This window comes from Curcuma longa, chromosome 9 (genome assembly GCF_044706935.1).
Source record: "Curcuma longa cultivar G26 ecotype Majalengka, Jawa Barat chromosome 9, ITB_CL_G26_1.1, whole genome shotgun sequence".
In the NCBI taxonomy this organism is placed as follows: Eukaryota; Viridiplantae; Streptophyta; class Magnoliopsida; order Zingiberales; family Zingiberaceae; genus Curcuma; species Curcuma longa.
The window spans coordinates 4,211,477-4,267,820 of record NC_133869.1 but is presented as its reverse complement, the minus strand read 5'-3'; the positions used below and the strand labels follow the sequence as shown (position 1 = coordinate 4,267,820).

The window sequence follows — 56,344 nt, the reverse complement described above, 5'->3', positions numbered from 1 at the left end:
GACAGAACTGTAGCGTCCGTCAAGGCTCTGATAAGGGCGGGCGTTACACATAGAACATCCTGCTAACACCTCAACATAAGGTCAACCGAACCTTACTATTCAATCTAGCGAACTATGTTGGGTTGCAAGGGTGCAAACATAATCTCACATCTAAAACACATGAAAAAGATTATGGATTTAAAAGAGGATGTAAGATATCTCCATTGGAATGAGACCTTTTAGGGAGAGCCCAAAAACAAAGTCATGAGGGCTTAGGCCCAAAGAGGATAATATCATGCCATTGTGGAGATATTTTGATTCCATCGGTAATAACAAGTGGTATCAGAGCAAGGCCGCTTTTCATTGGACTAACCACCAGAAGAGCCATGATCCATATCTAACCATGTGAGTTGAACCTTAAACAAAGGAAGTGGGTGTTCCCGTGTCTGAATCAAGAAGACCAGACACCAGGCAGAAAATCATAGTTGCGGCTAGGTAAAAAGTCCTAGTAGGTCAGATGGACCGAGGGGCAGAAAGTCCTGGTGGGTCAAGAATTCAGACATCAAATGGAGGCTTTTTGTTTAAGGGAGGCCTGTGATCCTTTGTTTGAAGGGGGGATTGTTGGATTGTAAGGGTGCAAACATAGTCTCACATCTAAAACACATAGAAAAGATTATGGATTTAAAAGGATAGAAGATATCTCCATTAGAATGAGGTCTTTTGGGGAGAGCCCAAGAACAAAGTCATGAGGGCTTAGGCCCAAAATGCACAATATCATGTCATTGTGGAGATATTTTGATTTCATCGGTACTAACAAACTATTCAATCTACCAATCGACCCTCTCGATCTATCAAACCCTAAAAAATAAAGTTAGCATAGAATATGATAATTAAGCAAAATATAGTTAGAAAATCACTTAAATAGTTGATCTTAACTTTAGAATATGAGTGAAACCCTTAGTCAGATCGTTGTCTAAGGTTCTCCTCATAATGAGGACTCGTCCTTACGCATTCTTATTTTTAGAAGAACCTCTCGACTCCAAGAGCTTACCTTACTTATCACTTGTCAAACATCAGGTCCTCTAGACTTGTTTGGGTTTCCTTTACTCAACATTTGATCTCTTGACCCGCTAGAGCTTTCTTCTGACTAAATATTCAACATCAAGTCCTCCAGATTTGTTTGGACTTCCTTTACTCAACATTTGATCTCTTGACCCGCTAGAGCTTTCTTCTGACTCGATATTCAATCACTGACCCATCGAATCCATCTCACCAGATATCTAATCCCTTGATCCATCTGGACTTCTGTGCCTAGTGTCTTTAATCTAGTAAGACTTTCAATGTCTAGTATTCGGTCCACCTAACCTACTAGCTTTCACTTGCCTAGTATCCAGTCAACTTAACTTACTAGGGCTTTTATGGTAAGCTACCTGCACACTCAACTGTATCAACTCAGAAAATAGCTTAACTTTAAACTTTTATCAACATCAAAACTCAGGTTCGATTCTAATGTTCCTTGCACTAACAATGACAACCTAAAGTTTTGTAGACCTAAAGCATTCAAATAAGAGTTGTAAACTACAATGACCCATTCAAGGACTAAAGCATACAATTGCGAGTTTAAATCTTTGATTTGATGAAATGATCAAAATTTTGGCTTTCGACAAAACAAAGATGAACCTTGTATCTATAAGAATGTTACTAGGAGCACAATTTCCTTTCTAATATTGTATGTAGATGAAATTTTGCTTATTGGAAATGATATCTTGAAGTTGGAATTGTTAGTATATGACTCTTGATGAAGTTCTGTAGCAAGGATATGAGAGAACCAACCAATGTGCAAGGTATGTTGATTTATAAAGATAGATCCAAGAGCTTACTAGGACTCTCCCAATAGGGGGTGTAAACAAGCTGAGCTTGAGCTTAGTTGTATTTAAGTTTGTTTATTTACTTAATTCAAGCTTATTTATTAAAAATCTTATCAAGTTTGAGTTGAACTAGAGTTTTTTTATCAAGCTCAACTAATGATGTTGTTATCCTTGTAAATTAGGTTAAATATTTATCTAATATATGAAATTTATAATATTTTTATTTTTAACATATTATCAATAATTTAATATTATAATTATTATAAATTATTATATTTTTATATATTTGAATAAAAAATTAAGAAATAAATTCATAATTAAAATTTATATAATTAATAAATAAATTTATTCATAAATATTTTATAAATTTTATTCATGAACTAATAAATCAAGCTTACTAGTATTCAAGTTTGTTTATTATATATATTCTTTTATTATTGAACACCAAATTTATTCATAAATATCTTGTTCATTTATAGCCTTATCTCTCAGAGCTCTTGGATAGACAAGATACTAAAATAATTTAATAAGAAATAATCCAAAAGAGGATTGTTTCTTATGTTACATGATATTCCCTTTTTGAAGGCATGCATCCTAAGATCTTATATGCCATTATATGTACAACACTATATTTGAAGCTTGATCCTAATATGTTTTAACCATAGGCAGTCACTATTAATCTAACCTTAATTAGAGTCATTAGACTATAGTGAAAAATATCCTAAAGGACTTGAAAAGTGCGAAACAGAAAATTTACCCACTCTTCTCCCTTAAAAATAAAACAAAAAAAGATTGAGAACGTAAGAGAACTTTTTTCACAAATATCATCCCTATATAGATTTTATTTTAGTGTAAGAATGATACAAACTCTTTGTCTTTAGTTATATCTAAAAGATTATAGAATCATTTATTAAGGAATCAAATATAATGTAAAACTTTTTTAAGAGATAAAAATTTCATTTATGATGATTATTATATGTAAATAAAATATATCTTAAAATTTTATTTGTTGTCGAAGATGATAGATTTGTGTGAACATAGGTTGAAAGGCATGATAACAAATTTAATGTTTGAATGAGCATATAGGAGAGTTGAAAAAAAATTTTAGAAGCTCATGATTAGGATGAACATAGATAGCGGTCATCAAGACATATTTAGATGTTCAATATTTAGATGAGGACTAGTGAATCTTAAAGTACTATTCAAAAATAAATAGTCAAGACATATTAAGAGATTTGAGATGTGTATAACACTAAGAAAAGATATGGATCATCTTAGTAAACTTGAGATACGAGTGAAAGTAAATAAAGATCATAAAAATCTGTTTTGAGGTTTGAAATTTGAATGAACACTAGGGAAAGCCGACGAATCATCCTGTGAAGCCAAAATTTGAATGAAGATAAAGCTCAACAGACATGTTATGGGGGTTCAATATTTGATTAAGCACGATTAAGGCTGAATGATCACACTGCGTTCCCAAATTAATACAACAGCTAACCATATTCCAATAGTTTTTTTTTCTAATTTCTCGTATTTAGTGATTTTCTTGTGTTACAAACACACTCAAGATCACTGATTTTTGTTGAGTTTACTGCATTTTTTTCCCCAAAAGTTAATGTCTGTTCGTGCTTCATTCACTTCCAAATTACTGCTGCATCTCCAAATCACGCATCTTGTATCAACGATTCCCAAGTGCTAGCACAACTCGAGTGCATAAAATCCAAAAAAGTGCTTCGTCTTCAAAATCACGGTAGACAACTCACTGCATTCAATTCATTGGTGTTGCACTCAACTTGACCCCTTCCCAATCTGTGCTTTTCCTCTGCAATAATTTCCATTGCTTCATCAAGGAGATATCCAACACACGACCAGGACTCTTCAGCTACAATGCCGCAGAGTAAATACTTAGCATTACGATTCAGTCGCGACGATCGTTGGACTCCCTTATAAATAGTCATTTCAAACTTCTCGTGCGATGCAATAACAGAAGTCCATCACAAATATGAAATCCATCAATTCTCCCCACGACCACAGTTATTACGAATGAACATATTAATGAGCACATTTTTATTATACCACAATGCTTATTCTCTGCTATTGCCGAAGCTTAGGAACATTCACGAGTAAAACCCTTTTGTTAAGGCATATATAAGGACAGAAGTTTTCATGATAAATAAATTTCGAAAGGAGAAAATGTTAAGGCATTTCATTTTACTAAGTCCTTTTACTACCACAAACCATAAGAGAGCTTTTTTAATTCATATTCCACGGAACAAGTAGCAGAAGCTAAGAGACTTCAGGAACCAAAGCGGCTCTAAAGCTCTCCAACTAAAAATTACATATCAAGCATTCCATTTACTACCACAAACCAGAAGAGAGCTTTTTTATTCATATTACACGGAACAAGTAGCAGATCCTAAGACAGTTCAGGAAACAAAGCGGTTCTAAAGCTCTCCAACTAAAAATTACATATCAAGCATTCACTTTTGGTGCCCATCCAGCAATCACATGCTCCTTTGCAGGCTTGGTCTTGCAGAATGATTCCCGTTCAAAAATGTGCTGAAAAATGTTGAAGGTTTAGCAAGGTAGATGTCAAAGCATACTGTAGTTTCAAAAACATATTGTAGAAGCATAGTAAGCGACTCAAAAGCATTATAAATAACAAGTGTATTCTTATGCTACCAGGCAAGTTCTCTGTTGAGTACCAAGCTATTGTAAGCATTTGGGAGTAAGGCTATTCTAACCATTTGGACAGTAAGGCTATCATAACCATTTAGGCTGTTAATATAGATTTTCCACTTTCCAGGCCACCAGGAGAGTCTTCACCAATCGATCTCACATCCAAGTCTAGTATTCAACAATGTCAAGAATTAAATAAAAACTGGACAAAACTATACTAATTCAATCTGATTGACCTGGTCTCAGTTTCTTGATAGCAAAGGGGAAATTTTCATTTTTCTACCTAGATTACAATTTCTTTTTCAAAATCACCCAAATTCACTTTCATCAAAATACCCACTGACTTTCTAGAGTTATGTCATTGGCTCCATCGACAGAACTGAGACATGGTCGTCAAATGCTCTACATGTGAGTGTTCAGGTGCATTTTGACAATCCCATTGCCACTGTTGTCTCAGCGACCAAATGGACTGCAACAACAATGAAGATGACTATTACGACATCTTTTCTGTCACAGATCCCACAATTTGCACTCATTAACCATTGTCATGCTGTTTAGTTACCCACAACGTTGGCAAACAGATGAATTTTTTTGGAGCAAATCAGACAACATTGTTCAACAAATGGAGACACAAACCACAGTTTAGCCTGCTGGTTCACTCACAATCTTGAGTCACAGATAGTACAGGAACTCATCATAGCTTGGTGCAAAGTTTCATTAAGTTCAGGGATCCTAAATGCTTTCCAGCTTTATTTGGTTGCTGATCTTTTCAATAAAATTTTGTATTTGATCTTCTCTATTTGCTTGCTCTTATCAAAGTCCATTTCTTCTTTGTTTACCTCTCCACCTGTGTTGCCTATAGAACTCTTTGGCTACCCTCTCCAAACCTGTGTCAAGAACTGACACTTGATGCCAACATTCTGAATGGAGATTCTGTATTTCTATTGTTCATGTCTAAAAGTTTTAGAGATAGCTATATAATTGGATCGTCAATCATGTCAGATACCTAAATCCAAGTAACATAGTAGGCAGCCATCCATGTTTACAAGGCTCACAAGGTGCTCTCCTCCCACCTTTAGAATTTGAAATTGAAGAAAGCTTGGCACATTGGTATGTGCTGACCTGTGTTCTACATCAAGGACTTGGCTTTGACTGCAGAAGCAATTATGTTGGCACCAGCATCAATTCTCATCAATGTGAAGCAGTTGGTTGATATGGCACCCCAAACCCAATACATTTGCTTGATGTCAGTCATGCAGCACAAGTCAACATCACATGATTCTACCTCTATGGCTAGGCAATCATCACCACAACCAATATGTCAACCATCCTAGTTTTTTTTTTCTTTTTGCTACTGTGCACATGATAAAATAATCCAATTGGCTGATGAAGACAGGATGTGTTGATTAAGCTACACCAATGGGTGAAGCATTTGTGCAGCTGGGTGATGTAATAGATGAGGTGAGTGGATTGTCTTGCCCCTTCAACCCCACAGTGATTCTACTGCCATAAGTTAGTTATTTTAGTGGAATCAACAACTTGGTGCTTTTTTCTTTTCCTCTTTGTTTTGTGGTGGTGGTGGTTTGGTGGGTGGGGGGCTAAAATGAAAATATGACCTACTAAAAAGAGACAAAGTGACGAGATAAAGATCTTGTATTGAAATGCAAGAAAAAGAGTAACTCTAAACAGGAAAAATAAAAATTCCACAGACAGGAATCTAGAATCACACCTTCATGTAAGCATGAACATAGGAAAGATTCTCCGGGACCTTCCATCCTTTGAAATGATCAAGCACTACGACTAGATGGAACAACTTAGGTGCCAAGCTCAAGTCAACAGCAGAAATGTTGTCACCATTGACATATGGGCCCTACATAAAGTATAAAAACCAACAATTGAACCAGAGTAACAGGCCTATAGGCTTGAATTAGGTTTTCAATGAAGCATAACTCCAATTATTGGACACTCTTCAAACAATTGATAAAATAAGATATGTGGGAGTAAACCTAATTATTCACACTTAAAATACTCGCTAACTTTGGATGCTATCGTCACTCTTAGACTTACATGAGTTTTAAGATGTTCATCCAATGCCTGTAGCTCATCAATCAGAGCTTGTTCCGATCCATCATTGGCATCCTTGCTCTTCAAGAACTTTATGAAAGAAGAAAAAATTTTTGATCCCCTGACAAAGATGGTAAAAAAAATTCACTGCTATGATAGTTGAATGGCCTTTTATACAGCCACATTTAATATTATGAAATAACAAAATAATCAATAGTGAATTTGTTACTACAAATAAATGAAGAAAGATTGAAAAGAAATTTTAAGAACACTACATACATAGTAAATATTAAATCAATCAAATCAAAATACTGTACAAGTTTGTTCTTACAGGTAACATTCAAACAACAACAATAACCAAATCTTTATCCCATTAAATGGGGTCGGCTCTATGAATCCTCCTATGTCATTGGGCTGATTCATCCCCTACTATATCAAATCTTTTTTGATTTTTATCATCCTCTATTAATGTGTGTATTTATAGTCTCACATGATTTAATTGAGGCATTTATTGGACACTTATATCCATGTCATCTTAAATGCGTCTCTCAAAATTCTCCCTCGATAAGCACAACCATTTTCTCTCTAATATTCTCATTCCTTATGTTGTTCATTCTTGTATGCCCGCACAATCCATTTTAATATTTTCATCTCTATGAATCTCATCTATTGTTCGTGTGCTCACTTTATAGTCCAATATTCAACTTCATATAACATATAGACCAGTCATTCGTAAAAATTTCCTATAAGCTTTAGAGGTACTTTATGATCACAAAAAAAATTGACATCCTTCTCCATTTCAACTATCTTGCTTTAACTTATGTAAAATATCTTTGTTAATCCTTCCACCCTTTTGCAAAAAAGATCTAAACTCATCATCTCCTACCTTAATAATTATCTTGTTACATCTAATACTACTAAATTTAAATTTCATTACCCTATTAAGCCTAAAGTCTTTTTCTTTTAGTATTGTTGCCAAGATTTGAGTTTAGCATTTTCATTTTCACATGTCTCATCAATCAAAACAATGTCTTATGCACCATGATAACATTCAAACAAAGAGAAAATTATGACATTATGTATGAAATACTTCATCCTTTATACAAATGTGCAAATTAAAAGTAGTATAAGTTATACAAATATTGTTTACAGTGATATTATTTATGATATATGTTTTGCTGCTGTTGTTTGTTGTACAAGTTGTAATCTATCACCATGACTCATGTGGATACATAATGAAATAATCTAACAAAAGAAAGAGAGACATGGTAGAATGAGTATGAATCAACCAAATCAATCAATATAGATGAAAGGTACAACTGTTTATTCTCCAGGTATGTGGTTACTGGTATCTCTTTGGCCTTCCAAAACAATTCTTGAACACAATTTTGACTTTATAAAAAATTCACTTCAAATATGAATAATAATCAAGCTAAAAGTTTCAATTCCGGTTCTTCACATTAAAAAAGAGACAGAAATTTGAAAGCACGGAAGAAAAGTCAGAGAGAATATCCATCATACAAACTTTTCTGCCTTGCGGATAGAAGTCTGACACGTCCCCATGGCTACTGTAGACTATCAGTCAAATCAAACACAAACCAACTGTGTCTCGGACAAAACACAAATATGGACGTTCCAGGCCATCAACTAATCTAAACAGTACCTTTCCAGATTCGTTTACTAAAGGACGCATAACAGTTCAATAGTCTAATCTAAGTTACTGAGCAAGGCATTACAGAGCTCCAGAACAAAAATATTAATCACACGAACCTCACATTGTTTTCATCATATCAGAAGTTGTAAAATCCATTAGGACATGCATCAGGATATGAGCCTATAGCAGCCTATAACCAATTGCACCATGAACCAACAGAAACAAACAGAAAAACTAAACTGGAAAAAAAAATTAAAAAAAAAATCTGCTCCAATCTTACACTGACGAGTACTCCTGGGGAGCGACAAGCGAAGAGTTCGGATATTTCTCCTCCAAAATTTGGGTGATAACATCCGAATCGGGAACCCACTTGCCATCATCCGCCTTCAGCACCGGAACCTTACCTTCTGGGCTAATATCCAAGAACCTAATCCAACGACATTAACGACAAGAAACTTTCTCGTGGACACAAGCTAAAAAATAAAGCATCGTCATGAAAAATCACACTTAGATTACCAATCCGGCTTGTTGCTAACATCGATCAACTTCAGATCGTAGGGAATCTCCTTCTCTTCTAGCGTGAGAAGCACCCTCTGACAAAAAGGACCTGTTCAGTGCATGGACAAGAGATCAATGACTATAGAACCGGCACAAGGCGACGAAAGAGTATCGAGGTGGCTTTACAGTCGCCGAGGGTGTCCGGTGCTCCGACGGCAGCCTTCACGCACACCTCGACGGCTTTATCAGAGACGACGGCTGCCATTGTTGGCGGTGAAGAGGACACTGAGCTCCGGGCCGAGTGCACGCAGAGGATGTGAGGCAGCCACTCGGACGCGATGGTCTGGAGAATTCCAGTCGATGCGCTTTCAGGAGACCCTTTTCTGGTGTGCTGCTCCTGCGGAGTATGGTGCATAGCGGCTTAGGCGCACGTGTTTCACGTTGATTCGAGATTGGTCATTCATAAAAACGTTTAATAATTGTCAAACGGCCCAAGTTCGGCCTTTTGTTTTCTTTTTGAACAGAAAATGATAAAGTAATTAAATGTATGAATTCAATTATTGTGGTCCCAAATTTGACCTTTCTTACTTTTTGTTCCTGGGCCCAACTTTGAAGTTTTCTTTTTCGGCTTTTACAAAGGGAAAAAAAATGTACTCAAAATATGAAATAGCCACCGGATAGAAGAGTAACTTAAATATGGGGCAAAAGTAAATATTTTGCACATATTTTTTTAAAAAGTATCAAAGTGTTTTTTTTAATTGGCACTCTATTCAAATTATTTTTTAGAAATACTCTTAAATTAATTTTAAAATTTATCTAAAAAATTAAACAAGTCATTAAATTAGTATAAGTTTAAACAAGAAATTTAAATAATATTAAAAAAATAATATTTTTTTAAACTAAAGGAATGATATAAATTTTATTATAAAACATACTATATAGAATTCTCCTATGTTGTTTTTAATCTTTTATTATATCCTAATTTATATTTAAATAAATTTTATAATATTTTATTATTATTAATCAAGTCATTTTCCTCTCCTTTAATTAATATATATATTTAGAGAGGTAATCCTTGTGATAACAGATTTGACAAATCACCGTATAAAATAGGATTAAATCCAGATATTCACTACTAGTAGATTTAATCTTAACTTTAAAATCAAACGTAAGTATATTTGTATTTGTTGTGACAAGTAGCTTTATTTATATATTTATTATAATTTGACAATCGCCTATATGAGATATTTAACTAGTCACGTAAGTATATATTCATATTATTTTAATTGCATCTTTAAGTTTTTTAAATCTTAATTTTTTAATTTTAATTTTTTTTAATGTTCTCTTCGTCTCAGATCAGGGGATCTTTTCAATTGAAGGATCTCCATAAATAATACATATTCCGGTTGACTGAACCTAATTCTAATTACTTTGTTCAGAAGTAAAGATATCTACGGAAGTCGGTTCGTCCTATTCAGATATTTACAATCAAGAGGTACTGGATTCTCTTTCAGATAGGTCCTAAAAGGAGAAGGAAGGCTGAAATGCCAACAAACGTCCATCTATTCTCTAATTCACCTGCTCCAATTTGTTTTGGGAATATCCAGTGCCAAAGTCACTGAATGGGTAAGTTGTCAATCCCTAAAACGGACTAAGTAATGTACTTTATCTATTGGGTTATTATCCGTCATATGGTCTTAAATGATGTGTTCATACCACAAGTATATAGTGTCGTCAAGTAATACAAATATCATCCATTAAGATCATGTTGTTGAATACCAACATATTCGCAAAGGAGGTTATTTAAACAATCGAGAAAGGCAATATTATGGGAAAAGAAACAAGAGCGATCAAACAAAAATAGTGAAAAAACTAATTCGGAAGGTAATTCTAGGATGTTGATTTCACTATGATGATTGTCAATGAATGCATCTTTTTTATTTTAATATATGATTATGTTGAAGGGATTTATCCAAAGATAATCAAATGCAACTATGGGAAGAATAAAAGAAAGTATATCCCAATTGTAACTCATAAAGTGAATTAGGATAGACCTTTTAAGTTTGATGATAAATCATGAAAGACTCGAGAGACTTTAACTACTTTCATAACTATGCTAGGGAATGCTTTCTTAGAAAGGCTCTTGTCACGAAAGCCTCATGATTCCATAGACCGCTATTCTTACTTTGTGAGAGGAACTCTCAAGTCAGTTCTAGAGATTAAAAATTAGGGTTCACTATTAGGTCATTCCCTATTCTCTATGAATCCAATGTATGTTTATATGCAATGATTATATGTTAAGGTTTACCCCTTGGTCTAGCTCAAGGAGGTTACTATCCAACTTGAATCTAGCAATATAGATGAATGGAGAGAAAACAAACTAGCTAGAACTATTTAAGAATCGTATACATCATTAATAAAAAGAAAATCAATTATAGGTGTCAATTTTGGTGGGTCAGGTGGGTTCGAATCGGGTTGAAATAAAATATTATTAAAAAAATCTCAATCTGAACCCGACCCGAACCCAAACTTGAACCTGAATTCAACTTGAAATCTTAAACTTGAATCCATATAACTAGACCAACCCGAAAACCCTGAAAAATCAAGATTTTTTTACTAATTTTCTCGATAATGCTTTATTTTTATCTCAATATTTTATCATTGTTATACTAATATTACATAAAATATCTTAATTTTTAAAATAAAATTTGATTTAATCCCATAAAATTCCCATAAACCCTAAATCTGGGTCAACACGGGTCAACCTGAACTCGATCCGAATCTAACCTTAATTTAATCCAATCCAAAACCCTCGATCCGAACCTGAAAACCTTCAATTTCTAACTTGATTTTTGTTAGTTTGGGTCAAGTTGGGTTTATGGGTCGGATCCATTTTTGACACTCCTAGGATCAATGCATTATTTCATCAAACAAAATTCCAAGTTACTTCCTTAGGGAGATTATTCGATGGTGATGGAGTTATAAGCCAAAAACATGGAGAACATCATTTTACAATTAATAAGAATTAAGTTCAGAAGAAATTCCATTGTAGACGATATTGATGTCTTCAAAAGAATTCCATGTGTTCCTTGGTGGCGGAAAAATATCTACTCCTCGAAGATGGCTCTCTAAATGAGGGTTTTTTGTCATAAACCCCTAGATGTCCTTTAGCCAGTACCCCTTATCCCTTTTATAACTTTCGAAGGTTACTTGGTCTTTAACTGATTTCAATTAATTAGGGGGAAACAACCATATGTGCCACAATCGTGTTACAGAACACGACTAGGCCATGTGGCTCCCTAGCTGACAAGGTCCAATTCATAGTGCAGAATACGACCATGTCAAGTGATATGACTAGACCGTGTTCGATGATGTCCTTCATTGTTGCTCCGATGTGCACTTTGTCTCCAAGTATGATACATGGTTGTGGCAAGGGTTGTAAGGATTAACCTGATGTGGTGCGCATGTTTATACATTTCGCAAATGTGCACAGCGGAAGAAAAGACAATAATTATGACTAATTATTATCACATTTGCAACACACACATTCAGGATACAACATTTACAAGGCATAACTAAAAATTAAAATTTTATAAAATAACAATTTATTCTAGATATATATACCTAACGGATGCTGTGGAATGAGATTGACATTAATCGAGCAGCTCTATCAAAGTCCTATCTCTATCAGTGATCCACACAAAACACTTGTTTGGACGACTTCCCAAACCACGAGTCTCTCACCGTCTTCAGTACTAACCAATGATCGACAACAATCAATTCGAGAAAAAACCCTAATATCAAAAATACATAACAACACTTGTCGTGATAAGTTTTTCAGGACTTTCTAACTATCGCCGATAATCATATTCCCAGCGTATATTTCAGTGGTCAACCTTGACCGCCGAAATAGTGCAAATGGTTAGAAATCCTTATTTACAGCTACAGGCTGTTAATTACTCCAAGTGTTAGGATGTATACAAGAATCCTAGCTATCAATGTAAATAAAAATCTTATGATAGCTTGACTATATAAAAGGGGGTTTAGAGGAGGCGAAAGAGAACACAACATTAGTTTTCTTCCTCTCCTAGGGCCAGCGGCAAAGAGAGACTCCCTCTTCTTCTTTACCCACCGCCCACCTCCTCCCTTCTTCCTTTTAGGGCCGGCACAACCTAGGGATATCTTCTTCCCTAGAGTTGGTTCTCTACTTCTCCTCTTCTAGATCTTCTAGGGCCGGCTCCCTTGTATTTCTTTCCCTTTAGGGCCGGCGGCCAAAATCAAGAAGAAACAGAGAAGAAAAAGAAAAGGAAGGTTTGGGTGCTTATCTTCTTGCCATCGGAAGAGAAGAGTTTTGGTGGAGATATCTCGAAGGATCGTTGTCCACACAACGTTCGAGAAGAGGAGAGGACATACAGCAGAAGATCAAGGGGTCATCTACTACTTCAAGACATTCCGAAAGAAAATGTGCAAGTTTATTGTTTCCGCTCTAAATAAATTGTTGCCTTTATCTTGGATCCACAGTGCCTACAAAGCACGATCGTGTTTCATCACCTGTGGGGTCGTGCCTACAAGGCACAGCCGTGTCTCATCACCCGAGCCATACCAGCCAGCAGTCGTGCCCACCAGACACGACCGTGCTTCACTACAAATCATCAGTTGCTGTGGGTCATGCTTGGAAGGCACAGCCGTGCCCCGTACTAGAGCCAACCAAGTCTAGGGTCGTGTCCACCAAACACGCCCGTGCCCCAGTTTTCAACCTGATCCAGTTGAGGTCGTGCCTATAAAGCACGATCGTGCCTCACTTTTAGAGAAGACCTAGGTCAAGGTCGTGCCTACTAGGCACAGCCGTGCCTGTTTTCCTGAAGAAGGCCTGCACAAGGTCGTGCCTATAAGGCATGGCCGTGTGACGGAGAGGCAGGGGCGTGTCTCCTGGGTCGTGCCATGAGGCACGGTCGTGTGGCGTCAGGGGCATATAAATACTTCTCTTATTCAACCCAAAGAGGGGGGAGCCCTTAGAGGTGATTCAAGGCCACCGTAGTCACCTTCCGGAGAGAGATTCAACGATCCATCCATCCATTCAAGACTATTCCGTCGCTCTCATTCACCGTCGACGAGGAGATTACAACACAAGAAAGACTACACTGATGTTTAAGTTTTATTCCTTTTTCTCTTTCAGATTTAGGAGTAGAATGAACTACTTTACCTCATCTTTGTGTTGTATTTCCTCCGTCATGGAGTAGACCCTTTGATTCTAGGATGTAGGAGGAATCGGGATGTAAATGGATGGTTGTAATATGTGGATTTGTTATTTACGACGTTCAATGATTTGATTATACTTTTCTATGTGGATTTGTGCCTTACATCTATTTGATTATATGTTATGATGGCTTGATTTCATATGGATGAGGGTGAGTTATAGTCTAATGGAAATCTTAGGATCGTATGACCGGAGTGCCTTGTGATAGAAGGAGAGCTTTTAACTGGACTTTTCGAGGAGATTCTTAGACTATAATGAATTCTTATGAGAGATAGCTAAAGGTTATTAATTACTAGGAAGAAGTCCTTAATTGGGTACTCGGTGACAGAGGGTAGGACACTAGTAGTATTGCTGGAGTGCCTAGTGACAGCGGGAGAGCTATAACCAGGCTATCTAGGTGTCCTCTTGGACTAGTAATCGAAACATTAGAGGATTCATAATTTAATTCCGACGAAGCCTGACGAGGTCTAATTGGATATTTTGGTTAGAATCTCTGCAATTGTGTAATCATTGAGGAATGGTAAGGAATCCATGATCAATCAACCATAATCTCGAGGAATCCGAAGTCCTAGGATCGATTCCCTAATTCTATTATTAGTTGATTTTCTCTTGGATTGAGGTCTAGGTACTTGATTTCTCTCTCTCTTCCCCCATCACCAATCTTAAATACGTGATTTTTCAACTCTTTCTGTGATAGTTTAGTGATTGATTCCACGGTCCCTGTGGTTCGATATTTTTTTATTACTTGATGACAGTCGTATACTTGCGGACCTTATCATGTTGTTGTTAACAAGGAGTCCTAAGGAAATGTCAGATTTAGGGAGAGGTCCAAATCGAAAGAGCAAAACTATTTCAAAATTATTTTTTATATAAACCTTCAAAATTTATTTTTATAAATATATTTCAAAAATCTTTGACAACTATTTTAAAATCATACTTCAAAATTAACTTCAAATTATTCTTTTGATTTGGGTCAAACTCTAAGACACCTAGGGAGATTGCTTTGTAGTTAACAAAGAGCCCTAAGGATGTGTCAAGTAAAGGAGAGATTCTGATTTAAAAGAATAATAAATAATTTTTAAAGTTTATCTATTTTAAAATATGCTTTCAAAACTTATTTGAAAATTCTTTGAAAAATTGATTTAAAAATTCTTTACAAAATTATTTTGAAAAACTTTTCAAAACTTGTGTTGGAAAATTCTATTTAAAAACTATTATAAAATATTTTTAAAAAAGTCTTTCAAAACTTGGTTTGAAAATCTTTTAAAAAATTATATTAAAATTTTTTTTGGAAATCCCTTTTGAAAAATTATGTTAAAAATCACTTTTGACATCTACTATGGTCTTTCATGAACTGTTTAGACTAAAGTGTGACCATAGAAAAACTTTATTGTTGGTGCAAATTAATAATCTTTTTGATGTGTGAAAAGGGAAAGAAGGAACTTAAGTTAAAAATCTAGAATTCTCCCAGATTGTTAAACCCTTACCTGAATTAACTTAAGAAATTGTCAAACATCAAAAAGGGGGAGATTATTGGTGCAAGGAGCAATAGTCTGTCCCTAGAGTTTCGATATTTGACAATACACCTTGATCTGGTCTGTTTGACGAAGGGTTCATCCAAACATGATCTAATATTTGGATGTGAGTGAAGTATGTCAGGTTAAGGTTGACCAGAAGGCTAGCGAGAAGTCCTAGTCAGTTAGACCGGACAAGTTTAAAGTCCTAGTTGGAGGCTAGGTAGTAAAAGTCCTAGTTGGAGGCTAGATAGAGGAAGTCTTGATCTGGAAGATAGGACAAGGAAGTCCTAGTTAGAGGCTAAGCAGTCCTAGTTGGAGGCTAGGAGAAGTTCTGATCTGGATGATTAGGTAGAGAAAGTCTTAACTGAAGGTTAGACAAGGGAAAGTCCAAACTGGATGTTTGGCAGGTGAGAAGTCTACCTAGGGAAGTGACTAGTCCTAATTAGAAGTTAGGCAAGGGAAAGTCCAAACTGGATGTTTGGCAAGTGGGAAGTCTATCTATAGAAGTGACTAGTCCTAACGGAGATTTAGGCACGGGTAAGTTAGTAAGTTATTCCTACAGGATAAGGCTTAGGTAAGCCTAGTAGGTCAGACGAATTACAGGTAGGCTTAGGGTGCTTGCATGTTTGTATGCTTATCTTGCAGGAACCCGGAGCTGGAAGCAAGATGAAGAAAGCATAAGAGGAATACACAAAAGCAATCGAACCAAGCTCAGGGTCAACTCAGGTCAAACTCAAGTTGATTGGATCCGGGCGCCCGGATGTTATTCCAGGTGCTCGGATGGTCCAGGCGCCCCAGAAGGTTATGGCGCCAGGATTAAGAAAAATCAGCCCGGATAGAGTTCGAAGAGATCGGATCAGATCCTATCCAGGCACTCAGAAGACTCCATATAAGGAGGCTGAACATGCACCATAAAGAAATTATCTTTCTAGGCCATACTCTTCATGTTGCGGTGCTGCTAAACGTGAACGATATCCTACTCGTGCAATCGGGGAAGTTCCAGGAGAAGTGCGCTACGCTTAGGACTTCCAAATCGACCCGACGAGAGTTTATTTATTTTTAAGTCTTACTTTCTGTACTTTTATTTATATTATTTGGACTGTAAGATGAGTTTCTCCGCCTCCGAACAAACGTTCGAAAAAGAGACCATTAGTGGGTGGGCATCTTCCCGTGCATAGGCCTTAGATGTACTAACTCTGGGGGATTAAAAACTAAGTAAATCTGTGTGTCCTTGATTGTTTTACTAATTCCACTGTAAGTATTTTTGATAGAACAAACGAACAAAGAAAAATGAAGCACGCACTATTTACCTCCCTCTAGCATACCCATCGATCCTATATTTTCATGTAGCTCAAAGCTCACTTCATCAATACATATAATAAGATATATTCATATATAAATTATGCACATTTTTTTTTAACTTTGTACTAAATTTGAACTTAGTGAATATATCAAGATTTAACTTAAATTCAACGCAATTAAGTATTGTATCTTTTTTTCATATTATTCTTGATAAAATGATATTTCACTATTATGTAATTAGTTATAAAATGGAATATATAATATATTTTTTATCAATTTAATGATGTTAATGTTGTCTTACAAAACTCAAACATTTTTATAGTTTAGATCAAAATTTCTAAGTTTGTACCATCTATAATAGTTGTGTCACATACTCCCATAATCACAAAATAAGCCTCCAGAGAACTGTTAATTAACATTCTTTACTTGTTTTTTAAAATACAATTTGCAACTTGCATAGTTCGTTTTTATATAATGTGCAACTGGTGCAGTTAGAGTTGGATAATGAGCTAGCACTAGTCCTATAGAAAATAAGATACTAACAAGTAAATCATCAATCATTCCTATACAAAATTGCACCAAAAATTTATATAACTTTCATGACACGATTTATATTATTTTCTCTATGTTTTTTAAATATATTTTTAAAAAACTTTTAACTCACTAACTTAATATTTGTGTCATCTCCTTTTTATTTTTAAAAAATATTGTTAAAGATCTTTTAAAAAATTGCAATTCTTAGAATATTTGGATGCTATATGAATCTGTTTGGATTAGAGTCCCATGTCACAAGCTAAACCGACAGTGGAGTTGCTCTTTTTATATTATAAAATACTTGGATGAAATGATTTTTCCATAAATATTATTATCTAAAATTATGCCCCTAATTTGTTAGTAACACATAATTTTTTCCATCATTAATGATATGTTTATTCGGAGGCATGGAAATACTTGGATGAAATGATTTTTCCATAAATATTATTATCTAATAATTATGCCCCTAATTTTTTTGGTAACACATAATTTTTTCCATCATTAATGATATGTTTATTTGGAGGCGTGGATTAAGGAAGGAAAGAAATCACCGAAGTATAGAGGGGGAAGAGAAAAGAAAAAGAGGGAAAATGAAGGGAAAAGAATCTCTCAGAAGGAAAACAGAAATGAGAGGGAACGGAAGTGAAACAACATAAAGGAGGAAGATGAAGGAAAAAAATAGACGAAGTCGTCGGCGGCCATGCAGGGCCACTTGCTGCTAGCGACAGGCGCAAAGCGGCCTTGCACGGTCGCCCGCTTCTCTTGGTGAGGTGCTCCTGCACGGCAGCCCGCTGCTCGCGGCGAGCGCGAGGCTGCCCTGCACGGCAGCGGCAGGCGGCAAGCGGCAAGCGGCAAGCGGCAAGCGGCCGAGTGAGGTGGCTACGTGTGGCGGCACGAGGCTCGCAGCCATGTGGAGTTGGGTAGGGCAGGCGGCCGCTTACCCACACCAGGCCGCGTGAGGTCAATGTCTGCACAGTGCAGCCCATTCGCGTGGTTAAGAACAGAGATCTGACGAGAAAGGAAGGAAGAGACGTTCCGTCCAATTTTAGATGGATAAAATTTTGTTCGCAAATGGATGAGCGAATGGATTTACAAATTCATCCTCTTACATTACATAAAATAAATAGAGTTTTTCACGCTGTAAGCTTTCCTTAATTTTTTAATCCGTCCTACTTAGCATAAGTGTTGCAGTTTCAAATTTTCTTGCATTTTTTTATTTGCCCTATTTGACCATTTAACAATGCCCTTCACTTCATAATGTATATTCTCATATGCTCGGCAAAGAAGTCAGTCGAGATGGCTGAGCTGGTTGAATTGTGACTTCTCCTGCCTCTCTAGCCCTAAAGAAGCACTTCTGTTCCGTACCCAAAGCATCATCCGAGAATGAAGCAAAACCCTTGAGAATCTACCACGTCTCAAGAATACAAGGAAATTACAATAAGCAGCTATTTCATTTACTGAAGATGATTCTGAAGAAAATATTGTTGTCACCAAGAACAATTCACAAAGGCTATCGAATCTTACAAAGAAACACTCAGAACTGGTGTTTCTGATAAGGGAAGTCACAGGGGGATGGATACAAAAAGAAAAGAGCAGAGCAAACATGAAACTGCACAACTTTACTGATTCGCATATTTCTTTGAACAAAAAACAGAGGAGCTTAGCAAGAAGAGGTGGCGAGGCAGAAACAACTAGCTAAAGCTAAAACCCATTCTCCACCGGAAAAGACAGAGGAATAGTTGTTGGCCCACCGCCTACAATGTCCACCACCCCTCCAAACTCATTCTCCGCCCACCCCACTCTTCCGCCGCAAAACCCAACAGGATCGATGGCCGTCCCTATGAACGCCTCATGCGCATCGTCACCGCTTTCGATCCCAGCGCAAGTGCAAAACTGGTTCCGACCGCCAGTGAAGTCCCCTTCGTTGCCGCTACCAGAAGGAAGCCTGGCCCGTTTCGCTCCGCCATCGATGGCGTCCGCTGCAGTCCCACCGAAGTGGTCCAGAGACTTCGGGTCTCCGGCTACCTTGACCAGAAACGCCAGCATCTGCCTCGGCCGGCGCTCCGTCTCCTGCACCCTCCTCCACATCCCCTCTACCCTCTCCTCGATCCTTCTCTGTTCCAGCTTCAGTCTCACCACCTCCGCCGCCGCCAGCTTCTCCTCCTCCTCTTCCATCACCTCCACCTCAACCTCTTCCTCCCACCCTTCTTTCTTCTTCTTCCCGCTGCCGCCGCTACTCCTCCGAACAATAAACCTCAGCAGATGCGTCTGCCCCCGCAAGAACGACGCGTGCGCGAATTCCCACCGGTCGGGATCCACCTTCCGAAACCCCTGCACTTTATCCTTCAGACCAGATGCTCCAAAAAATTGTAAACTGCGAAATCTCTATCACTCACATAAGTATTGAGCTGGCGGACAAAGCTGGAGAAGTTATTGTGCTTGAAGTGGGAGGGGAGGAGCGTTTGCGAGAAGGCGAAAGGGTCGACGACGACGAAGCTGTTGTCATCACTGCCCCAACTGATGACGGCGTCTGTCGACGGGTCGTCCACCATCCGGTAAGTCTTCAGCACGAAGGGAGTCGCCACCGAGCCCCCGGCGCCGCTGCCTACACCGTGGCGGTGGTGATAGCGAGGGGTGTTACGGCCGCCGTAATCTTCCATAAGTTCAATCCAACAAAAATGGCCAAGGAAGGAAATGTATGGTGACCGCACGGATCAGGTATGGCTTTTCTAGCAGTCCCGTGGCGGGGAGACAAAAGGGCGAAGACGACGGTTACCGGTGCGTCACCGGACGCGTGTCCGTCTGTCGAGAATCTTCCACGATTTCCCATTCACCAAATATTATATTTAAATGGAACGAGACTAAACGCGACAGAAATTTTAGAAAAATTTTTATGGAACAAATAAAAAAAACAATGCCTTTTTTCTAAAATTGAAAATGTCTTCTCTTTTTGTTAAAATTAAAATACAAAATAATTATATAGAAATAGGATTTAATAATTTAAAATGCATTTATCTAGTCAGATTTAAATTTTTGTTTAAATAGCTTAGCTTAGCTTTAAATAGCTTAGCTTTTGAGACAAACTACTGGTGACGTTACAAGATTAAAAGGCTAAATTTTACCGATAAAAATTGGGTTAGATACAATTTATAATAAATCAAAATGAGGCTATTTTTTTTTCTATGCTTTCTTCATAAGACAGGCTAAATTATACACATCGACCTACCTAAATTTGAAACATTACCACTCACTTTTTTAATGCCTTTTTACTGTATATCCACAGATAATGCAGCAGGTGGTGAATTGCCATTGTTCCACGTAGTAGCCAGCGACAGAGTGATAATGCATCAGGAATGATTTCACATCCGGTGCTGGAAAGCTGGCTGCTATCCAGCCTGCAATGGCCTCCGTCCGTACGACAGGTGGAGTTCCATGGTTGTGGATGAGGCTTGAATTGAGAGGGATCTGCGTTTCATGTTCGTGTGGATTGTACAGAAGCTGCATGGGGTTGTCCAAATCTTTGGTCCAAATCTTTGGTAGATTTAGGCAACCGGCAGCAGTCCGTTCGGCGGTTGGAAGGCGACGCTCTGGCGCTCTGCTACGGTCGCCTTCACGGATTTTCTGATGGGAAATGCCTCCACGCGGTGCGACACCACCACGTGGAGTGCGTTGGAGCCATGCAATCTACGGCTTTGTATTATTTAAATCTAAATACATTTAAATTTATTTAAAATTATGAAAGTAGTGCCACTGAGGATGGTGCGGGTCCATGCCAGATTTCTAAAAGACATGATCGGACGACACGGTTAAGGAGTGCACGGCTCGATAGTATCCGCCTGAGACCATCTCCCATATTAAAATATTACAACTTAAAAAAAACCCTTTGTGAATATTTCCGAAACGATTTTACAATTTAGGAAGCATTACAATTTGAAAACATCTTTGAAATATTGCGGCTAAGGAATATCTTTTTATAATATTTTCAAAAAATTTTACAATTAAAAAGTATTACATCTTGAGAATATTTCTATTCTAGATAGATATTATAGACTTATCCGTGCGATCCATATCTAGACTTCTAGAAGACATGATCGAAAGATACGATTTGTGGAATGCATAACTCGAGAACATCCTTAGAAAGACTGATGTGTTGCGTCTTGAGAACATTTATAAAAAAATTTTATGGCTTGGGAAGTGTCGTAGCTTGGAAACATCCTAAAAAAGAGTTCAAGGTTTGGGAAGTTTTACGCCTTGAGAACATCTCCATAAAGACTCTATGGCTTGGGAAGTGTTGCAACTTATGAACATTTCCAGAAAGACTTTACAATTTGGGAAGTATTGCAGTTTGAAAGCATCCTTGGAAAAACTTCACAGCTTGGAAACATTCCCGAAAAGACTTCACGTCTTGGAAAGTTAATTCATAACTTAGGAGCATCACCTTTGAGAACATCCCCGAAAGACTTCACGGCTTGGGAAGTATTACATCTTGGAAACATCCCCGGAAAGATAGGGCGACTAACATGCTCACATGAAGAAGTCATAGTTTACATGCTAGGGTAATTTCCCACTCGGGCATATAACTGATTGACCAAGAGCATCTCCGTTTGAGTGTCCTCAACACAACGTTCAGGATGTGATAATATCCCCGTATGGGAATATCTCCCCTGGATTCGACCCCTTCACTTATTTCTAGAAATCATTCTCGCTAATGATTCTTTAATCAGCAATCTAATAGGTGGCAGTATCCTAAGTATAAACATAGCTAGGGATGATCCAAAGAGTATGATGTCACCCAATGGACTATATAGGACCCCATACACAGGAGAGGGGGGGGGGGGGGGGGGGGGGGGGGGGGGGTGATATTAGTGGCATCAACAGATTAGGCACATGTTAAGCCTTGTACAACAAGGAGAGGTCAGTTGTGGACCCTCACGTATAAATGTCCTGATTGATAGATTTTGTCTTTAACCAGAGGTGATAGCAGCCCTACCTTTGTTTGCACATGAGGTTGACTTTTGCCCATATAGGAGGCTGACAGTCGAAGGGTTGACTTTTGCCCATATAGGAGGCTGACAGTCGAAGCATGGGACAACCCACATGGAAATTGATCTTGGCTCTCTATATAAGGAGAAGAGCTCCCACTGAGAGAAGGTAACTAGCAAATGCGTCATTCATTGTAAGTAGCCTCAAGTCAAGGCAGTAGTTGGTCTGGTCAACTAATGTGCTTCTTCTACCTTTTGTTCTTGTTATAGCCCTTATCCTGAAGAAGACACTCTTTCTTTTAGCTCTGTGATGACTTAACCATCAGAGGGGTCACGCCAACAACGTCGGTCCCCGCTGACTAGTGTTGACTTGGAGATCGAAGACGAGCTCTTGTGCTGGAAGTCAGAAGCTTTACTAATTCGAACCTAAAGAAGGTGGTGCGGTCGAGCAAAAGATCCGGAGCCAAGGAGAGGGAGATTCCAGCTGCATCATCTTTTGCATCATCTATGGGAATAGAACAGTAAGACATAAGGGATGGTAGGCACAAAAAGGACAATTGCAAATTCACATGTGGAGTAATCGGAAGAACAGAGACTGGTAGGCACAAGAAGGACAATTGCAAATTCACATGTGGAGTAATCGGAAGAACAGAGACGGTCGTCTCTTCCACTAGTGGTGGAGACAACAGGAGGCCCTATCTTGTGGGAACAGTTAGCACATTTTATCACTTCTCAGATAGACAAAGCACTTAGGCATGGTTCGATTATTATATTTGAGAATTATCCTAAGATAATTGCCTTATGATTATACTATTTATTGGATAAATAGAAATTCACTATTTGAGTGCACATTCTCTATGCGTTTGATTGGATCTTAAACTCATTTACTAAATGTCCACAATACAATTCATAGCATGAGAGAATTTTTGATTAAATCACAACTTGTGAGCATCTCTACATATGCAATTATGAATGCATTGAAATGATCCCTAGTCGATGAATTAATGAACATGGACGTCATCGATTCTGTTGAGACTAGCACATTTTAAACTCCTTGATTTGCCAAGCAGCTGTTCTCATTCGCTGGAGACATTGGATGTTAAGAGTTAAACGTGGATGTTAGTTAGTAAAAGGTAACTAATTTTGAAGTAATCTGTCATGAGACTTCATATGGTTTTATACATATGTCAATAAAGATCTCAGTGCAGTTTAAGTGCAAGTTTTTCTTTGACTTATTGTATTCAAGTCATCTTGGTTATGAAGGTTTATACTTTGATATTTTAAGCAAATATCTCCGAGGAGATATAGACCTGAGATGATTAGGTATAAGTCGAAGTGTCCGAAGGTGTTTAAATAGCCTACAGAAGATTCACCTCTCTTTGTAAAAAGAGATGTATACCCTTCGACTGCTTGTTAGGATTGTTACTAAAAATCTTTGGCCAAAGAATTACATGTCAAGAGTATGATACTCTTGGACACATGTACAAGTAACTTGAATCCACAGGACAAGAAAGCAAACTTGAGCTAGGTGTGAAATAACCAGCCTAGTGGGGACTGACACATATAAACCATGTCCTAAACTAAACAGGTATAAGACGATAAAATAAACGAGACTCATTTCATTATAGCTGCTGAAGGGTTTAGAAATTATTCTAAAATCAATCGTTGATTTTTCGATCAATTGGATATCATAATGTACTACTAGGTGTCACTCATGATCGTTCCACAATTAATGGTTAATTACAGACTAACCAACATAATTGAGAACCTATTGGGTCACATACACTATAAGTATCTCTAAATGACTTAAAATGAGTATGAGAATTTAATTCTCAAATCGAGAGAATGAAAGTATGGTTGGACTATACAAAAGAAAAATAATAGACTTTGTCTTACGAAGACAAAATGAACCAACTTAGTTTGGTTTATGATGGAAGATATTTTGATAAAACAGAAGAGATGAGGGGCTTCATCTTATGAAGACGAAATAAATAAAACTAATTTGAATCAAATCGGATGTCATTTGGTTATTGAACCAAACGATTTAGGTTTGAACTGTTGGATCGAGTTGGACCGACTAGAGGGGGGGTGAATAGACGATTAAGAAGAATAGCACTCATCTTTTTAAAAAAGAAACTTGGTTTAGCTATTTTAGCCAAGTTTTGAAGGAAATGGAACCCTGAGTTAAATTCTACCTTATTAAGCATTGCCCAGATGCAATAAAGTTTCATCTTCCTCACCACGCCGTCACTCTCAGCTCGACCAAAGATTGTCTTGGTCATGACGCGGTGAAGATACCTAAAGACTGAGTTTTGCATTAACGAGGCTTTGGATTTGGATGGGTCATAGGGTTCTTCAATATCAGTGATCATCTTCCAAAATCGGCTACTGCTAAACTTCTTATCCAATTCCCTAGTCACATCAGTCGGCAACCAAAAATAGTTATTAAAATCTTCTAGAGTCCACTTATATTCCTCGTTAAATAATCTGAAATTGATTTTTCCCTTATAGTTTTCATCTGTGGTAAAGTAGACCTCTAGAGAGCTAAGGAATTCTAAGGTGATTTTGGGGTATGTTGGATGCCTAATGTTCATAAAGTCAAGCCAACCTATGTTATCCAACATCCACTCTATGTCATCCTTAAGCCCTAAGGTATCCATAGTATAAGCATCAACATAGCGAGAGCAAACTAATTTTCTTGAAATAAGACAATTATACCTGGCCTTTTGATCATCATTCCAAAAGATGATGCCGTGAATGTTGTCGGAACCTTCTTCAATGGCCTTTCTTTTCCCTTTGTCTTTAGTTTTGCTCTTTTCCTTCGTTGGAGCTTTTTCCTTTGCCGATTCCTTTCCTTTGCATCGCTCCGGTTCTTCTCCCCCATTTGATCCTCCAGATCTGTAGAAATTTCTTCAATATGTTGCTCATGTCGCTAGATCTGAGAGAAGAAGCAAAGACAGAGAAAATCTGGTTAGGAGAGGAAAATTTTTACGAATGGATCATGGTGGAGAGATGAAGAAGAAGTGGGGAAGAAGTGAAGGAAGGAGGATTAGAGTGGATTTGGGAGAGGTTGGAAGAGAGGTGGAGAGGAGAAGATGAATAGTATTTTGAGATTTGGGGGCGCACGACCGTGTGCTAGGGTACGCACGACCGTGTGCCCTTTTATAGGTAAAGAGGCACGGTCGTGCCTCATAGGCACAGCCTGTCGAAGGCATTATTCGGTTGACAAGGCACGCCCGTGCCTCATAGGCACGGCTTGCCCAAGTTGCTCTTTCTGGTGAAACCACACGGTCGTGCCTATTAGGCACGACCTACAAGAGTTGTTATTCTGTGGAGAGGCACGACCTAGGCAAAGGTTATTGCTCTGTGGGAGAAACACGACGTGCCTTGTGGCACGGCTCGCTGAAGTTGCTTTGCTATTAGGAGACACGGTCGTGCCTAATAGACACGACCTAGCTTTATTTGAAGTGTATCTCCAAAATTTCCTGCAAACAATGCAAAGTTTATTACTAACTTGCTAAAACAATCAAAAATTAAGCAATAAAGAAAATATAGAAACATAAAAAGGAAAACCCTTGGGTTGCCTCCCAAGTAGCGCTTGTTTACGGTCTTTAGCTCGACCCCTTTATTCTCTAATGTACAGGGCTTATTGGTTGACATCTCGTAACCGAGCCCTGGGTGGCACTTTATATTTTTATTTTTTTTCATATAGCTTCCTTATTATCCCGGCCGGTACGGGTTCTTCCATCGGCAAAGTGAGGGATTGGTACAACATTTCTTCTTTGGCTGGATATCATCCAGCCTGCAGCAACGTTCTTTTTCTGGAATGTAAGCATTTGAGTCAAGCGAGAGATTGAAGTCTACCTTTTTGTTTCCCACTTCTAGGGACAACTTGTGATTTTTCACATCAATCTTTGCCCCTGCAGTGGCTAAGAATGACCTCCCCAAAATGATAGGAATTGACGGATCTTCCTCCATGTCTAGCACAACGAAGTCGGTTGGGACGGTGAATCCTCCAACTTCTACCGGCACATCCTCAACTATGCCCATTGGATATCTACAAGAATGATCCGCTAGTTGGATGGCCATGGTGGTAAGCTTTAGATCCGTGTATCCATATTTTTCACTTGTTGTGTAGGGGATGATACTGACGCTCGCTCCTAGATCACAGAATGCTCTACCAATTGAAATCATACCTATCTTGCATGGGATGGTAAAGCTCCCTGGATCCTTGAGTTTCGGAGGAAGTTTGTTGTTGAGAATTATTGCGCTGACTTCCTCCGTTAGCGCCACAGTATGCTTGGCCTGAGTTATATTCTTAGTGGACATGAGCCCCTTGATGAACTTGGCAAATTTAGGCATCTCGACAAGAGCGTCGAGAAGGGGAATGTCCAACGTGATGTCTTTGACTCTGTTATATAATTTCTCAAACTCATCATCTTTTTGTTTGTACAGGAGCCTTTGAGGGAAAGGTATATTACGCACTAGAGTTTTCTTTGGCGGTTCTTCAGCGGGCGTAGCGGTCTCAACTTCCTCCAATTCATCTTCAATAATCAGGTGTAGAGGAAGGAGGTTGCTCGGCGGCTGATGTGCATGTAATACCCTCCAAAGGAGCAGTCTCTTGAGGTTCCTTACCCTTCAAGATCCGTCCGCTCCTCAGCTCAATAGCTTTGCAATGCTCCATAGGGTTGAAATCTGGCTTTCCTGGGAGTGCACCCACTTGTCTAGATGAAAGGGAAGAACTAATCTTGAGCTATTTGCGTTTCTTGCATCTTCATCCTCTTATCATGGTCATCTAATTTTTCATTGATCTTAACCATGTCACCTTGAAGTTGTTCCAAATTTTCAGAATTTTTTGGGTGTCTGACACCTCTTCACTTTGCTTCGGTGCAGCTTGATAGGATGACCCTTGGTTGTTGCGATACGAGAAGTTTGGATGATTCCTCCAACCCGGATTATAAGAATTTGAGTACGGGTTGTTCCTCTGATTGAATGTACCAATGACATCACATTGTTCATATTGAGCAATCTGAGCTTGAAGTGCTCCCACTTGGCACATCTCCTTAGTATGACTAGAATCCCCACAAATCTCACATGATGAAGATACCGCATTAACCTTGCTGACATTTATATTATCAAATCTCTTATTGAGGGCTTCCATCTGTGCAGTCAAAAGAGTAAGAGTGTCCACTTCATACTTTCCAGGAGTTTTTGGATTATTACCTCTCTCGTTAGCCCACTGGTGATGGTTGAGAGCCACACTTTCAATTAATTCTTCGGCTTCCTCTAAGCTCTTATTCATCAATGCACCTCCTGCAGCGGAATCTAAATATACCTTTGTTTGATAGTTGATTCCATTGTAAAAGGTGTGAATGACTAGCCATCTTTCCAGTCCGTGGTGTGGACATTGTCTCAACATCCCTTTAAATCTGTCCCAAGCTTCAAATAAGGATTCACCATCTATTTGCATGAAGCTTGATATCATATTCCTCATGTGGGTTGTCTTACTTGGGGGATAAAATTTATTGAGAAAAACTTGTTCACATTGTTCCCAAGTAGTGATACTGTTTGGAGGTAGAGAGTAGTACCAGGATTTCACCCTATCTCTGAGTGAGAACTTGAATAGCATGAGTCTGATAATATCAAAACCAACCCCTTGGATTCTCATTGTGCTGCAATTATCTGAGAATATTTCCAAATGTAGGTTGGGGTCTTCGTTCGGTCCGCCTCCAAATTGATTTTGTTGGATCATGGAAATAAATCCAGGTTTGATCTCAAAATTATTTGCTTCTATATTTGGTAAGGCGATGCAAGATGACATTCCTCTCGCATGAGGTGCAGCATAATCCTTCAAAGATTTGTGAGCCATGATTTCTGGTGTATGTTCTTGTGTGTCTAATCTTTGAGATTGAAGCCTCCTTCGGTAAGTTCTTTCAATTTCCGGGTCAAAAGGAAACTCCACTTGTTTGGACCTACGCATGCACAACAAAAGATAATGTTATTATACTTCCAGAAGAAGAAAAAAAATCTGCAAAGAATTGTACCAATAGAAAGAAAAATTAAAAGAATTTAAATGGAAGCAAGTATGTGTAGAAAAGACTCTAAATGTAAAAGTCTAATGACAAATAGCGCACGGTCCCCGGCAACGACGCCAAAAACTTGATAGGCTCCCACAAGAGTACGGGTGTCGTCAAGTAATAAAAGATATCGAACCACAGGGACCGTGGAATTTAATCACTAAACTTTACACAAAAAGAGTTGCGAACATACGAGTTTTAGGTGATGGGGGAAGAGAGAGAGAAGTCAAGTACCTAAACCTCAATCAAAGGGAAATCAGCTAAATGACAGGATTGGAAAACGATCCTAGGATTTCAGATTCCTCGAGATTATGGTTGATTGATCATGGATTCCTTACCATTCCTCAATGATTATACCAATGCAGAGATTCTAACCAAGATATCCAATTAGACCTCGTCAGGACTTTCAGAATAAATCATGATTCCTCTAATGTTACGACTACTAGTCCGAGATGATACCTAGATAGCCTGGTTCTATAGCTCTCCCGCTGTCACCGGGCACTCCAGCAATACTACTGGTATCCTACTCTCTGTCACCGAGTACCCAATTAAGGACCTCTTCCTAGCAATCAATAACCGTTAGTTATCCCTCATGAGAATTCATTACAGTCTAAGAATCTCCTCGGAAAGTCCGGTTAAAGGTTCACCTTCTGTCACAAGGCACCCCGGTCATACGATCCTAAGATTTCCATTAAACTATAATTCACTCTCATCCATATGAAATTAAGCCTTCATAAACATATCATCAAATAAATGCAAGGCACAAATCCATATAGCAAAGCATAATCAAATCCTTGAACATGGCAAATAGCAAATCCATAGATTACAATCATCCATTTACATCTCGATTCCTCCTACATCCTAGAATCTAGAGGTCTACTCCATGACGGAGGAAATACAATGCAAAGAAGAAGAATAGTAGTTCATCTTGCTCCTAAATCTGAAAGAGAAAAAGGGCAAAAGACTTATCAATGTGTACAATCTTCCTTGACTTGCAATCTCCTCGTCGACGGTGGATGGAATCGGCGGAGTAGTCCTAGATGGATGGATGGATCGCTGAATTCTTCTCCGGATAGCGGCTGTGGTGTCCTTGATTCACCTCCAAGAGCTCCCCCCCTTTTTTAGGGTTTTAAGAGATGCTTATATATGCCCCCAGACGCGACACGGTCGTGCCTCATGGCACGGCCCAAGAAGCACGCCTCAACATTGGCACACGGCCGTGCCTAATAGGCACGACCTTAAACAGGTCTTGATCTGGAAAATAGACACGGTCGTGCCTTGTAGGCACGACCCGAAGCTGGTTTCAATCTGGAAAATGGCACGGTCGTGCCTCATAGGCACGGCTCCAGCTGGTGGTGCTTCTGGTACTGGGGACACGGTCGTGCCTTGTAGGCACGGCCCGTGATCTGATTAGCTCTGGATTGAAGGCACGACCGTGCTTTGTGGCACGGCCTGGAGCAGCTGATCTTCTGTAGGATTGGCACGACCGTGTCTCATGGACACGGTACACACAGCTTGGCTCGGGTGATGAAGCACGGTCGTGCCTTGTAGGCACGGTCCCTGTAGGCTTTGCCTTCTTTTGTTCTTTCTCCGTTTCACCTTATTTTGCTCCAAATTCTATCCTGCAAATGCACAAACACGAGAGCAGATCTCCAAACTAGGAAATAGAGAAAATATGCCTAATGCACGAATAAAGGGTGTGACAAACACAAAGTATTATCATGAAATGCATAAAGATGTGCAATAAAAGCAGTAAAAATGTATGTATACCCTATGCACATAGATGAGAGGATTTACGTGAGTAAGATTCTTTATTCTTCGGCAATAAGATCTATCATGTATGCCATAATATGTACAAAGCCCGATGTATCATGTGCTCTGAGTGTCACGAGCAGATAATAATCAGATCGAGGAATGGATCATTGGCGACTATCAAGATAATCCTTAAGTACTTGCAAAGAACTAAAGATGTATTCTTGATATATGGAGATGGTGATATAGTTACACATGGGTACACTGATACCAGCTACCAAATAGACAAGGATGATTATAAATCATAGTCTAGGTACATATTCACTTTAAATTATGGTGCAATAAGTTGAAAGTGTTTCAAATAAGATACCATTACAACAAACGAAGCAGCAAACGAAGTAGTTTGGATCAGGAAGTTTATCACTGAACTTAAGAGTGATTCTAACCATTATTGAAACATTATTTACTTACTGTAACAATAATAGAGCAATCATACAGGCGATGAAACCTAAGTCTCACCATTGATCTGAACACGTATTTCGACGTTATCATTTGATCAGACAAGTAATCAATAGAGGAGAAATACAGATCGAGAATATTCCTACCGAAAGGAACCTTGTGGATCCTTTAATTTTTACCTCAAAGTAAATTTGAGGAATATATAGAGATGCGTGATATTAGATACCATAGCGGATGACCTTAGGTCAAGTGAGAGTATATTATATTTGAGAGGTGTCCTAAAGCAATCGCCTTATGGTTATACTATTTATTGGATAAATAGAAATTCACTATTTGAGTGTACATTCTCTATGTGTTTGATTGGATCTTAAATTCATTTATTGAATGTCCGTAATATAATTCATAGTATGAGGGAATTTGTGATTAGATCATAATTTGTGAACATCTCTATATGTGCAATTATGAATGTATTGAAATTATTCCTAGTCGATGAATCGATGAACATGGACGTCATCGATTCTATTGAAACTAGCACGTTTTAAACTCCTTAATTTGCCAAACAACTATTCTCACTGACTGGAGACATTAGATGTTGAGAGTTAAACGTGGATGCTAGTGAAAGGTAACTAGTTCATTGGAGTGATTAACCATGAGACTTCATATGGTTCTATACATATATCAATGAAGATCTCAATACAGCTTAAGTGCGAGTTTTCCTTTGACTTGTGGTATTCATGTCACCTTGGTCATGGAGATTTATACTTTGACATCTTAAGCAAACATCTCCAAAGAGACGTGGACTTGGGATAATTAGATATAAATCGAAGTGTCTGAAAGTGTTTGAATAACCCACAGAGAATTCATCGCTCTTTATAAAAAGAAACATATACCCTTCGGCCGCTTGTTAAGGTTGTTACTAAAAGTCTTTGGTCAAAACATTACATGTCAAGAGTATGGTACTCTTGAACACATATGCAAGTAACTTGAATCCATAGCATAAGAAAGCAAGTTTGGGGTATGTGTGACGTAATCAACATAGTAGGGACTGGCACATATAAATCATGTCCTAAACTAAGCGGGTATAAGATGGTAAAAGAAACGAGACATGTTTTATTATAGTTGCTGAAGGGTTTAAAAATTATTTTGGAATCAATCATTAATTTTTCAATCAATTGGGGATCATGATGTACTACTAGGTGCTACTCATGATCATTCCGCAATTAATGGTTAATTACAGATGACAAATATAATTGGGAACCTATTGAGTCACATGCACTATGATTTCTCTGAAGGCCTTAAAACAAGTTTGAGAATTTGATTTTTCAGATCGAGAGAATGAAAGTTTAGTTGGACCAAATAAAAGAAAAATAATAAACTTCATCTTACAAAGATGAAATGAACCAACTTAGTTTGGTTTATGATGAAAGATATTTTGGTAAAACAGAAGAGATAAGGGGTTTTATCTTATGAAGACGAAATAAACAAAACTAGTTTGGATCAAACCGAAAGTTGTTTGATTATTGAACCAAATGATTTAATTTTGAACCAAATTGAATCCAGTTTGCTATAGTAATCGGACTGGTTCACTACAGTAAACCTTAAAAACCTAGTTTAAGCCTTCGATTTTTTTCTTTCCCTGGTTCTATCCGCTCAAACACTGAACGCATTCTCGCGAGCCCCCTTCCGTCGACTTCTCGCAATCCTACATTCGTCGACAAGAAGGACGTGGCGATCACGATTTAAGGAGAAGAGGCTGAAACCCTAGGTATGCTTGCTCGACTATGTACGAGAGAACGAGAGAAACCCTAGCCCCTATTCTTCTTCGTCCGCGAGAAAGTCCTAGAACCCTAGCGCTACCTTTGCTCGGCCGCATAGGAGAGGAGGAGGAGGAGGAGGAGCCAAATCCTAGCATCGTCGTTCCCGAGCATCGCAGGCCTACCTGCGGTCCGTGACTTCCCTATCGAGCGCCGCATTCTTTGGCTCCTCCTAATTGTGATTCTCCCAAACGCCGACCGGCGCCGCCTTCGGTCTCTGCTTGATTGCGAGAAAGAGTCACCAACCGCGTGCGAAGGATCACATGCCGCTCTCTCCCTTCTCACTCGCACCGTCCGTCAAGAAACAGAGCTCTTCCTTGGCTGAGAGCAGAGACTCGTCGATGTTGGACTCCGTCAGCATTGGATGCCACCACCGCTTTCTCCCTTCTTCTGATCAGTTTCTTCCATCCATGTCGGGAACTCAATCTGCCACCAGAGGCTTGTGAAGCCACTGTCTTGTTGTCCACGGCTAGAATAGCTACAAAGCCACTGCCAGAACAGAGCCACAGCTGGACCGGAGCCGCTGCCGCAATTATTGTCGGAGTGGAACCACTGCCGAAATTGATGTCGAACCGGAGCCACTGCCACGTCAATGTCAGAGTTGCTATCAGGTTGTATTAGGATTTTACCATCGGAGTTTGCTGTCCAGTTGTCGAAAATTATTTACAACCATTGGATAGGCTGTCCGACCATTGCCGAATCAACCTCAGTCATCTGACGACCATCTACCATCTCTGCGAAAACTTATGAAGCTTCTATAGAATTGTTCCATCAATGTCGGAAAGGTTTCGATCATTTTTCCCAAACGAGCGGTCAAAGGTTGACCACCAAAAACTACATCGGGAATACGAGTGTCGGTGATAGAAAATCCTGAAAATTAATCGTGATAAATATTGTTGCATGTTTTGATTATTAGAATTTTTCTCTTGAATCGATCGTTACCAATCGCCAACTAGTACCGAAGACGATAACACGACTCATGGCTTGAGAAACCATCAAGAAGAGTACTTGACGTGGATCACCAATAGAGGCAGAACTTTGACAAGGGACACTTGATTAATGTCATTCTCGCTGAATGTCATAAACCAGATATGCGTATAATATTTATTTTTCTGAAAATTTTTAAATTTCAGTCATGTCTTGTACCTGTTGTATTTGCATGCATGTGTTGCAAGTGTTGTAATAATTAGTTATAATTATTTATTTTTCTTCCGCTACGCACATTTATGAAATATGTAAACACGCGCAACGTACCAGGACGATCCCAACACCAACCATGCTTGTTTGGGAGGAAGTAGGAGTTCCAGTAGAAGTCACTTCGGAGGGCGAACCATTTGTACGAAGCTCGAAAAGAGTAGTCTCTACGTCTCATGTCAAGCGAAAGCCAGCCAGCCCAGTCAAATCGGTTAGTTCAATCAAGTCGATTAGCCCAGTCAAGACAGGCAGTCCTATCGAGCAGTTATTGGGGAGGACTGCAGCTCAACAAATACCATTTTCGACTGCTATTTTGGAGGAGGGGTTACCGCCCAACTTTCGGCCACTGCAGGTGCATGAGTACAATGGCACTACAGACCCTAAGGAGCATCACTATCGCTTTGAAAACTCGGCTCTCCTCCACCAATACTTGGATGGCATGAAATGCCAGATTTTCCTTACGACCCTCATGGGACCATCTTAGCAGTGATTTAACACCCTATGCTAGGTTCCATCCAATCATTTAATGACTTTGAAGTATTATTTTTGCGGCATTTTCAAGCTCCGAGAGGTATCCCTCTATCCCTTTGAATCTTTTCAACTTTAAACAAAAGTGGCAAGAATCTCACTGGGAGTACATGTAGAGGTTTACCCGAGCTGTGTTAGAAGTGCCCACGATAGCACTAGATATTTTAATAGGAGTTTTTTCCCCAGGTCTCCATGATAGTGATTTTTTTGATCTCTGGCCAAGAAACTGCCCTGAGATAATGATGAATTACTTGCCCGAACAAAAAGGTATCAACATGGAGGAAGTACAAAAAAAACTAGACAAGAGCAATGGACTCGAATTGTTGAGGAGAGAGGAGGGAGGGATCGCCGTCAAGACTATAAGTTTCCAATGCAACATGTTCCACCTGTGCCGCATGTTCTACCAATGTCGCATGCATTGTAGGACCGATGGGCATGCTAGAGGGAAGAGTGAATAACAATTTCATTGTTTATTCTTTCGTTCATTACTAACACAAAGATTGACAACGGATATTAAAAAAATAAGCAGGGGACTCGTGGATTTACTTGGTTCCTAACCTTCCAGGGTTAGTACGTTCAAGGCCTATACATGGGAATGTGCTCATCCACTAATAGTCTCCTTTCTGAAACTTTTTCGAAGGTGGAGAAATCTGTCTTATAGTCCACATTATAATAATAAAATACAAGATAATAACTCTTTAAAAGAATTAACCAAATCTCGAGTAGGTCGATCTAGAAGTCCTGAGTACAGTGCACCCTTCCTGGAGCTTCTTTGGTCGCACGAGCTTAGCTCCATTCACATTCAGCATCACCACAGGATGAAGAATGAGGAATAGAGAAGATGTTCCTTGTGGCGCATGTTGAGTCCCTTATATAGACTCTTCCAGACGTTTGGATTCTTATCCGGGTGTTTGGATCCAATTTGATTCGATCCGATCTCTTCAGTTTTTATCGAGGCACTTGGACCATCCAGGGGTGCCTGAACCGTTCGAGCGCCTGGTGTAACATCCGAGCACTCGGATCCAATCAACTCGGGTTTGACTTGAGTTGACCGGACTTGGTTCGACTGCTTCTGTTTGCTCCTCCTATGCTTCTTCAATCTTGCTTCCAACTCCTGGTTCTTGCAAGATAAACATACATACAAATAAAGTAACCTAAGCCTACCTGTAGTTCGTCTGACCTACTAGGCTTACCTAAGTCTTTACCTTATAGATCTAATCTACCGGGCTTACCCATTAGGATTAATCATTTCCATAGGTAGACTTCCCATCTGTCAAACATTTGATCATCTTTGACCTATTTGGACTTTTTTTTGTCTAACCTCCAGTTAGGACTAGTCACTTCCATAGGTAGACTTCTCATTTGTCAAATATCCGGTCACCCTTGACTTGCTTGAACTTTCTCTTGCCTAACCTCCAGTTAGAACTTCCTTGCCATGCTTCACTCACTAGCACTTCCTACCCAGCCTCCAACTAATATTCCTGCCTAGCCTCCAACCAAGACTTCCTGCCCAACTTCACTCACTGAGTTTTCCTTACCCAGCTTCTAACTAGGACTTCCTTTGCCTAGCGTCCAACTAGGACTTTCCCTGTTTAGCCTCCAACTAGGACTTTCCTTATCCAGTCAACCTGACTAGGACTTCCTTGTCCGATCCAACTGACTAGTACTTCTCACTAGTCTTATAGTCAAACTTACTTGACTATACTTCTAGTCACATTTACCTAACTAGAGTTCTGGTCAAACTGACCTGACCAGACTTCACTCACATCCAAATATTAGGTCTTGTTTAGATCAACCCTTGGTTAAATTGACCAGACCTAGGTATATTGTCAAATATCAAAACTTTGAGGACAGACTAGTGCTTCTTGCACCAACAATCTCCCACTTTTTGATGTTTGACAATTTCTTAAGTTTAAAATCAGATTAGAGTTTATAAATCTAGGAGAATTCTAAATTTTTTATTCATACATCCAAAAAACTTGTTATATTGCACTAACAATTATAGTATGTCCTATGGTTACAACTTAATCTTAACAGTTCTTCAAAAACCATAGTAGATTTTTAAAATAATTTTTTAAAAGAGTTTTTCCAAAAAAAATTCAATATAAGTTTTTAAAAGATTTTCAAACCAAAGTTTTAAAATGTGTTTTAGAAATATAAAATAGATGATTTTTGAAAAATATTTATTACTCTTTCAACTAGGATCTCCTCCTTAACCTTACATGTTCTTAGGACTCTTTATTAACTATAAAGTAACCTCTCTATGTGTCTTAGGATTTAACCTAAATTAAAAAAATAATTTTAAAATAATTTTGAATATGAATTTGAAATGGTTTTCAAAGGTTTTTTAAAAATTTTTTCAATGATTTATAAAAAATAATTTTAAAATAATTTTGCTCTATTGATTTTAAACCTCCCTCTTGATCTGACAATTCCTCAAAATTCTTTATTAATCACAAAGCAATCTCCTATGTGTCTAAGAAGTTAATCCAAGTCAATAGAATAAATAGTTTATAATTTTCAAAATTATTTTTTAAACTATGAATTTTAACTGAACTTTCAATTTGGACTTCCTCCTAAATTTGACACTTCTTTAGGACTCCTTATTGACCACAAGATAATCTCCCTATATGTCTTAAAGGGTTATTCTGAATCAAAAGAACAATTTACAAAATAATGTTCAAACCATTGAGTTTTCAAAAAATATTTTTAATAGGTCTTTTGAAAATAAAATCTTTTAAGAATCCTCTCTCCCTCAACTAGACACTCTTTTAGTAGATTCTTATTAACCAAAAGAATTTTCTATCCAGGTGTCTTAGGGTTCTAGACTTAGTGTTGACCTAAAAGTTCTGTGTCTAAGTATTAGTTAATCAATTTTTAAATATATAATATTTTAAAACTATAATATAGATACATACATCAAGCATGAATTTTAAGTAACTATTAAATTTTTGAAAGTAGTTTTAGAAAATAATTTTATAGTTTTTCTTAAAAGTATTTTTAAAATTTGATAATTTAATTGTCCTTAACATCTCATCCATTTTAAGTGTCTCAACACATAGCATACAGAGGTTGCCTTATAGTTTTTGTAAGATATTTTATTAATTTTATCTTTATTAATTAAATTAAATTTTGATGAGTGTTTGACCTTATGTTAGATTTAAATTTAATCATGAGTTAGTTAAGTCCACATTTCAAAAATCGACTTCTAGGTTGTGGCGAGGCAAGGGCTTTCTTGATTATCAAAAAAATGACCACATCCTTAAACAAAGTCTTTTTAAAAAATTATGATCTTAATCAAGTTCTTGAAAAATCCTATTCTACCTAATTTAGGATGTGGTGAAGTAATTTCAATTAGGTCAACTTAGCTAAGCAGACTAAATAAGATACTCCTTATCCCACATGATTATCTAGACCAAGCTTCTCTAACATACTATCATCTCGCCCCACCCTCATACTATGTTGGCAAGTGTCAGTCAGTCATTTGTGTTAGTACCGATGGAATCAAAATATCTCCACAATGATATGATATTGTCCACTTTGGACCTAAGCCCTCATGGTTTTATTTTTGGACTCTACCCAAAAAGTCTCATACCAATGAAGTTATCTTCCATCTTATAAACCCATGATTTTTTTTTATGTATTTCCAATGTGGGACTTTGATTGTATCCCAACAATTCTCCCCTCAAACAAAGGACCACTGGAAGCCCCACTATCATTATCCTCATAGTCCGGGTCGAAACTCCCTTAAGAACTCCCCTACCATTATCCTCATGGTCCGGGTCTGAACTCCCTCAGGAGCCCCCGTACCAAATCCTCATGATCCGGGTCCAAACTCTCTCAGGAGTTTCCCCACCATTATCCTCATGTTCTGGGTTCAAACTCCCTCAGGAGCTCCCCTACCATTATTCTCATGATCCGGGTCTGAACTCCCTCAGGAGCCCCCTACCATTATCCTCATAGTCCAATTCCGAACTCCCTCAGGAGCCCCCTACCATATCCTCATAGTTCGAGTCCGAACTCCCTCAGGAGCCCCCCTACAATTATCCTCATGGTACGGGCCTCTCCTACCTCCTTCGTTTTTCTTAAGGGTCCCCAAATGGCTCTACATAGACCATGACTCTAATACCACTTGTTAGTATCGATAGAATCAAAATATCTCCATAATGGTATGATATTGTCCATTTTGGGCCTAAGCCTGGCATCAGAGCGGAATGGGACTCGTCTTGCAAAGACGAAATCAACGAAACTGATTTGAGTCAAATCAAAGGTCGTTTGATTAGTGAACCAAATGATTCAATTTTGAACCAAATTGAACCAACTTAGTTTGGTTCATGATAAAAGAGGTTTTGATAAAATAAAAGGGATGAGAAGATTCGTCTTGTGAAGACAAATCGAACCAAACTAGTTTGGATCAAATTAGAGGTCATTTGGTTAGTGAACTAAGCGAACCAAGATTGAACTTGATTCGCTACAATAACCAATTCAATTGTTATAGTAAACCCTATGTTTTAAGCCAATTTAGCCCAAACCCTAATCCCGTTTGAAAGTTATTGTTACTCCTCATTATAACTGCGATTTCCGCCCTTCCGCACGACCCGCGATGCCGACGTCGCGTCTCTCGCAACACCCGAGTCTAGCGGAACCGACGGACGCCGCTACTCCCGCCCATGTCCGCCAGCGAGGACCTCAGGTAGGAAGGTTATAAAGAAGGCCGATTGAAGAGGGAGCCGATGCGAGTAGCCCTAGCAGCACCTTCTCCTCTCTGTTTTGCCGCGATCCTCCGCCACGCCCTTCGCCACCCGCCGTGTGGAGAAGACCACCGCCACCGCTTGCCCTACGCATCGATCTAGCACGCCGCCCTACCACCGCGCCCTTCGCTGCCCGTCGCATGGAGAAGACCTCAGCCGCCGATCTTCTCTGCTCGCCTTGCCAGAGAAGCAACCAAATCCTAAGTGAGAAGGGAGAAGACTCCATAGAGCCCCTGTTCGTCGTCCTCTCTGAATCGTGCGGTGCCATCCTTGATCTTGGTCGATCGTCGCGTCGTCGCTGGTCTGCTCGTCGACCGCCAGAGAAGTGATGGGAAGAAGCAACCCTAGCAGTGTTCCCTTCTCCCACTTCTACGTTCTGTTTGTTGTCATCGCCGAAGCCAACAGAGTGGACTCCGCCCGCCGCGCCACTCTTGCATTGCTCGCCGTCCATCGGAGATGCCTAAGCACCGTCAGCGGTAGAGAAGAGGATCAGGGCCATCATGGCTGCTGGAAATAAAAGTGCCAGCCCTGCAGGGCTCGTGAATGCGGGAGAGGATGGGGGACTAAGACTGGCTCGATGGTGTCTGTGCAGGTTTTGGCCCGATAAGCTGAGGTGAGTTGTTTTGAATTCTATTAGGTTTTATTTTCAATGCTATTGGATTCCAATGGTATTGGGATTGAGTGGGTTGAATGGATTTTGTTCTTGGATTTGTCAGTGTTAGGGTTTTGTTTATGTTAGGATTGTGCTGGAATTGTTTATGGCTATTTAGGTTTGGTTGTGCTGTTAGATTTTAGGATTTCGGTTGGATTTGATTGGGATTAATCTATTGGACTTAGGGTTTCTGTTTTATTGGTTATTGTTGGATCCGGTTGATTAAGTGAGAATTGAGCTAATTGGAATGAGGTTAGCTTAAATTAAATTAACTGAGTTGTGTTAATTTGATTTAATTGGGTAAGTTAGTGTCAAACCTTTGGATCTGATGGATTGGCTTGTGTTGATCCTAGTTGATCCGGTTTAGGCTAACTTGAATTAATTAGAGTTTAATTAGGTTAGATTAACCTTAGAATTGGCTAGGATTTTCTTTAATAAAAATTAATATAATATTATGTCTAGAGGGTGTTGTATTTTTTTGTAAATTACAAGACTTTGATTTGTAGATCCTGTTATACAAAGAGATTTTTATTTTGACGATTTGTCATATCAAGTGGGTAATCCCTGTATTTGATCAATATAGAGTTATTTCTTTCCTAGTGCATGTTATTTTTCTTTTGTAGTTGATTGGATATCATAATCATACTCCTGTTTATTATTAGTTGGATACCTTAGTTGTACTCATGTTTATTCCATGTTTGTCCTTGATTCGATTGCCCTTATGAACATCTATACTGTTGCTTGTACGAACCCTTTGTTATTTATGTGATTATTGTTTATTATTTTTGATTATGATACCTGTGATCAATTGAGATCTTACTATCAATGCATGTTGATTTAGCATAGTAGATGTTGGTTATTGTTGTTTGATCATTACATCATGATATATGTAACAATTATAATTCTCAATGTTGTGGGTTAATCGTTATTGATAGTTGGCCTGTAGTGGCAAGTTATATAATAGGTGGTTAGGAATTCCTTATTTCCATCACAGATGGTAGTTGTATGGCATGTACACAGCCGAGTCAATGTCTTGTGTCCCCATCACCGCGGAGTAGTGGTACTCAGAGTATGAAAATGATACTCATGGAGGTACTCAAAGAGTATAGAAGTGATACTCAGGGACGAGTATGAAGAACAGACATTAGTCATAAGATGTATATAGTTATACATGGCTACCTATTATTTTGCCACTAGACTACTTTGTTGTAGGCTGGATTTATGACAGTTTGATGTCGGACACCCCAGCGTCATATATACGTGAGTACTGGGATGAGTGTGACAGTTGCATCATGCATATACATGTATTATATGCATTATATAGGTATTAGACCGTATATAGATATTGCATTTGGATGTATACTTGGTTGATTCTTGGTTGTTGCATATGTGTGACATTGTCATTCATACGGACTACTGCATTATATGAGATCCATTATAGACTTATTACTGATATTACTTTATTAGTAGTACTGATCACTGGTTGATTATTGTTATTATTCCTTTGTAAATCTTTTCTGTAAAATGTATATTTTTAAGCATGCACTATTTGTCTGATCATCCATTGAGTATTTTGTACTCACCACCCAGACCTTAGAATTTTTCTGTCTCCTCAGGTAGTAAATAAGAGATTACTGCTAATGTCAAAGGAGATCTGTCAGTTATGTCATTTCACAGCAGGAGAAGGAGTCATTATTTTCTTTGTATGATTTTGATTTGTATTTGGATGTATGGCTTTTGGACTTATGTTCGTATACTTGAATTTTATCATTGTTTTAATTTCGCTCGCGCAGTTTTCATTTCGTAGTCTGGTGGAGTTTGTTCTCGGTTGTTGCTGTGGTTGTACCTTACTGGGTATACGTTGTAGTATGCTATTTTACATGCATGTGTTGGATTAGTGTGTAGCCGTGTGAGCCTTTATTCATACAATTTAGTAGTTTATATATATGTATTGTATTGTTGAGCGGTCGTGTGAGTCTTATGTTAAATTGTATTCAAGAAAGTTGAATTGTTACAAGGGAGATACTGTCGAAATTTTTCAGACAGTCATCTCTCAGGATATGACAATTTGTCCTTAACTAACTTTTTTAGATTAAGCAATAAGTAAATATGATGACATGACATTTATGAGCATATAAAGTAAAGCATATGCATGTACATGGTAAGTATGAGTCAATTAAGGCAAATAAATTTTAATTTCTAAGATTGTATCAAATTATTGATTTGATATATTTCATGTAGATTCACGAATGTGTCAATCCACTTTAACACATTTTAAATTTTATTAAATTTTATTTTATTAGGTAATATTTTAAATTAGTCTTATAATTATAAATATTTTATTATAAAGATTTATGGATTTTAGTTGTATTTATTTGAATTATTATTAATTTATTTTTAAATTATAAATTTGTAATTTGAATTATAAATTTATTTTTAAATTAAATTTATTTTTGAATTATTAAGGATTGATCATTTAATTTTAAATTTTAATTGTGTTATATTTCATAATCAAATAGAACTTCATCATAATTAATTTTATTTAAGTTTTTAAAATTTAAATTTGACTTATTAAAATTTATAGAATAATTTTTAAATTTCAAAATTTAATTTTATATTTTTTAAATTTAATTTAAAATTTTAAAATTATTAATTATTTCATAATTAAATGGTATACGTTGTAATTAATTTTATTATTTAATTTTAAATTTTTAATATTTAAATTTGTATAATTATTTTTAAAATTTAAAAATTTATTGTAAGAATTTTCAAATTTAATTTTAAATTTTTATTAATTTAATTATTAATTTTAGTATTTATCTTGGTGGGATTTGAATTTATCTTATTATTAGAATTATCTTAATTATTTAACACTAAGTTGTTAATTAAATTTAAATTATTTAATTTATCTTAATAATTATTAATTTTATCTTTTGTGATTGAATTATTATTAATTTTTAAATTTATTAAATTAATTAAAATTAAACTATTTAATTATGAATTATCTTGGTTGAATAGATTAAAGAATATATTTAATTTTTTATTTATTAAAATAATATCTTAATTAATTTTATTTTTAGAATTAACTAAATTATTAATATTGAAATTAGTTAAATTATTTGAATTAATCATATTATTATTTTATTTAATTAAATTAAAATTTATCAAATTGGATAATTTTGAATTAGTCAAATTAGATAAGTTTTTGTTGATAAAATCTAAATTTTAAATTTTAAATTTTAAATTAATTAATTTATTTTTATTAATTAAAATTTTAAATTTATTTAATTTTTTTAAATTTGTTAATATTAAATTTTTTATATTATTTGAATTAGTAAAGTTTGAATTGGTCAAATTATTTAAATTTAAATTAATTAAGTTGAATAATTTTGAGTTAATTAAATTATTTAAATTTTTTGTGTTTGAATTTTTTAAATTATTTAAATCTTTAAGTTTAAATTTTTTAAATTATTTAAAATTTTTAAATTATTTAAATTTTCTATGTTTAAATTTTTCAAGTTTATTAATTTTAATTTATCTAAATTATTAGATTTTGAATTAGTCAAAATATTTTTTACCTGATCTAAATTTACTGAAAAAATAATTCTATGATGGAAAAGCTAAAGGTATTTTCATATCTAAACAAACTTATTAAAATCATATGTCCTAATTTTGATTTTGCCTTCTTTTATGTCTTCTTCTTCGGGCATCGATTCTTGTATTATTCGCGATTTTGGCACTTGAAGCACGTGATGTGCTCTTTATTCCTCCGAGCTTCTAGTATTGATTGCTCTTCACCACCAGTGGTGTCATCTGAGTCTTAAAAGTAGGATATTGATTTTTATAGTGTACTCTCTCCCTGCACTTAAAATAAATTATATAAAATTTAAAACAAACTTTTGAAATTGTACATTTCTCCCTCTCTATCTTCGTTGTCTTGCTCATGTGGCGGTTAGTCCTATCGAGAGCAGACTTGCTCTGATACCAATTGTAGAATCGGTGGACACGTTAGAGGAGGATGAATAGCACTTTTTTCGTTCGTTCTTTCATTCGTTATTAACACAAAGACTGACAGCGAATATTAGAAAAACAAGTAGGGGACTCGCAAATTTACTTGGTTCCTAACCCACATGGTTAGTATGTCCAAAGCCTATGCATGGAAAGGTGTCCGTCCACTAATGGTCTCATTTCTGAAACTTTTTTAGAGGCAGAGAAACTCGTCTTACAATCCACATTATAATTGTAGAGAATCATATACGACAAACAATAAAATTTATAATGAAAATAGGATCCCAACGAGCGATTCATGCGAAAAAAAACTCGTACAAAATTTGATTTATCTATCTAATAGAAATTATTTATCTATACCTTTGAAACGTGCTCTTCGCTTATCCCGCTCGTCCTCAGTTCGCCGGATCTCTTGCACATTCAAGTGTCTGTGCCTCCATGCGTATCCACACGAACACGATTTCGAGTTTCGAAGAAGAATTACCTTTGTGGTGCTAGCCATACAAAGAGATTCGACCAAAACAAAGAAGAGGAAGAAAAGTGGGGAGAATAGAGCTCAAAAATACCTTGTTCTTCTTGAAAAATACAAAAAAAAACCTTTTTATATTTATCTTGTGAATATGAAGGATTTTTTCCTCTTTTGCTTCCCCACATTAAAGTTAATTAAAACTCAAATAGAGCACATGTTTCTCATGTTAACTCTTCATCTTCTCTTCATCCAATGAATAGAAAAACTCTTAGTCTTCCTCTATTATTAATTTATTAAAATATTTCATTCAAATTTGGTTGAGTCTAATCTAAATGAGTCTAACTCAAATTAGACTTAATCCTATAATCCAATTTGATTCACTTGAGTTTAACTCAATTAATCCAATTCAAATCATATTTTAGTCAAACTAAAATCAATCAATCTTTGAAGCATCGTGTCTTTTGTGTAAAATCTCATATTAATTTCTCTTGTCTGACCACGATGATATTATGTTTGTTGAGTTGAACGATCTTACCTCCTATCAGGAAACTGTGATGAGCCCAGATTTTGAGAAATGACTAGAGGTCATGAAGTCCGAAATGCAATCCATGTACACTAATCAAATATGGACTTTTGTTGATCCACCTGAGGGGATCAAACCCATTGGGTGTAAGTGGATCTTTAAGAAAAAGACTCATATGAATGGTTTTATACATACCTATAAAAGGCGATTGATAGCAACAGGTTTCAAGCAGATTCATGGTATTGACTATGATGAAATCTTTTCACCAGTTGTGATGCTTAAGTCTATTCAGATCATGCTTGCTATTGCAGGTTATCATGATTATGAGATTTGACAGATGGATGTTAAAATTGCGTTTCTGAATAGAAACCTACTCGAAGATGTGTACATGAAACAACCTAAGGATTTTGTAAATCCAAAGCATGCTAAAAAGGTATGCAAACTGCAAAAGTCTATCTATGGGCTAAAGCAAGCTTCTCGAAGTTGGAATCTTCGATTCGATGATGCAATCAAAAAGTTTGATTTCAATAAGAATAAAAATGAATCCTGTGTCTACAAGAGGGTTAGTGGAAGCACAATTGTCTTTTTAATCTTGTATGTGGATGACATACTCCTCATTGGAAATGATATCCCTTCACTGCAGTATGTGAAGACATGGCTAAAGAATTATTTCTTAATAAAAGACTTAGGTGAAACAGCCTATATTCTAGGCATCAAGATCTATAGAGATAAATCTAAGAGATTATTTGGCCTTAATCAGAGTGTATACATTAACAAGGTATTACATCATTTTATCATGCAGAATTTCAAAAAGGGATTTCTGCCGATGTCACATGGTGTGATTCTTTCGAATGTCCCTCTTCTAAGGAGGAGAGAGACCGCATGGATAAGATCTCTTATGCATCTGCTACAGGATCTATCATGTACGTCATGCTTTGTACTCGCTCTAATGTCTCGTGTGCTTTGAGCATAACGAGCAGATACCAGTCAGATCCAGGTAAAAGTCACTAGACAGTGGTCAAGAATATTCTTAAATAATTACGAAGGACGAAAGAATATTTCTTGATATTTGAAGGCGATAAAGAGCTAACCGTAAAGGGTTATAGTAATACAAGCTTCCAAACCGACAGAGATGATTTCATATCATAGTCAAGGTATGTGTTTTGCTTGAATGGTGGTGTTGTGAACTGGAAGAATTCGAAGCAAAACACAATCGCAGATTCTACAACAGAAGCCGAGTATATTGCAGCGTCTGATGCAGCAAAGGAAGTTGTTTGGATCCGCAAGTTCATCAGTGAACTTGGGATGGTTCCTAGCATAGCGGACCCTATAGACCTCTATTGTGATAACAATGGGACTATTGCACATGCTAAAGAACCTCGCTCTCATCAGCGGACCAAATACATACTGTGACGCTTTCATCTCATTCGAGAGATCATCAATAAAGGAGATGTGAGGATATGTAGAGTACTGACGGATGCTAACATCGTAGATCCCTTAACCAAGGCTTTGACACAAAAAAAAATGATGGTCACACTAGGTCACTGGATATTAGATATTACAGTGATTGCCACTAGTGCTAGTGGAAGATTGTTAGTAATAGTCCTAGTGTCAATTATGTGATGATTAATTAAAAACTTTTATATCATATTCTATTATTAATAAAGGCAAGAATTTGATCATTATACTTACTTTATGTTTATGTCAAATTACTAAGTATAATAATATCGTTGGGTAGCTAGTTCTAATCTACATCATATCGATTGTTTGAGTTGATAGTGAGATAATGTAAAGAACACTATTCTTAATCATTTCTAGTCAAGCATTAATATTCAGGGACGATATTAATGTGTTGAGACTAGCATGTAGGTCAACTGGATGACTTGATCTCACAAGTCATGAATATGGGATATCGAGTTGACACATGGATATATATTAGAGGATGTATATTGAATTGACCTGTCATAAGAAAGTTTCATGGATTATTATATGAGTGTCATAAACTTTCTCATATGACTATTGATATGAATAGTTCTTAGACCTGAAGTCACTACGGTTCCCTACATAAGGAGTTATGTACTTGGTGTCGTCAAACGTCAACCGTAACAAAATGGACTATAAAGGCGATCACTGCGTATGTAACGAATTATGCAGAGGGATGTGAGTGATGTAGATAGGATCTATCCCTCCCATATAACAGAAGTGACATCTTATGACCTCTTGATAAAGTAGGACCACGAAATGCATGGTCATGCTCAAATGAGTCAATATGAGATATTGAGCTCATTTGCTTAAGTGAGTCTACTTGGGGATCAAGAAACACAAAGATTGATAAAGGGATAACACAGTCTATGCCTCATTGATCAATCTAGATATCAAGGATAGAATGACATAGTCATACATTATCATAGTCACAAAGGTTATGTCGGATCTCGGCATTCTTGTCACTTGAGTAGCAATGATGCATTGCTAGATGTCACTCATTGCTTATGTTTCTAAAATGAGTTTTAGAGACATTGTCAATGTTACAAGAACATATTGGATCACACACAAATAACATTCTATTTTGGAGATGGATTCATTTTAGTTTGACTAAAGGAACAATTAAGCTCATTGGATGGCCAAGACTTGAGTTAGACTCAACTTGAATTTGACTTAGACTCAAATTAAACCAAATTGATAATGAAGGTTGATTCATCATACATAATTAAGATGGATTAATCATGCATTGAAGAAGAGGAAATTATCATGCATGGAAGAGAAAGTTATCATGCATGATTAATAGGATTAATCATGCATTGATGAGAGAATACCGAAAGCCTAAAAACCTTTGGTATTCATAGCTTGGGTATAAAAGAGTTTTATTACCCTAAAGTGAAGTTGGATGTTCATCTTCTTCTCTTATCTTCTTGCTTGGCCGAGACTTACAAGGTTGGTTGCTAGCACAACTAAAGTTTTTTCCAAAAATTGAGTATTAGTGTGGATATGCATAGAGACACAGATACTTGAACGTGCAAGAGATCCGACAATCTTTGGACGAGCAAGATAAGCGGAGGACACGCATCAAAAGTATACTCTATTAGATAGGATTTCATAGATCTAAACTTTTATGAATTTTTCGCATGGATCACGGAAGGGATCCTATTTTCCACTGCAAATTTTGTTGTTTTGTCGCATATATAGGATTCCCTACAGTAAGCATCCTGGTCATATGATCAGTGATTGCACTCTGAGAGTTCAGTTGGAGCTCACTAATACTATCCCTTCAGGAGGACGATCTACACAGCCTCAACTACAGAGGGTACCACCGAGGTTCAGAGCACCCCGTCAGCAGCAATCTTTACCGCCTCTAGGACAGATGTACCAGTTATAGGGGAGAGAGTATGTATTGTTACCGACAGCTCTACAGAACTCCACAGGGTCAGAGATCTATTATTCGGCGACCCCAGTGCAGCAACAGTTACCAGCAGTACCACCTTCCTATAGTATGTCTTCTCAATATATTCATCAGTCGATATCAGTGCCTCAGAGTCAGCTTCAACCAAAGCGGGGGAAGTCTGTATTCCATTCAGCTACCCAACCGACTAGTGCGGAGTTTGGACATATTTATGCTACGACCAGACTGGAGGCACAACGGGACGAGAGATCAATCATTCGGGGTATGATTTCAGTTTATTCTGTGTATGCTGATACTCTTATTGATATTGGTAGTTTTCATTCTTTTATATCGAGACTATTTCTGAGTAAGATTGGGAGAATCCTTATATTACGATTGTATAGTTTGACAATATTGTTGCCTTCAGGTGAAGTGTTGACTACCAATCAAGAGATTAAGAGATGTCCGTTGGATTTCGACGATCATATCCTTATGATGGATCTCCAAGTGTTAGAGATGGTGGAGTTTGATATCATTCTTGGTATGAACTGGTTAGTCACTTATCATGCTACAGTGGATTGTCGAGCTAGAGTGATTACCTTCCGACCTCCGAATCAACCCGCATAGAAATTCGTGGGTACTAGAAGTAATGAAATATCCATTATTTCAGCAATACAAACACAGAAAATATTAGACGAAGGATGCTGAAGTTATTTACTGTTTCTGAAGCAAACAAAGGAAGGCAGTGTTTCTCATCTTTCCGATGTTCATATCGTCTGCGATTATCAGGATGTGTTTCCAGACGAACTTTCTGGTTTGCCCCCTCCTAGGCAAGTACAGTTTACTATCGAAGTAATTCCAAGCACGGCACCAGTATTTAAGGCTCCGTATCGTATGACACCAAAGGAGTTAGAGGAACTTAAAATCCAACTGCAGAAGCTATTAGACTGGGGATTCATTCGTCCTAGTGTATCACCATGGGGAGCCCCAGTCCTATTTGTGAAGAAGAAGGATGGATCAATGAGGTTGTGCATTGATTATCGACAGTTGAATGTGGTTACGATTAAAAATAAATATCCTTTGCCACGGGTGGACGACTTGTTTGACCAGCTGAAGGATTCTTGTGTTTACTCTAAGATGGATTTACGATCTGGTTATTATCAGCTTAGAGTACGAGACAAAGACGTGCAGAAGACAGCGTTCCATACTCGATACGAACATTATGAGTTTTTGATGATGTCGTTCGGTCTCACCAATGCTTCAACCGTATTTATGGATCTGATAAATTGGGTATTCTTGGAGTATTTGAATCGATTCGTTATTGTCTTTATTGATGATATTCTGATATATTCTCGATCCGAGGAGGAGCATGAGCAACATCTGCTTAGAAACGTTACGACGTGAACAGTTGTATGCAAAATTCAACTAATGTGCTTTCTAGTTATCTTCTGTGGGATTTCTCGGACATGTGGTATCTAACCGAGATATTTCTATAGGCCCTTAGAAGATCGAGGTAGTTACTAGTTGGGAGCAGTCAAAGTTCGTTTAGGAGGTGCACAGTTTTCTTGGGTTAGTTGGGTATTACCGCAGATTTGTAGAGAGGTTTTCTAGTATTGCAACACCACTGACTCGTCTGACCAAAAAGGGAGCAAAGTTTATTTGGTTAGAAACTTGTGAAACTAGTTTTCAGGAGCTTAAGCAGTGATTAATGAGTGCCCCGATATTAGTGATTTCTTCTAGTGAAGACGGATTTACACTTTACACAAATGCATCATTCCAGGGATTTGGAACGGTGTTGATGCAGTGCGATCTAGTAGTTGTGTATGCTTCCCAACAGTTGAAGGAGCACGAGAAGAATTATCTTATTCATGATCTGGAGCTGACAGCTATTATCTTCGCTCTAAAGATATGAAGACATTATTTGTATGGGGTTACATTCGAGATATACACTGATCATAAAAGCTTGAAATATCTGTTTACTCAGAAGAAACTGAACCTTAGACAACGACGTTGGATGGAGTATCTGAAGGACTATGATTGTACTATCAGCTATCATCCAAGGAAAACTAATGTGGTAGCTGATGCCTTGAGTCGGAAGTCTCATGGGATTTTGGCTAGTCATTAGGTGGCGGTTACTGATTTAGTCCGTCAGTTTTCGAAATTGGGATTAGCATAACATCGCTAGACTCAGCACGGTGTATTGGTTTTGATGGTTGCTCAGTCAGCTATAGTGGAGAAGATTAAAGCAGCACAAGCAAGTGATCAGCGTATTCAGTTTATCTGCAGTAGGATGAATTTTGGACAGCAGAGGGAGTTTTTTTGTGACGAAGAGGGGATACTTCGTTTCCGAGGATAACTTTGTGTTTCGGAACAGCATCTGATTAAGGAGGAATTGTTGCAGGAGACACATCATTTCAGATTCACGATACAACCGAGTGGTACTCGAATATATCAAGATCTAAAGCGTACTTATTGGTGGGATGGTATGTAGAGGAATATCGCAGACTTTGTTGCGCGATGTTTGGTGTGTCAATAGGTGAAGTTTGAATATCATAGACCAACTGGGTTACATCAGGAGATATTGATACCCGAGTGGAAATGGGAGCACGTTACTATGGATTTCGTGATGAGCTTGCCCAAGAGTCAGAAAAGGCATAATGTAATTTGGGTGATCGTCAATAAGTTAACTAAATCTGCTCATTTTCTTCCGATGTCGGTGGATTAGCTAGAGATCAGGTTAGTTTACTGGTTGTTTTGGATTAGCTTGAGATCTGTTTTTCCAGTAGCTTTAGATCCGACTAAGGTTAGCTTGTGTTAATTGGATTATAAGTGATCTTGTTGTGTTAACAGTTTAATTGTGTTAACAGTTTAATTGGAATGAGTTTAATTGGATTTGGTTAAGTTAGTTTTAGATCTTGAATTAGTTGAGGTTTATGTGATTATTAGTGAATGAGGGATTGGAAAGGAGTGGAGTAAGATAAATTAAGTGGGAGAGATAAACTATTGTGTATTAAGGGATTTATTTTACTGCAAAATTTAAATGTATTATTATATTTAGTGGGTGTTGTATATTATAATTTGTAGGATTTTGATTTGTTAATTCTGTTATATACGGAAATTTTATTGGGGTTCTTATTCCTACGTTTACCATACTAGGTGGGTACTTTTGTATTTGGTCAGTACAGATCTTTTTGTGGTGCATGACATATTATAAATCTCTTTTTTTGATATCTTGACTTTATCCTTATTACACTCGATGCTTGGTACTTAGTCATTGACCTATGATATGATCTAGTTGCTATCACTACAGTCTCATTTATTTGTTGTATCGTCTAACCACTGATTTACTATGCCTAGGTAAATGTAATCATTACTTGTTGACCTGAGCATCATAACATATACATGATAGTAGTAGGTGTAGTTGATAGTAATTTATTATGGTTAGCACTCACTTGACCACTGTGAGATAGTGGTAAATGGGTGAGAGCATTGTCGCAATATGTTGGGGGGTGACCAGGAGTAGCTAGATAGCTACCCTGAGAAAATTCTACCCACTCCCCACTCGAGCGTAGTGGTTAGTTGTTGGAGTGTGTGCAGTTGTCTTATCGTGCGCCCCAGTTCATTGTATGGGTGTCTGGGGATGATGAGTGCAGACAGTGACCATGCAGATTGCCTGTGATATGTGTTGCATATGTGATGTATATGCATTTATTGGTAGTTATTTTACTGAATCTGTTTATGGTATGTTGCACTTGTTATGATATATGTTTGTTACATTGTGTGACATTACATACATAATGTTTACCTATTACCTATTATATGATGAAGCTGATGAGATATATGTAGTATTTTTGACCTTGTCCACTAAGTATCATTTTGAAGAGACTGTATATCTTTTTAATATTTATGTTGACATATTAGTTGTGCACTATTTGTCTAGTATCCATTGAGTATTTTATACTCACCACCCAGACCCTGCGATTTCTTTTTTTTTCTCCCCAGGTAGTAGATAGGGATCTTATCTTTGAAGCTTGGAGTTCTGCCAGTCTGCCCCTATCTCACAGCAAGAGGAATATTTGTTTGATTTATTTCGTGTGGTTTTTTTTGAATTTATATTCATATCTGTGGACTTTGTTGTTATAATTCTGGTTGTAGAGTTTCTTTTATTCTAGACTTGTGGAGTTTATATTTTGTTTTGTTGTGAGTCATACAGGTATGCTTTGAGATTTTCGTTTATACATTGTTGGTATGTTGTTTGTGGTTATACATTGTTGATATGTTATTTGTAGTTGGTATTTTAGATACATATGTTGGACTAGTGAGCGGCTATGTGGGCTTTTATCATAATGTACCAGGGATTTTGAATTATTACAGGGGAGATGCTGTCCGAATTTTCCAGACCAGCAGTCTCTCAGGACGTGACATTTAACCTTGAGACATGTTTGACCAACTTCATCCAAAAATATGTCCACAGATATCTAAATACAATCCAAAAATTTATATCATAATGTATACGACCATTAGGCACTCACATAGGAGTAGACAAATTTTCTTTATTCACTTCTTGCTTTATCATATGGAGATTGTTTGTAATACTGGTTCTTAATTGATGCTGCAAACTAAATATAAAAAGTACAATATTAGTAACTCGGGTTGAGATTTTACTTCAATCAAACAACAGTAAACAAACTAGGATGTATTAATTGTGTCCGTTAACTCTTTAAATTCATTTAGTAAGTATTACCTACATGCCACATTCTATTGAAATTGTACGAGAAGTGGATTCCCCAAATGTTAAAAGTCTAGACAACCAATAGCCAATGGCAAAAGCTATTGCATGAAGGACAGCTACAGGAATAATAAGTCGTGCTTCTTGAGATTTCAAGACTTCTGCAACTTGTCCGATCTTGCAAAGAAAAAGTAAAAAAAAAAAAAACCCCCCCATCAATCTTTAAACAAAATAAGGATTTATTCCATGCACAGACAAGACCACTCAACCAACGCCTTCATCATTAAAACAATAGGATTTGTTCCATGCATATTGACATTCTTCAAATCGACAACTTAGACTTAACATAAGCATATTCATGAGAAAAAGATAAAATAACTGCAAGTATATGAAAATGGCTACAAGCATATTCCTAAAAACAAGTCTCTTAAATCATATGAAAATGGAATATTTCACAAGAACCATATGGATTCCCACTTTAAATTTATGATAAGGATAAGGTGTTGATGCTACTGATTCACTTACAAAATACAGAGGTTAGTGAGGTGGCTGATATTTGATGGAACTAATCCATTTAGAAAGTTATCTAGACGGCTACAAAATAGAATTGTAATTGGTAAAATCATGTCCAAATGATTTATGAAGAAGCATCCCAATTAATAAGACAATAGATAGATTTATAACTCAGCAAGCACCTTCAATATTGTTAGTGTCTTAACAAGCCCAATTGTATCAGGAATTTCCCCATTGAGTTTGTTGCTATCAAGGAATCTAAATCCAAGCAATTCATATAAAGTGGAAGGAAAGGTTTATAGGAGGGACAAAATTCGATGGTGTTTCTTACAAGTGCTCAAGTGTCATGTTAGGATGGAAAATATTTCTTGGAATCAAGTCTGATAATTGATTCTTGTTCATATGACTGCAAAAAAACACAATAGCAAGTTAATTAATTCCATAAATTTATAGAAAATAGACTTGCTATTTTTGGATATGTTGTATCATCCACTACTTTGTTGTATGACATGTTTGATATGAAGAATACATGCTTGCCTCTATAAATAAATGAAATAAGCTAAAATTACTGTGCACTTCCAACATGGAAAAATGAGGCAATCAAAAAGTGTAAATAAGAGGATAGCTTGCCTCTACATACAAGGCATGTTTGTTGCATTGACACCCAGAAACATCCCAGTAAGATTTTACAGTGTCATATAAGAGGATAGCAAACAAGATACATTTATCATACGGGAAACATATAAGTTCAACCAAGATATGGTTCAAGAGCCTTGAACACAAATCATGAGGTTGACAAGGAACTAACAAATGATAGATTTCATGTATACATTTTTTTTACAATGGGCACCAGAACTTAATCCCTACTCTTCCTTCCATGTAGATATATAATAAAAGACCGAATGTAGGAGAATCACAAGAGACATAAGTATTAAGATTTACCGAAAAAGGACTATATTATCTTCTGGCTTAAAGAATAAAATGTCTAAGCTTATCAAAGTAGGCTTACAAGATAATAAAAAAACAAAAGAATGTTGGACAAAAATCACTTCATTGTGTCTTTGCAATTTCCATAATGAAACTACAACAACTGATAATGATCTTGTAAGGTCAACGTGTCACATTTGGAAACAAACATTAACAAAATTAAATCAACCACACTTTGCAATACAATGAATCTAAGATGAGGGAAAAAATCAATCAAAAGCATAATGTGCTACTATGTTAGCGGTGACTAAAACAGGGGAAAAGTCTTGAGAGAGTAAAGGAAACACTCAAATTATTTATGGAAAACACAGCATACTGAAGAAATTCAAATGGGAAGAGCATATGCTAATTAAATCCCACTGGAATACTGCATGGTAATCTTAGAACCTATACACGAGATAACATTATTTGAAGAATACACCAATGTCATGCATCATATTAGACATATAGAAGAAACCACAAAAATAATTCACAAGAAACAAAAATCAGCAGCAGTGTTAGACTAGAGAAATCAGTAGCAAAAAATAAGAGAAAGGGTTCAATCAAAACTGTAAGATATATGTTGTAGTGAGCAACAAATGATGAACACATAGTCCCGTGCCAGGTATTTTGCAAATAATTAATGATAAAGCAAAAGGGCATTTACATAAAAGCTAATAATAATTTATCATCCTAAAAAATTCTATCCATCTCAGTTGTTTTCTAATATAAAAACTTAAAGGATAATCAATACCTCACTAATAACCTCATTGACCAAGTGTTTTGCTATTTCAATCTGCTCGTGTGCCGTCAATGTACATTGTTCTTTCACTAGATATACCACCAGGAGGCAAGTGAAGAGGTATCACCTACAAACAAATACTCTAAAGTTAGCATATTTTATATCAAAGATGCAAAAACACTGTAACTTGATTAAATTTATAATGTATACCAATCAACAAACAGTTACTAGATCAAGTTTAGGCTTCTATACCAAGAAAACAGTACAAGTCATTGTGGGCAGAGAAAAAGACATTAGTGAGGCTATTACAGATCATTACTCAAAAGGCTGCCGCAAACCCTAAAACAAACCTTGAGGATATGTCGGCCGGCCTAACATAAAATGTTCAGAACAAAGGCTATTGGCATACAACCCAAGTTGGTGTGCCATTAACTGGCCATGCCACATGGGACCTATAATCCTTATAGCTTAGCCAAATACAAGCCAATAAATAAAAAGGATCAAACTAGTCAGCCAAAACATGAAGGGATTATAAGGTGAAAATCAATTTAACATATACCTTCTATCATGTCCCACGATCTAACCATTGAGAAGATAAGCACAGTACAAAGCGGGGTAGACGATGATTTGAGTGGGTATCACATTACAACGAGCGCATTGCAAACGAGAAGAATGAGGGTGATGAAGATCGAGAGGCAAGCAGAGATGGTTGTGCCGACACAAATATAGGTGGAGAGGAGGCAGGGCAAGATCCGCCGCTCGACATCGAAGAACTCAGAGCGGAGCGAATTCTCACCGACACTGTAAAAAACATAAGTTGATTAATGATGAATTTTAATTTCAGGATTAATAATAAATAAATTTTATAGTAAAATTCATCGAAATTCAATGATGAATTTAAAATTTATCGCAAAATAAGAGATGAATTTTAAATTCGTCGTCGAATTGATGATGAATCTATATTTCATTGCAAAATTGACGATGAATTTAAAATTTATCGTCGACGGATTTTAAATTGATCACCAATTTAACAAGAATTTGGTGCATCCTACTATAAATTCTCGCTCCACTTGATGGCCATTTAGCGATAAAATTTTTGGTAGTTGCTAAATTTAGAGATGAATCATAGATTCGTCATAAATTTAATGACGTAATTTAGTGACAAAACCCTAACTTAATCCCATTTTCGCCTAATCCCCATTCCGTGAAACCTCATTTTTCCACTCCTAATCCTGACGATGAAGATGACGGTGACATCTATGGCAATGGTGACGGCCTAGGCGATGAATGAAGGGTTTGATAGCTCCGGTGTAACACCCGCAATTTTCCTTAAATAATTCCTTGATATTAATGAATGATAGCTTAGAGGAAAATTTAGTAGAAATATTAAATGGGCTTTGATGTTAAATAGGCTTCTATCCTTGATGGACCATTAGTAGGATTTTTCCTAATGGGCT

The 56,344-nt window shown here is 37.2% G+C and overlaps 3 protein-coding genes and 1 pseudogene across 3 annotated transcripts; 1 reads left to right on the top strand and 3 right to left on the bottom strand.

Moving 5' to 3' along the window:
• Positions 1-4,025: 4,025 nt before the first annotated feature.
• LOC141834790 (putative glutathione S-transferase DHAR1, cytosolic) lies at positions 4,026-9,104 on the bottom strand. The gene is made up of 6 exons (XM_074722159.1): positions 8,929-9,104; positions 8,761-8,851; positions 8,525-8,671; positions 6,594-6,711; positions 6,256-6,396; positions 4,026-4,406 (listed from the first exon to the last, which is right to left on the bottom strand). Exons 1-6 carry the CDS (start codon positions 9,005-9,007, stop codon positions 4,320-4,322), a joined length of 663 nt encoding a protein of 220 aa, XP_074578260.1. The 5' UTR covers positions 9,008-9,104; the 3' UTR covers positions 4,026-4,319.
• Positions 9,105-18,737: 9,633 nt separating this feature from the next.
• On the bottom strand, positions 18,738-20,027 carry LOC141835043 (heat stress transcription factor C-2b-like). Its single transcript, XM_074722466.1, has 2 exons — positions 19,749-20,027; positions 18,738-19,683 (listed from the first exon to the last, which is right to left on the bottom strand). The coding sequence occupies exons 1-2, from the start codon at positions 20,010-20,012 to the stop codon at positions 19,054-19,056; spliced, it is 894 nt and encodes a 297-aa protein (XP_074578567.1). The 5' UTR covers positions 20,013-20,027; the 3' UTR covers positions 18,738-19,053.
• Positions 20,028-26,054: 6,027 nt separating this feature from the next.
• LOC141834418 (uncharacterized) lies at positions 26,055-32,550 on the bottom strand. The gene is made up of 3 exons (XM_074721765.1): positions 32,480-32,550; positions 27,160-28,306; positions 26,055-26,918 (listed from the first exon to the last, which is right to left on the bottom strand). The coding sequence occupies exons 1-3, from the start codon at positions 32,548-32,550 to the stop codon at positions 26,055-26,057; spliced, it is 2,082 nt and encodes a 693-aa protein (XP_074577866.1).
• On the top strand, positions 27,725-27,834 carry LOC141835446 (small nucleolar RNA R71; annotated as a pseudogene).
• Positions 32,551-56,344: the final 23,794 nt, after the last annotated feature.

Bases quoted from the DNA above. Each gene is read 5' to 3' on its own strand.
- LOC141834790 (XM_074722159.1), bottom strand. From the start codon at position 9,007: ATGGCAGCCGTCGTCTCTGATAAAGCCGTCGAGGTGTGCGTGAAGGCT. The intron at 6,712-8,524 runs GTAAGATTGGAG...CATCTTTGTCAG, and splicing joins CCCCAGGAGTACTCGTCAGT to GGGATCAAAAATTTTTTCTT. The intron at 4,407-6,255 runs GTGTGATTCTAG...AACATTTTTCAG, and splicing joins ATGTTCATGCTTACATGAAG to CACATTTTTGAACGGGAATC.
- LOC141835043 (XM_074722466.1), bottom strand. From the start codon at position 20,012: ATGGAAGATTACGGCGGCCGTAACACCCCTCGCTATCACCACCGCCAC. The intron at 19,684-19,748 runs GTGAGTGATAGA...GATAAAGTGCAG, and splicing joins TCCGCCAGCTCAATACTTAT to GGGTTTCGGAAGGTGGATCC.
- LOC141834418 (XM_074721765.1), bottom strand. From the start codon at position 32,550: ATGCTCGGGAACGACGATGCTAGGATTTGGCTCCTCCTCCTCCTCCTC. The intron at 28,307-32,479 runs GTAGCGCTAGGG...GTGCATGCGTAG, and splicing joins TCCTATGCGGCCGAGCAAAG to GTCCAAACAAGTGGAGTTTC. The intron at 26,919-27,159 runs GTGACATGGTTA...CATGCACATCAG, and splicing joins AAATTTGGAACAACTTCAAG to CCGCCGAGCAACCTCCTTCC.